Source organism: Pelodiscus sinensis, chromosome Z (genome assembly GCF_052426305.1).
Source record: "Pelodiscus sinensis isolate ZL-2025 chromosome Z, ASM5242630v1, whole genome shotgun sequence".
In the NCBI taxonomy this organism is placed as follows: Eukaryota; Metazoa; Chordata; order Testudines; family Trionychidae; genus Pelodiscus; species Pelodiscus sinensis.
Window position 1 is genome coordinate 5726437 of NC_143085.1, and position 60657 is coordinate 5787093.

The 60657-nt window shown below is 43.8% G+C and overlaps 2 protein-coding genes across 7 annotated transcripts; one reads left to right on the top strand and one right to left on the bottom strand.

The window, feature by feature from the left end:
- The first annotated feature begins 2927 nt into the window (after positions 1-2927).
- Positions 2928-34734, top strand: EIF4ENIF1 (eukaryotic translation initiation factor 4E nuclear import factor 1). 6 transcript variants are annotated; one of them, XM_075898034.2, is made up of 20 exons: positions 2928-3017; positions 3552-3611; positions 4065-4185; positions 5708-5781; positions 7261-7388; positions 8417-8709; positions 11203-11404; positions 14995-15170; positions 17880-18015; positions 18336-18515; positions 20786-21015; positions 23498-23569; positions 24063-24240; positions 24555-24634; positions 25281-25420; positions 26851-26935; positions 27747-27879; positions 30862-31221; positions 31741-31872; positions 32914-34734. In XM_075898034.2, the coding sequence occupies exons 3-20, from the start codon at positions 4093-4095 to the stop codon at positions 33153-33155; spliced, it is 2934 nt and encodes a 977-aa protein (XP_075754149.1). In that variant the 5' UTR covers positions 2928-3017; positions 3552-3611; positions 4065-4092; the 3' UTR covers positions 33156-34734. The 6 variants fall into 6 exon arrangements, with proteins under 6 accessions (XP_075754149.1, XP_075754151.1, XP_075754148.1 ...); XM_075898033.2 differs by lacking the exon at positions 2928-3017 and adding an exon at positions 3034-3218; XM_075898035.2 differs by lacking the exon at positions 2928-3017 and adding an exon at positions 3034-3218 and having other exon boundaries at positions 30922-31221.
- A 5372-nt stretch (positions 34735-40106) lies between these two features.
- DRG1 (developmentally regulated GTP binding protein 1) lies at positions 40107-49228 on the bottom strand. Its single transcript, XM_075898042.2, has 9 exons — positions 49070-49228; positions 48817-48940; positions 45252-45427; positions 43855-43924; positions 42287-42456; positions 41717-41847; positions 41348-41515; positions 40930-41052; positions 40107-40482 (listed from the first exon to the last, which is right to left on the bottom strand). Exons 1-9 carry the CDS (start codon positions 49109-49111, stop codon positions 40383-40385), a joined length of 1104 nt encoding a protein of 367 aa, XP_075754157.1. The 5' UTR covers positions 49112-49228; the 3' UTR covers positions 40107-40382.
- Positions 49229-60657: the final 11429 nt, after the last annotated feature.

The window sequence follows — 60657 nt, forward strand, 5'->3', positions numbered from 1 at the left end:
TTATTCAGTTCATATATTTATTATTTCTTACTGGTTTTGAGAAGACAGGTCATTCGGAATGACTCTCTGTGCTAATCATGTACTTAATCTGACAGGGTCTTTCTTTCTAAACCTAATAATGTTTCTCTCAGACCATTTGCTAATCTTCATACCCAAAATGTCACGTCCATTCATTAACCCAGAGAACTCCTATACTTCAGTACAGGCAAAATTTCCAAGAGTTTTTGCCAAGAGAGAAGCCATCTGCCAATATCCAAATAAAGAATTTTGGAGCCCTGTGCACTATGGCAATTGAGGAAATCCCACCTTCCCTGCCACTAGGTCCCAGAGAAGGTGTTGAAAAGCAAGTCTCCCCACATTCAACATGTAGTGACTATTCTATACTGCTGGCATAGCTCCCTACTCCGGTTTTTTGGGGAGGGGGGGGTTTTGGCTTTCTGCACATTATTTAAGTAGGGCCCTCCACCTCACCCCTTTTCTATACTACTGTGTGATTTGTTTTGGTTTTCCGACTGCACTCAGAAACCCTCCAGAGGGTACAAGTGCACTAAGTGCTTTTTAATTAATCTGGACCATCTTCTGTAAAAATCTTCATGACATTGCTTTGAAACTTGCTTTCTCAGTGCAAGATATATTAAAGAGTACAGTCCTGAAGCCTTTATGCACACAAAATTCCCATTGAAATAAATGTTATCTGCCTAAAAACTGTAAAATCAGTCCAAATTCAGCATAAAAGGGTGCAGTGTATCTTGATACAGTATTGCATTATGTTAATCATCTTTTTGCCATAGCTGTAGAAAGAGAAAAATGTAGTCTTTCATGTATATTGCTGCTTTCTAGAATGTGTGGCTACCTCCTGTTTTGTAATATGTTTTAAGAAATTATAAAATAGCAGTCTTGCTTAGGATGCAGAGATATTTACAAAAGCTACAGTTAAACTAGACGTCTACGTCTACACTGGTCCCTTTTCCGGAAGGGGCATGTTAATTTCAGCCATCGTAGTAAGGAAATGCGCGGGGGATTTAAATATCCCCCGCGGCATTTAAATAAAAATGTCCGCCGCTTTTTTCCGGCTTTTAGAAAAGCCTACTTTGAAGTAGGAATAAGACCCTCCGGAAAAGGGCGCTTTTTCCGGAGGATCGGGGCCAGTGTAGATGCTCTTTTCCGGCTTTTCTAAAAGCTGGAAAAAAGCGGCGGACATTTTTATTTAAATGCCGCGGGGGATATTTAAATCCCCCGCGCATTTCCCTACTACGATGGCTGAAATTAACATGCCCCTTCCGGAAAAGGGGCCAGTGTAGACGTAGCCCATAAGTTTGCAATCCATTTCAAAGGACATAAGAACACAAAGGTCCATCCAGTCCATCTCATCCAACAGTGGCCAATGCCAGATGCCCCAGAGGGGGTGAAAAGAACAGGAAATCATCAAATGAACCCTCTCACATCACCAATTTAAATTTTCAGACCCTGACAAACAGAGGCTAGGGACACCATTCCTACCCATTCTGGTTAATAAGTATTGATGGACCTAACCTCCATGAATGTATCTAAAGTATTTTACAAAATCAATTAAAAAAAAATCCATAGATAGGTTAGTAATCTACACTGTCTTTGTTTCAGTACTCCTTTCCCCCTCACATTACAAGTTTTTTTTCCTTATAGAAAGCTGATTTTCTATAAAGGTTCAGAAAAGGACAACGAAAATTATTTGGGGTTTGGAACGAGTCTCATATGAAGAGAGATTAAAAAAAGGAGATTACGGAGCGATATGATCAGGGCTGGACTAAGGGGTGGGCGAGCTGGGCAGCTGCCCGGGGCGCCAACTGATGGGGGGCGCCTGATGGCAGCTGTAAGGGGCATGCGGCGTCCCTTATAGCTGCCATCAGGCGCCGCGCACCCGGCTCCCGTAGCACCAGCCCCCCCATGCCCATGGCACTGGCCAGCAGCGCCCTTCCCGCCACAGCCGCAGGGCCCTTATTCCCACAATCTAAGAACTAGGGGTCACTAAATGAAATTAATAGGCAGCATATTTAAAACAAAGAAAAGGAAGTTTTTCTTCACTCAATGCACAGTCAACCTGTGGAAGCCCTTGCCAAAGGATGTTGTGAAGTCTAACAGGGTTCCAAAAAAGAGCTAGATATATTCATAGAGTTTTGGTCCATCATTGGTTATTAGCCAGGATGGGTAGGGATGGTGTCCCTAGCCTCTGTTTGTCTGGAAATGGATGACCGGAGAGGGATCAGATGATAGGGTTGTCAGGTGTCTGATTTTGAACTGGACAATCCATTATTTGAGCTTTCTGTCCAGGAAACAAATGGAGAAAATAGAAATGAGAAACTATAAATGTCCGGTATTTTGTAAATAAGATGTAATGTAGATTGTGATGTAATGTCGAGCGATCTGGTATTTTTGTTGAAACCATCTGGCAACCCTATCAGCTGATGATTATCTGTTGTGTTCCCTTTTCTCTGGGGCATTTGGAATTGGCCACTGGGCTAGATGGACCTTTGGTCTGACCCTCTATGACCTTATGACTTAAACAGAATTCGAGTGGGTAGGAAAGATGCCCCTAGGCTCTGTGCTGGGCCCGCCCCCCAAAAGCAGCCCACCTACAAACAAGGAAAACAAGACGCCTGTGCAGCAGCTCAGCACTCGCGCTGCTGCCTATCAAGTCCCTATCAGTGTGCACGTGGCCCTTAGCCACAGCCCCTCCCCCGCAGCATGGGCAGCATCGCAGGGCTGGCCGCTGGCAGTGCCTGAGCAGTCCTCGCCATCGGTCAAAACCGTCCGTTGCCTGTGGGGAGGGCTATAAACAAAAATCCGTGATTCTCTCTTGTTGCTCAATTGAAGGAGGCGAGACGTCGCCCTTCCGCGGAAAGCTGCGCTTTTCAGTCAGGCAACACAGCGGGCAGCCCCGCCGGGGCCGCCGGGCCGCGCCTGCGCGGTGACTATTAAAGGGGGGCGGTGAGCCGACTCCAGGTTACGGTGGCCGAGAGGAGACAGAGTGCGAGAGTCGGGTAAATCGGGAGAGGGCGCGCGAGTAAACTGGAGGAGGAAGAAGAGGGGGAGCGGCGGCGGCGCGAGCCTGGGGCCGGCGAGCGGCCGGGCGCGGAAGGCGGGAGCGAGCCCTGTGTGGCGGGCGGGGGGAGGGGCGGCGAGAAGCCGGTCCCCAGCAAGGCCTGGTGGTGAGGAGCGGAGGGGACCTCGCCTGCCGCGCGGTGAGTCCCCCTGGGCCCGCCCGGGCGTTACCTGCGCTCGGCGGGCTGCTTCCTGGGCCTCCGCGCAGACCTGTGGCCGGGCTGGGGGGATGCTCAGTCGGGTCCTCAGCCATGGGGGGGGGAGGGGCTGCCTTGGCGACCGTGCGTCAGGCGTCCCTCATCCCCATCCTCGTTCTTCACTTCCCCACGGCAAGCTTGGGAGCGGCCGAGAACACACAATACCCGGGGTGGATGAGCTGCTATTGGCCGTGATGATTATGGGGGGGGGGGAGATGCGTGGGGGGGGTTAAGAAAATTGTTGCTTATTATTATAATTATTATTTATTTTAACAGTGCTGGAAGCAGAGGGATCTGCTCTGCGACCCATGGTTTGGGGACCTGGACCGTTCCATGGTATGCATGTTTATCTGTGGTCCTGTACGGTGCAAAATGGGGTGCAAGTGACTCTCACAGACAGTTTGCGTAGGGGCCTAGGACTGCCCGGCCTGAGGGAAGGGGGCTTCCTATCCAGTCCTTCTCTTTCATGAGCTTTTCCTTCTGTACGCTAATTCTATCCCTATGATGATCTTTGTGGCTCTGAAGCAATTTAAGAGCTCTGTTTTGAACCACAGAGGAATTCAGGCACCTAAGCTAAATTGAAAGCACTTGTTCTAGGAACTAGACTCTCTTACTGCCAGTTATGGTTTAGATATACAGAACAACCAAAACATCAGTCAAAAGCTGTTATGGAATGTGATTGTTAGCTGTAAGTTGGTGACAGTGTTCCAAAACCTGTAAGGAAGGTGTACCGTAAAACCTTCAATTATACTGCCTATTTTATTAACATAATTCTGTATTTTTAATTAGGTCAATAATCAAAGGCTTTCAAATAGACATGGATAAGAGAGGGGCTATAGGAGAAGTTGAAAATGGAGACTCTTTTCTTGACTTGGACAGAATAACAGTAAAATCTCATCGTTACACAAAAGTAAGCTAACTTTTTTCTTTAAGTGTTTTTATTAAGCAGACTTAGAGATGGATTGAAACAATATCAAATTTTAGAAGAAAACGTATCCTACTTTCCTCATAAGGTCAGCCTAGAGTAGATTTGAAGGTGTGATTGATGGCATCTTTTTAAAGGTCTAGTATAGAAAGGGACTTCTGTGTTAAATGGACCCCCACCTCACTATATAGTATCAATGTGTTTCTATGATGTAGGTGACACCTATGTTTGGCTTCCACTAGACTTTTAAATGGGTCAGCAAACATGATAAGTAACACATGTACTAACATGTCTTAAATTCTAGTCTGGTCAAGTTCCAAAGTAGCCAAACATGAAAAGTTTAGGAGGAAGGATAGGATAGTCTTTTTGGAATGTTTAATTCTAATGTCTACAGCTGTATCCAACATGGCTTGTAAACTATGCTAATGTGCCTGTGCAGTTTCAGAACTTATGAACAAGTTCAACTGTGAAGCATGGGAAGGCTAGGTCCTACCAAAGATAATAACCAATTTAAAATTGGAAGAAACTTTCCAAGTATTGACAGTCAAACTTAAGCTTCAGAGACATACTCTTATTGGTTCATGCACTTACAAATTCATTTCTTCTGTATTAGAGAAGATGGTAGTCCACTTCTGTTAACATTAATATTCTGGATTTTCAGTGCTGCTTACACAAACAGTATCTACTAGTGTATAAACACCACCTCTCCAAACAACTGTCTGTCAGTTGACAGAGTGCTTCTGCCAGTTACCTTCATCCATGTTGATGGGCTTGCCAGCATAGCTGTGTAAATTAGGGTATAGATTCTCTCCTCCTCTCTTCTCTCCCCCCCCCCCCCCCCCCGCCACCCAGCAACTTGTATCAGCAAAGATAAGTCAGATAAGTGTAGACCTAGCCTCAGAACTAGAGAGAGAGAGGCCAGTCTTCTGCTATAAGTCCTTGACCAGTAGTCTGTTCAAATATATACAGTATTTGATTTTCTGTGGAGTACCAGAATCCTACTGCTAATAGTGAAATTCTATGACTATTCTGGCCATTCGGTAGACCTAGTATTCTTGTGCTAGCCCAAATATTGGGTTGAGCAAGACAATGGCAGTAGTGATCATCTACACTCATGAATGGGTTAGTAATCACTACCAAGCAAATTTTCTTCCACTTCAGTGACCTGTATGGCCAGTGCATATTACTCACTTTACTTTATCCACAAAATAAATTCAGATTTGTGCCCTCTTTCCCTCTGCTTATCTTTGATTATAAAATAGTTCAATTTCTGCTAAAGGGAATTTTTGGAAAATTAGTAAATAATAGACTTTTCCACTGTGGCTGAAATAAAAAAATACATGTTGATAGAATTCTTCAAAGTATAGTTCAGCTACAGCGACTTCAATACATGAACAAAAATCAGTTAACTTTATCCATGATACTTATATATGTTCTGGAACAAACTTTGCTTTGTTTATGTTCTATCCAGGTGAGTCAGAACTTACTTGCTACTTTTCCTTTCCAGGAAGAACTCTTGGATATTAAAGAGCGTCCCTACTCTAAACAGAGGCCTTCATGTCTTTCTGAAAAATATGACAGGTATTTCTTCGTCTTAAAACCAGCTCTACTGTCTTAACTGGCTAATAGATCTAAGTTCTACAAGCAAAATTATTAAAGCCCTTGAGGCTACATTCTCAGTTCCATTAAGTCCCTGACCAAAGCTTGTTTTAAGCTAATGCCTTCCAAAAAATAGGCATTGAATAGCATAGAGTAATCTAAACAAAATATCTTTAGCTTTATATCTGGTATCTCTACTACTCCTGTGTTTGGGCGGCATATGAATTGTAGAATGAGAGAAATGCCTCAGGATAACTATACATAGCACAGACGCAAGCTCCAAACTAGACTTTAAACAGGGAAACTGTTCTTAAATCCAACATTGATGTTCTCGCTGGTCCGTCGGTAATGGCAAAGATTACTTTAAGAATTAAACTGTCTAAAGGTACACATGCGAGGAAGAAACCCAAGTTTAATACAGGTGTCCTAATATACTTGGGTTGAGATTTGAAATAATGGTTTCTACTGCAACAAATAACACTTTCTGGTAAAATATAGCAATGCAATTGTTGTAGAAACTTTGATTTCTCATTTCATTCACTTGTGAGATGAAGGCACATACACTCCTGCTTTGTACCCATGAATAACTTGCTAAAGAGGGATTGGTATACTAGTAAGATTTAGGGATGTTTGATATTGTGTAAGTCGTCATGTAACTACATGAAATCTTAGCTACATGACTATTTGATCGTCCCCTGGGTCAGAGCTCACAGACAGTGTTCTCCTGGCCCCGCACCTAGGGAGCCCCCTGCTACCCTGTGCTGCTGACTCTGTCATGGCAGCAGTGTGGGGCAGCAGCCGCCTTGCTCTGTGGAGGGAGTCCAAGCTGCCCATGGACAGAGGCTGCTGCCATGGAGCAGCCTCACGCCCCCCCCCCCCCCTTCCCTGGCAGAAATATGGGAGGGAGCTGGTGCTGAGCCTCCTGCCTCCCCTTCTCCCCCCTCCCCCACTGCCTCTGTAAGAGGCAGCATGGATGGGGCAGGTGGGTCTACAGGAGCCTATCCATGCAGGGAGTTGGTTTGAAAACTGGCTCCCTGCATGTATTGGCTCCAGCCTATGCCTCTCTTCCTTCTGCACTGCTGCCTCTCTATCATCAGATGGATCTGTGCTTGTGGGGAGCTGGCTCTTTTAATGCTAATTGATGGAACTGTCGAGTATCAACTCAGTCTTTCATATTACTTTGCATATTGAGCAGATATCTATGCTATCTTCATACTGATTGACAGAATTGTTCCACAAATTCCTAACCTCCACAACTTCCTAACCTCAAAGATTTCTAACACCATGTAAATGGGCTGATTTCAAGTAGAAAAATGGATGCAGATTTAAATCAAACTCAGTAGCATAGATTACTAGTCAGAGTGCAATTATTCTAGCTTAAGTATTACAATGGATGGTGGCTAAAGTAGTTTTTTCTTGCATTGAAATCTTTTTAAAAATTTTGCAACTTTATTTGCATAGTGATGGCGTTTGGGATCCTGAGAAATGGCATGCATCTCTATATCCAAGTTCAGGGCGGACTTCACCAGTGGAAGGCTTCAAAAAAGAATTGGATTCAGAACGCACTTCTCTCATGCGCAGAGTAGTTGGTGAGTGCACCACTCTTGCATATGGAATGATCTGTAAGATGCTGCTAGGATAGTGGGGAAAAATTATTCCTTGAGCAAAATCGCGTTTGCTTTGGCAATAGTGGGGGGTGCTACTGTAGACTAGCCATTACTAGTCTTATTGGAGTTTAACCCCCTTCCAAAAAAGATTCAGATCTAGTTTTGAGCCCTTCCCCCAGAAAAGCCAGCTACGTAACTATCTTAGTACTATTGCTAGTGTAACTACACTGTTGGTTTCCCTTTATAAATGAAGTTAAGGCCCCAGTGAACCTGTCTTGTGGGAAGGGGGAAAATGATTGGTTAGGGCAATAAAGTCTAATTCCATGGGATACATCTACACAGCAACACTATTTCAGAATAACAGATTATTGCAAAATGCATGGCTTCACAGCAAGCCATTATTTCAAAATAAAGATGAGCTGGAGGACGACTTACTCTGATTCCTGTAACATTCATTTTACATTGAGTAAGGGAAGCCAGAGGAGGAATATTCTTCTTGCAACTTCCTGCTGTGTAGACCGTGCCAAAAGCTGAGTTAAGGCACTTCAGCTATGCAACTGACATAGTTGAAGTTCCATACCTTAATTTGACTTTTGCCCTAAAGTGTAGACATGCCCTTAGTGTCAAGTTTAATCCGCCATGTTCTAGTCTTGTATGGGTAATCTTTTGGTGTATATAGTTCCATAAAGATAGTAAATCCATAATGCTTCACTTCACACATCACACTTTGTGACAGTGCTTTGAGGTGAGAATTCAAGCAAGAAACTACTTGGAAAGGATTATGGCTTTATAGACATGTATCACTAGAGAAACTATTTACTTAAATACTTTGTATTTATGTAGATATGAGGAAACATCCATTTTCAAGGACTTGAAATTAAAATTTTAGCTACTTTCTAGTGTCCTACAAGTGGCCCCTATAATTCTAGTGGCTACTTGTCAAACTTTCATGTTAATCTGTTTATCAATAGGACAGATGTTCTAGAGAAGCTTACTCTTTCAATCTACAGATCCTAGGGAGCGGGTGAAAGAAGATGATTTGGATGTAGTCCTAAGTCCCCAGCGGCGGAGTTTTGGAGGAGGTTGCCACGTGACTGCTGCTGTTGGCTCACGTCGAGCAGGGAGCCCTTTGGAGAAGGAAAATGATGGTGTTCGTATTGGTGGACGGAGGATTGGCAGTGGAAGAATAATTTCTGCTCGCAACTTTGATAAAGACCATCGGGGTGGTGAAAAGGATATGCGTGATACTAGAGATGCAAGGGACAGAGATCGTGAGAGGGACTACAAAGACAAGCGTTTCAGGGTTGGTGTTCTCAACTGTTTTCATAGTGAATTGCATTATAGGTTGGTGAGGTCTCCATGCCTATTCAATCTCTGGTCTTTCAGATGAAATTGTCAGTTGTGATGGCTTCTGGTGTTGGACTATTGTCTAGATTGATTTTTAAACTTATTACAGCTGTCAGTCATCTTTTTCACTTACTAAGATTCCTTAGATTTTAACTTTATGGCAAACTTTGGTAGTTCTGGTACACCACAAGTTTGACAGTTCTATCAGACTAGAACACTGTATACTAGGCAGTATATTATGAAGCTGAGTTACATAGCTTAAGCAGCATGTCACCTTCAGTAGAAGACTAGAAGTTCTATCTCAACACAGGTCTCGTTAAGATATCCATTTCATAACTTCAGTGGAAGCTAGACTTTTCCCACTAAGTGGCTTAGATCCTGAATCTTTTTATTTATGTGGGTAAAAGTTTACCAGAACTGTTATATCCACAGTTTCTCCAAGAAATTAATAGCTGTCCAAGCATGTTAAGCTCTTTATTTCCATGTTAAGACCATGAATTCCCAGGCTAACTTCATTTTGTTTTAGCCGTTCACTGCTTTTCAACTTCACTAAAGGTCCTTGTGCATTTGAAAAAATGTATCTATTAAGTAGAACAGAACTATGGAATTTAGGGATGTGAACATGTATCTGTGAGGGTTACCTATCCATGGATACATGCACTTCCCCTATCCCACCCTCACTGCCTCTGAGAGGCATCTGGAACCAGTTGGTTCAAGTGCTAAACCAGTTTTTTTTTTTTTTTTACTTCAGGAGCTTTTGAAGATGCAGCGTACATTGCATTTATTCATGTAGATCAGTTAAATGACTGACTGTGTTACAAAGAATTGAAAAGCAGGAAAGCTTGTTTTTCCTTTTTCCTCTAAGAATACAGACTGGGACTCACTAGTTGGAAAAGGTTGAGGGAGATGGTGATCATAAATATCAGTTCAAAGTGTGCTAGCAATAGATACTTAAACATGCATTTCCATTGTTTTTAATAAACTTACATATCAGCATACTTCAGGGAGCTTTATCTAAAATTAAGCACAATCATCACTAAGGTGAGTTAAATACAGCTTTAGTTTACTAGTAAATTATCTAGAACACAAGTGATGTACCTTTTCTAACTAATTTAAATCTAAATAATTGTAAGTTATACAGTTGTTTAGGTGTGTGTGTATAAATACAAAGTTTAGCACAGGGCATACTAGAGCCACGTCTACACTAAATGGAGGATTGGTGCTCCAGAAATCGCACTTCCAACATTTGATATAGTGGGTCTGGTCAGAACTTGCAAAATATAACACGGAGGGTACCCTGTTAAGTCTAGAACTCCTTGCAACTGCAACGAGTTCTAGACTTAAGGGAAATTGACAGTCTTTCCCAGCAACCTTCTGCTGTGGGACTGCCCCAGAAAATTGACACTAGGTATGACTCCTCCAGCAAAGTAATTCATGTAGCTGGAGTTGTGTATCTTGCACTTTTTTTTCTCTGCCAGTATAGACCTGGCTTCAGTGGTGAATCAATGTTAATGGTTACCAACCAATGAAAGTAAACATTTAATTTCCTAAAACTGTTTTCCATTTGTACTCTCAGATTGGCTTTTTAAATCCAAGTTTCCTGATTGCTGACTTAAATCACCTTGCTGGCTTGAAAGCTGCACAACTTTGGGGAGTATAAATGAATTGCTTTGTGTATAGTCCCCATGGTGTAACTACAGCCTACCTGCTCATAAGTACCTCATTACAAGAAGTATATTGACAAAATATAGTTGAACAAATGATGTGGTGATGAAGAATAGCTAAATGTATAATTCATCAAAACTCACTAGGGGAACACTATATAAAATATGAGCATATGTAAATACCATAGGAGGGGGAACTATTTTGAACTCCAATATAAGCAGGAGGATGAGAAGTAAAAGTGGTGATGGGATCTGAACTGTGCAGTTGAACTGTTACAAACTAATAGATTTTACTCAGGACCACCAATAGGGGGCAGTAGGGTATGTGAAATTGCCACAGGGCCTGGTGATTCAAAAAGGCCCAGAGCTCCCAGCCACCCAGGTTAACTTTAAAATTGTCACTGGTGCACAGCCCACTCTGGGTGGGAGAGCTGACAGGCCAAGGGTAGGGACCTAGTGTGACATGCTTCTAGCCATGCAGAGGCCTTGTCCCAAGCTTGCCCAGGGGTCTGGCAAGTCTCTTGTTCTCTTTTCCTCCCCTCCCCCCCCCCCCCCCCCCACCAGTCTTGTTTTTGAGCTTCTGGTACTTAAAATTGAATAGAATGCTAAACAGCGTAATGAGCCCATTAGCAGGGAGATGAAGCTAGTAGGCTAAGGATATCTGCAATGTCTCTGGTTTTTAAATGTTTTCAACTGTTGCTAATGAACCAATAGGAAAAGTGAAACTCTTAAAGTATTAAAGCAACTCCTAACTTCCATCTCCATGCTGTAACTGCCAACTTCAGAGGGAATTTGGAGATAGCAAACGTGTCTTCGGGGAACGTAGAAGGAATGATTCCTATACTGAGGAAGAGCCAGAGTGGTTCTCTGCTGGACCCACAAGTCAGTCTGAAACTATTGAGCTTACTGGATTTGATGACAAAATACTAGAGGAAGATCATAAAGGACGAAAACGAACAAGAAGACGTACAACCTCTCTGAAGGAAGGTATGTAACAGCCAGACTAAAATGGCAGGAACTGTTCTCCTGAACTTAAAGTTGGGAGGCAGTGTTTGTCTTGTAGTTTTAATGGAAAATGCTATGATTTTCATTATGAATGTTTAGTGAAGAGTCAGACAGGTCACAGGCAATAAACAAATTTCTAATCTGTGACTTCTGACTCTTCTTAGTAAAAAAAAAAAAACTTTTCTCAAATTGGGAGAGAGTAGGGTCCAGGTAAGAGTTGCAGGGACCCCATTGCCCACTAGCTGGGGAAGGTCTTGAGAAATCTGATTACGTGACTTCAGTGATCATCATAGGGCATACAAGGGGGTATAATGGGAAGACCATGTCCAATTTAGCAGTCTTGGATTTTTTTACTTAGCTGCACTGAAGGCTGCAAATTTATTCATGGTTTTCCCAAAAACCTCAATCTTCCATTACATAATATGTTATACTGGGTTGGAAAAACTCATCCTAGGATGTGGCTTGTGCTTCAGAATAAATCAGAACTTGAAGCAAGTTTCAACAATTTTGTTGCTGTGAAAATATTTCCAGATTTTCCAGAGCACAATGTGGTGGTGGTCATGACATTAAATTATGCACAGCCTTCCCATATGGAGATAAAATTCTTGCAGTACTAACTTTTCCTTAGTGATGTTTGCAGCTGAGCAAAGGGTTAGCATGCTACCCATAACCTGACTTTTATTTGTTTTTGCTATCTAGTCATTAGATACTGCTTTAGTTGAAGCATCCAATGATGTTTCTTCACAATATGTAGAGCCCTACACTGATTTGTGCAGATATAAATCAGTAACCACAGGGTTTTCTTGGGAACTGCAGCTGCAAAAGGACCAAAACATGGAAATGCTGTTCCCCAGGGTTGAACTCCCTCCACTGGCAGCCCCTCCAATGTAGCTGTACCATCCCTAGCCTTGATCCCAGCCCTTCCATGCAGCAGTCCAGAAGTTATCTACTGGCTACCCCAGTGGCCCAGGCTGAGGGCAGTATGGCTATGCCAGAGGAGCTGCTTTCATGGGCTGCCGGCCTCTTTAAGTGACTGCTCCACATTCTGCTCCTCTTGCCCCCAGTTTGAGAACACTTCAGTTCCAGGTATAAACTTTCTATCTGTGCAGGGCTCCACAAATCTGAGAAGGCTGTTAGTGCTGTGAGGTTGGACCAGCAATATTCATGAACCTAGCAAGAGCACTTGGCATGCTGTTTTATTGAAGTGTACTTCATAGCAAAATGCCAGGCCTATAGAGTCCAGAGATTCAAAAACATGCCTGAATTGAATAAATTCTCAAGCAAACCACATGGCCACAGGAAGTATACTATAGACATGACTGAATAGTGGGGAAAAATTGAAATCTTCTCTCTTGATAGAGTAGGATTATTATAGCTCTAAGGGACACAGTCAACTTTAAGAATTCATAATTGCATACAAGACCACTTACAGTAAGTATTGATTAGCATTCCAGTCACTTTATTGGTGTTTCAGAGCACTCTAAGGCCTTGTCTACACCAGTGTTTCTCAACCAGTGGTATGAGTACCCTTAAGTGTACTCTAAGTCTAGGGAGTATGTCAACATAACCAAAATTTGGAGAACTGAATTTTAAGTTTTATAGTGCTTTATTTTTGTACCTTTTACACCCAAAAATTTCATCTCCCACCTAGCTACGATGAAGTTTAAACGTGTTGCAATGGTAGAAAAAACTGTGTGAAAACTGGAGGGTGGCTTTTTTTTGTTTTTTGTTTTTTTTGAAAAAGGGGTACTTTATAAAAGGTTGAGACACTAGTCTACACTACAAGGTAAGGTCAGATTTATTAAGGTAGCTTTTTAGCACAACGTTTTTGTGAAGTTAAAGGTGCACTCCCCATTGTGCACAAGAGTTTGACAGTGTGTCCTGTTTGCCAGGAGACTTCAACTTTCCCTTCCCACAGGAGTCTGGGGGCAGGAGAGTTTGGGCATGGCAGAAGAATAGGGGTTCAAACAATGCTCTTTGGGAATTGGCAAATGGAGGTGTACTGCTGTGGTAATAGTTACATATATAGCATCACTTCAGTGACTTCTCATGAGCGCTATTAGTCTTCTCCAAATCAGTGATAGGGAGGAGATGCTTAGTAAATGTGGCCAAAAACTAGAACTTGGTCTGACTTTGCATTGGCTTGGCGTGGAAAGGGATCGGCTGTGTCTAGACTGCATCCCTTTTACAGAAAAGGGATGCAAATTAGACACATTGCAATTACCTTATTTTAAGGAATTTGCATCTTTCAGAAAAGGCTTTATTTTCCAAAAGATCCACGTCTAGACTGGCACTTTTTTCCGGCAAAGCTCTGAGCTGGAAAAAAGCGGCAGCCATGTTTATGCAAATGAAGTGGGGGGGGGTAAATCCCCACTTCAGTTGCAATTGCGATGTCTAACTTGCATCCCTTTTACGGAAAAGGGATGCAGTCTAGACACAGCCATTTTGTTTGTGGTGCTGGCCCACACTGTCCATTTGTCTCCTTCGTTTTCTGGTATGCCTGCCTGAACCTTTATTTTCACAACACACTGCTGGGCATTCTAAGCATATCCTTCTCCACCATGCCCTGTCCAATCTTGCTCCTTTGGAGTTCTGCCTGACCTGATTCCTCTCCCCACAGCAATGAGGTCCAGGATCTCCTGCATGCCCAATGCTGGAGCATTCATAGTCAGGTGTGCTGTATGGCAAGCAGCTAGGAAACAAAATTCAAACTTTCCCAGGGCTTTTCCTGTGCACTGAAGAGCAGCAGAGTTGAAAGTCCTGGCCAGAGCAATCGCATCAGGGAACTGCAGGGCACCTCTAAAGTTGACCTTTCACAGTGCTGAATCTGCACTACCCTAAAGCTGCCCATGCAAGTACAAATTTTCATTGCACCTCTTGTAAAGTAGGAGTACCAAAATCACCTAAAACAGGCTTGGTGTGGTCTCATTGCTTAGAAAGTTGACCTAAACTCCTCATGTAGACCCAAACCAAAGGCAGATAAATCTCAGATATTAGATTATAAACAAGTAGTTATTGCCCTTCAGGAATGGTCCATGCATCCAGAGAAGAAAGCAGTAGGTGCCTAACTCTTGCACAAACACCTCAATTCAGACTAGAAGGAGCAGTAACTTTCAACATGGTGCAGTGGGCTGAAAAGGCCGGACTTACTCAGTGTCCACAAGCTAAAAAAATCTGGCTTTTTTTTTTGGTGGGGTGGGCAGGGTGAGGGAGCAGATAGGCTTGAGGACAGCAGAAAAGAGCTTGTGGAAATTCAGAAAAGCGGTTTAAAAATAGGGTTTGTAGATGAGATTTTACTATACATCAAAGATCTAGAAATTCTTGTGTCCAGTAAGCTCTGTACAAATACAAGTCTCAGTTCCTGTTTGTGCTCTTGGTGGCTGCTTTCAACATAAATTGTGTTAAATTCATGCAGTTAACCAGACTAATGTTTGGAACAAAAGCCACATCTGAACACCAATCCTGTGGCTTAACCAGCAAATGATACTCTGGAAATATCTTTGATCTTTCAATCAGGTGCAATGAACTATCTCATCTTCTTCCCCTTTCCCTTCTCTCCCTCCCCGCCAAAGGAATGGAGTGCAATGGTGGAGTGGCAGAGGTGGATGAAGTGCGGTCTGTCCCTGTCCATGAAACTTCAGCAGACCATGAAGTCCTTAGGGAAGCTGTTCTGCAAGAATCAGCACCAGGAGAGTTTGACTTCAATGAATTCTTTAACCTGGATAAAAGTGTTCCAGGGCTGGGTTCGGTGAGTGACATGCATGTGGCCAGAAGGACCATCTTTATCTACTGTCTTTTTCTGAACTCAGATTTATTTTTTTGTTGAAGTTTTTTTGGCTCTTTAATATTGACCTATTAAAATGTTAATGCTCAAGATCTGGAACACTTTCTCATCCTGATTGTCAAAGTACACATTACAGCCCATTTACTAAAATGTTAAGATGTTGCTTCTAAGGTCACTTTCTTGGATTACTACAACTTTTGGGGTTAAAAGAAGCATAACTTTAATTCCTAACTGTTTCTCTCTCTTTTTTTGGTAAGCTTTAGTATGGGTTACTTTTCTAGGATTTACAGTTTTACAGACCCAGTTCGCAGACCTATTTTTAAAATCAGGTTATAGTTGCAGAAATCTTGAAAAGGGATGGAGAGAGCAGAAACTTGTCCCCTTCAGAGTGGACACCTAGAAGCCTAGGATTCTAAAAGTGTGTGTGTGTGTGTGTGTGTGTGTACACGAAAGCACTGGGGTTTGAACATGTGAGTCTTGGCTTAATATTTAGTGTGATAGGAACCATCTTTATTGCTAAAATGCAAGACTCCTGCAGAAGTCTTTAAACTTCTACTTTATATTAGACTTATCTATGAATTCTACTATAAAGTATGGGAAGACCTTCAAATGTTCTCAAATGGTGCATCAATCTTAAATGAGGGTTGGCATTTTAAGCCCATAGATAGTGACACACCAGATAGGCATCATCCTAAAGTTCAGACCAGATTTTGTTTTCATTTAGAGGCAGAACCTTTATTGTCTGGTGGATATTCAGTAGAACTAGCATTCTAGTTCTGGGCAGCTGGAATAGTCTTGTGCCAGCAGTGTTGTACTGTAAAACCTATTCCTACTATCAACAGCGATCCTATTCCTACTATCAACAGTGATCCTATCTGTAGGCATATTTGGGAAAATTACTCTTCCTGTTCTACATAGCTGTGTGAAACACAGATTACATCTTTCTATAAAATAGATTGTTCAGGTTCTTCCAGCTTTTTTTTTCAACTTCACATGTATGATCAGATGACATCTTGAAACCATTTACTCATGGTTAGCTTCATGCTTGGCAAATTGGGTTTTTTTTCCTCATCTTGGACTCAATGAAACAAGCATTTTCTACAGTGAATGAAGTCCTAGGCTGGGGGACAGTAAAGCTTGCTTAGGATAAACTTTACTGTTTGGATGCTGGCAGATTTTTTGTGAACTAATTTTCCATCAGTCACAACATGCTTGAGTGAAAACTCATTTGCAAAATGGAAGTGCTTTAGCTTGCATTTAAAATGATTTCTTGGCACAGTTTGGTGCATCTGAACTACTTGTAACAGACACTGTAGAACTAACAGTGGCTCGTACTGACACTATTAGAATTCTTTGGTTGTTCAGCTTCTAGAAAGCTTCAGTTAAGCTGATGGTCACTAAATGCTAAGAATGAATGAACTCTGCTACTCTCCATTGGAGTAAAATAGCTCTTCCTTGTTTCTGCATATGCAAACAATATTTGACATTACTAAAGGTGATAGCATGGCACAGCACAGAGAGCAGTGTAAGTGTCCATACCAGACCTCGTCAATATGCTTTCTCTCTCCTGAAGAACCATTTTTAAGTGTTCCAATAAGCCCAAGTGAAAGATTCTATGTTCTACTGAAACAGAAGATGTATTTTGAGTCCTTCATTTCAATTGAACTTATTATGGAGCACTCAGGTTATAGGCCATTGAATCATGGACTCAAGTGTCAATTACTCACATGGGGTATTTTTTTGTACTTATGACTAATTCCTAAATGATTACCTTTTGCTCTTAACTTCTGGCAGTCAAATATTTGTCTGTTCTGATAGTGGAATTTGCAATAATGGCTTATTCTGAAACTGATTATCTAGTAATGTAGTCAAGTGAGTCTGTCCAAGAACTCCTTCTAAATGGTAAGCACTAGCATCTTTAAATTCAGTATATACAGCTTTCTCTTAACTTAAAGGAAGGTCAGGGTTTGGCTGTGCCTGGAATGGGATTGATTCTCATAAAAACCATAGAAAAAATCACTAGGCAGTGAAAGGGGCTGTGGGGGCCATCTGTGGGAGTGGAAGGGGCTGCTTGGGCCAGGCCACCAGTGAACCAGTAAGGTGAATGCTCACAGTAACCCTCTACATCCCTAACATGCACCCTTCTGCCTCCCCTTCCCCCCCCCCCCCCCCCGAGCTGTACCAGCTGGTGTGTCAGCAGCCATGGAGAGACACTTCTCATGTGGCCCCAAGCTGCTGGGGTAAGAACTGGGATAGTCCCTCCTCTCCTCCCATCCTCACTGCATACTGAATGCACTCCTCCCCAACCCTACCCCACAGCAAAAATTAAATGAAGCATCTATTTCTTTCTATCTTCTGAAACCCAAATTGAGTTAAGGACCCAAACAATACTGGGGTTTTTCTAGTAGAATATAAAAGACTTCATTTTGAACAGATAGAAATGCATAATTATACCAATAATGTTTCTCATAAATATGGTGCAATTTCCAGGCAAGAGAAGTAGCTTAAATCCTACCAAGTCCTACATTCTGGGAGTAACATCAGGTCAGCAGCAAGAATTTTACAAGCTATGCAAGAGATTTACTGTGTATAAACACTTCTATTTTTTATTCCTCCTGAGACTTCTTAAAACTTACTGTTTTTATTCTCTTTTCTCCCCTCCCCTGGATACAGATGATAGAGGATGTGCTGGAGGAAGGTTCAATGTCTGCTAGTAGGTTCAGTAGGTGGTTCTCTAATCCTAGTAATTCTGAAAGTCATTCTAGCAGCCTGAGATCCACACCACATGAAGAACTGGAGAATCTGGCAGGTAAAATTGTCTAATATTTACAGAGATTAAAGGGAAGTGCTTCATGTCTCCAAATGTTTGTCTATCCATTCTTTCAATGAGAACCTGTTAAAGATGTATAAATTAACTATTCTGCAGTTTAACTGTCAATCCTTTTGGAAGCAGCTGGTGTAGACATCTCTGTAGTTTCTTTTGCAAAAGGTATCATCGCTTCTCTTTCCATCTGATCTCAAAAGGGGCTTTAGTCATGGTTTTCATTGAAGCTTGTTATCCAGTGTGTATTCATTGAGACATTTAGTTGGTAAACTGATGTGGCAGTGCTCCTGGTTTTGCTGTTTCAGGTCTAGAGCAAGCCATTCTCTCCCCTGGCCAGAACTCTGGAAACTACTTTGCTCCTATTCCATTGGAAGACCACTCTGAAAACAAAGTGGACATCCTTGAGATGCTACAGAAAGCCAAAGTGGACTTAAAACCTCTCCTCTCAAGTCTTTCAGCCAACAAGGAAAAGCTTAGAGAGAGCAGTAAGTGCCTCTTCCGATATTGTGGAGTTCCTGTGATGCCAGATCAAGGCAAGAGATTTCTCAGAAGGCCAAGCCTTCATTACTGAGGTTCAGATGTAGGAAGTACTACAAGTTTACTTACACTTCAGAAAACCCACTGGCCCATGAATCTCAGTTATATTGCTATTGTCACTGACTTTTTCCATCATAATCATAGGATATCAGCTGAATCCTCATCTTGAATATGGTCTCCAGCATATGCTACTCTAATACATTAAGATTATGCAAATCTTGGTGTGCAAATGTGTCTCCAGCTTTATTGTTCCTAGCATCTAGACTGGTCTTCACATTAGACAGTGGTACAATGTCATCAATCCTAAATTTACTTGATATTTAATCTCAAATTATGCAGCTCTTCCCAAAACTTGTACCACAAGAATTATTTTTGCAAGTGCCTGTATGCTCAATCACAAAGTGATTGGAAGTCTCAGTATCTTTTTTTTTTTTTTTTTTCCAATTGGGCTAATGAAAGATTTGCATGCATTAAGTTGTACAAGGGCCCAAAGTAGCTTTTTCATCTGGTAATATTTCCCATAAACCAGTCAAACTGTCCTGGAAATATTGGGTACAATCTAAAATTTCACTTAAGTCTTCAAAGAACTATGGCTCATCAACATGCCAACATATGGCTCATCAACAAGCAGCTCTCCTTGTTAAAACTAACTCCAATAATGTAGAAATGCAACCCTGGATTAGAACGGACTCATTAAATACTGTTATCAGAATGTTAAACCATTCTGTAATGAAGAAGGGAACTGATTCTTTCCATAGTATTTCTGTTCTGCTGAAGCCAATGTAACCTTTTCAGTATTTATTCTAGTAAATAGATTCAGTGCATGCACACAGATGCCCAATGAGCATGCAAATTGACACTGTTGCATGTGCTTACACAAACTGAACATAAGGGCATATGCTGTTTGCCAAATCTTGCAATCTTATTGGAAAGCAGCGTGCATTGCCTTCTAAACTTTAAATTGCTGTGCTGAGCAAAACTTGAAATGCTGCTTGATTTGAGTGATGGAAATTGAGGAACAGGAATTCATCCAACCAAGTATTGCAAGCACTTCTGTCCAGCATCCAGTTTGTGATGGTGAACATTGGAGGAAAGCTGTCCTCTTTTTGGTTTCAGAAACATAAATTCTAATTCTACTCAGACTTCTCTCTTTCCCAAACAGCCTTTTAATGTTACATATTCTTCACAGAACAAAGATAAAGACTTCCAAATCACAAAGCAGACTTCTGTTCACTCTAATGTCAACAACACTTGACATGTTGGGTCCCCATCGATTAAAATGCTAATCAAGCACTTCAGACATTCTGGGATGTTATCTCTTTATTGGTTAGTCTCCCCTCCAGTGTTCAGCTTTTTTCTCATGCCCTGTAGTGCATGTCAGAATAGTGTCCCTCCCCTGCTTCATGGCCATATTTCCAGGAAGTCTAGCTTTCTGCAGACCACCCTCTTACAGAAACCCACTGGACATGGCTATCTTTTTTTCTCCCTTATTCTTCAAGATACTTGTATATTGTCAGTTTTTCATATCCATGCATAATCAAAGGATGTCAGGTACTGGTATATGGAGAAAATAATAAACAGTGCTTATTGGTGCATGTTCCTTATTTTGTTGGTGCTTCTACAAATCTTTTCATGATCCATAATGGCTTCAGTTTCCTTTGGGGAAACATAAGCCCAACTGGGAAAAACTATGCCAATCAAATTATAACTTTTTTTTCTGAAGTGTGACATCCAGGTATGTATGTTCTCTTCAAACAATAGCCATCACTTCTGTGGCTGTATAAGACTGGTTTCCTGAAGTATAAGCTAAATTATAATCTGTGCATACTTGTAACAGTATTAAATTACTTAGATTCCTGTAAACTTAATTCATTCTATTTCACTGTACTTCCTGCTAAGAATGTACTGTCAAAACTGCAGAAGGAAATGTCTTCCCTTTCTAAATTTCCAAGTCTCAAGGTAAAGGAGAGCTAAAAACTTAATCTAAAATTTGAATATGCTTGTAAAGACTTGTGCCTAAAACTGTTTATGGCTCAGGTTCATTAACTTGAATGAGAATATTGCAATGTAGCTCAAACAGTGATTTTAAAACAAAATTTACAGCCAGAACTAGCTTATTCATGATGCAAAATTAAATTTCCCCACCATTTCTAGGTACTTGTTCATATGCTTGTAAATAAGCACCTTGTTTAACTGTCTTCACCCCTCCCTTTCTCAGCACATTCAGGGGTTGTACTTTCAGTGGAAGAAGTAGAAGCAGGGCTAAAAGGCCTGAAAATGGACCAGGAGGGTAAAATTGCTGCTCCATTCATGGCAGAACAAATGGAGGCGGTATTGAATGTAGCTGGCTCCAGACCACTCCAGAGAGATGGAGATATGTCTGCATTTAATAAACTAGTCAGCAGTATGAAGGCAAGTGGAACGCTACCTTCACAACACAAGCTCAATGTAAGTAACACATTCTTGAGACTACTAAAATATAAATGGATCCATGACACACACTGGGAGTGAACTGGACATTCCCCAATATGACACTCCCAATTTCATTATCAGCTGTCCGTTGAATATGATGGGGTGATGGTAAATGTACTGACCATGAGAGTGATGTTGGTAATGCTACTTCCAGTAGGGGGCCACTGAGTAGAGGGGTGTATGTGTTTTCTTGTTTAGTAGTTGGTAGTTTCATCTGTAGCCTAACAGCTTCTGATGGTTACAATAGCATTTGTGAAATGTAGCACTTGTCTGCTTTAAATGGACCTCTAGTGAAGATTTAAGACAGTTGAGTCTGATCCATAAGGCCATGTCTACACTGAAATAGGAGATTATTTCAGATTTACTAAATTCAACTTCTGGGCACCCAGTCTTATAAATTTGAACTTCCATATCTTCTCTGAGGAAAAATCAAATGTAGTCCAAGGCTGACTTCATCAATGTGGCTACACTCCCTCAATTCAGCACCCCCAGGGAGCACTTAGGGAGCTGCAGGAGGCCTCCTAGAGGCCAATTAGTTCAAATTAGCAGCACTTGAGTATCCACAAACATGATTTTGAACTTACAAGTTCAGGAATATCTCTATTCCTCATGAAAAGCAAGACTACAGAGTTTGAATTCTGTGGCCCCTTATTCTGGAATAACAGGCTTGATAGTGTGGACACTGATTACAAAATCAACCTTGGGGGCTTATTTCAGACTAAGGTCCTAGTGTAGACCAGGTCTAAGTTAATAGAAAAAATTTTTGATCCTGCTGGATGAGATCACATCTCATGCTACACAAGAATTAGCCATTTTGGTGGGGGGGGGAGGCTTATCTCAGCACATCTTCTACAAAGAGCTATGTTGCCTTCACTTTGGTGTTAAAAAGATTAAGTGCAATGTGCAACAAATGTTAGTGATGTCACAACTCTAATACTACTTTGTTTCTTGTTTTGTATTAGTAGGAGTGCTGGGCCAATTACCCAGTAAGTGTTATACACACTTTTTTAACTTCAAGTAAAGTCAGTTTAACTTGCAAACCACCTGGAATCTGAAAGGTTGGAAGTCAATTTTTTTCTCTATTCCACAACTTCCCTAGACAATTTATTCCAGTATGTAACACCCCTGTTAGGAAGTTTTTCCTATTGTCCAACCTAAACCTCCCTTGCTGCATACTATATCTTGTCCAACCTCTAATTTTGAGTGCAGAGGCATATATGAAGGCAAAATTAAGTGGGATTTTAGTACAGCAGAATTACTGCTCTGAGTCTAGCTTGATTATAATGTCCAAACATGATAAACTCACATGTTAACCTTGAAGGCAGTGAGACATGCACAATTCACTAATACTGTTTTGATATACTTCTCACAACCATGCTACAGTGACTTAACAAAATTCAGCTGTTATCTAGTCTAGTGCACTTTCCTCTCACTGGCAAACACAAAGTAGTAGATCTGGAAGCTTTGGTGTTTGACTTGTGGATCGCTAAAGTTTTGGAACTATAAACAGTTTCTAAAAGTGCAAAAAACTTTCCTCTCATTAAGATATGAAAGTGCTCTTAATCAGTACTGGTCTCTCTCCTGGAACTGGAAGTTTCTCTGAGACAAAGGATTGCACAGAATGTGGACTATGTGAATGGTAAATGTAGAGAAAGGAGAGCTCTTCCACATACCAGTTCATTAAACTCTTTGATTATCCAATGCTGACAGTTAGCAAGGAATATAATCTTGTATAGTCTGTAACTAGACAAACTGTATCTAAACAATTTTTGTTTAACTTAACAATGTCAAAGGAACTGTCACTCCCACATATTTGGAAAGAGGGATGAGAGGATAAAACTATTTTTGCTGCTTCATAATTTGTTTTGTTGGGCTACTGATTGGACATGGCATTTGATCAGAAGCAAACTAGGTGAGAAGACTTTTATAGCAAGATATGGAGGGCATCTTAACTTAATTACTTGATTTTTTTTACATCCCCATGCACTACCATACAAGCATCAAGAGTCAATTTTGTGCATCAGAAATGATCTCAAATATTCTAGCTCAGATCTCTCCTTCTCTATGGCGGCTTGATTCCCCAGTTACTCACAATATCCTATCTTTATGGCAACTATAATTTATAAGTAGTTGACTATTTTAGTTGCCTTTGCTGTTTTAGGAGATCGCAAAGCCTATACGGAATACTCAGATGCAGATCAGAAAATCTAGTTGATTGTAGGTCTGGGGTCCTGTCTTAACTGGGGCCCTTCTGGGTTGGCTGGAAGGATCAGACACACTGAAATTGTAATGTAATGAAGTTATCAGAGGGATAAAGTACATACACTACAAGATGTCATGATGTTCGTATCTCCCCTAGGTTATGGGAATGGCCTGGGTTCTGAGCCTCTGTTGTAGTTTGTAAAGATTTGACTATTACATGCAGATGTAAGAAATAAACTGTTTTATTACTACTTAGCAAAGCCTTGAAAGCCACTTGATGTCTCCTCCTGAGATCCCAGGCCAGTGTCTCCCAAAGAACATTTTGCAGGTATTTTGTTTTTGAGACTTATCACCTTGTCATACAGAGAAGAGTAAAGCAACATTTCAATCATAATCTCCAAAATGAGATTTTTTTTTTTTTTACTCATGCATTGTGGATTTCAGTGGGGTTATTCAACAGTCATTTATTTCTACCAGATAAAAATTGAAAGTGTATAGGAGAAATGAAATAACTAAATCACTAACAAGATGGAGAACTAGCTGGTCAGAAATAGTGACAGACAACTGTCAGAGTATTGCAATAAAACTTCACCCTCCCTATACAATAGAACTCTCATATGAAGGGGAAAACAGTAAAAATAGTGATCCTTTCTCTTAAAGGGAAAGACTAGGTAGGACATCAAACTAAGTTTGTACACTAAGCCTCAGTCAAGCTGTGTAGTATGTGTAGTCACTTGCACATGTACTACTATCTGCTGATTGTATGAAAACTATGTAATATAGTTAATATTTGACAGCTATTTGTTACTCTTTCTTCCAAGGAGCTTCTTTGTTCATCCAGTGCCAGATCATCAACAAATATTCTTGGTGGCTTGATAGGTGGTTTGGAACCTGCATCACCTTTGAGCCAAAGAGCTCTTTCCCCTCCAGTGTCACAGGTGTTCCCAACTCGGGCTGCTTCTGCAGACTACCTCCATCATCGGATCCCCTCACCAATTGGTAAGCAATACTGTTTCTAGCATGCAGAACTACTTAAAGGGAAGAGGAGACAGATTTTTTTTTTTTTAACTTGATACTGTAGACCAGAGTGCTGTGAACAAGAAAATCTCTTCTCTGGCACTGGAAGGCACTTAGTATTGCAAAGCGATAGGATAGCTTGATTCCTTGCTTGCACAGATCTGTAAAAGCTAGGGTGGTATTGAAGCACTTCAAAAGGGTTGCCACCTTTTGAATCAAGGAAAGTAACTGGGAGGGACTGAAGTCAATGAAGGATAAATGCCTGTTCTAAACTTGTAGATGTTGTCATTTTGTAGGCTTTGAACGAAATGCTCAGCAACTGATCAATGATCCGTTTCAGGGGATGCTGAAGTCAATGAGCCCAGTTGCTGCACAGGTTAGATTCAGTGGTTTCTGAATATTAAACATTTAAGCCATTTTTTACCAATTTCTTTCATGACCAGGGAATGTAAGGGGCTGGACTGGTAGGATGCTAATCTTTCTCATTTGATACATGAAGATGCTACTTCAGTTGATTGAAATGAATAGCATTCTTCATCAAAACTAATTAACACATCAGTCTTACACTCTCCTGGGGGAGATGTGCTTCAGCCTTGCATCCTCAGGATACATGTTGCCATCACTTCCAGTCCTAGAACATGGTTGCTGTGCCAAGTGGGATCATTCTAAAATGGCTTTAGGACAGTGGTTTTCAAACTTTTTGGCTCACAGCCCACCCCTCTCAGCACAGACTTTTCCACAGACCACCTGCCAGCCCCCATGATGACAAAATGGGTGCAGGAGAGTGTATTAAGGGGAGGGCCTGCCTGGGAGGTAGGGTACAGGAGGGGGCTGAGGGTGGGCAAAAGGGAGGCTGGTGGGGGTGAAGGGTCTGAGCATGGGGAGGTGGGGCACTTACTGGCTGTGCCTCCTGTCACTCCCAGGCAAATCTCCCATGTATTTCCCTTCATGGAATAGTGCAAGATCTGGGATTTTTAAAAAAGGGTTTGTCAGATTCTAATGCTGTTTCCTTTTGACTTCAGATGCATCCCCTGGAGATGCAGCAAGCTGCCTTAGAGGAATTAGCTCTACCACATGACTTAGCCATCCAGGCTGCGAACTTCTACCAAACAGGTTTTGTCAGGTCACAAATGGACAAAAGCAGAGATGGCTTCAGGAACAGGTCAGGTTCTAGAAAGTTGCATGGACTATTAAGTGTTTTCCAGTCAAGCATTTCACCTCCTCATTGATAAGGAAGAGGACACAGGAGTCCATAGTTCATTAACATTTTCAAGAACTCAGGCATTTTGTGCTTGGGTTCCAAAGCACTTTTTCTTGCCTTATTGAAGATGAGGTACAGGATATTAATGTGTTCTTAGAAAATAGAGAACGGTCTTACTAAACATATGAGAAATCTGAGCTTATTCTATTTTTACATGTAGAATGCTTTTGTTCTTGTAGCTGTACCAAGTATAAGTATAGCCACAGGCCAAAATAAATAGTTGGTCTTAAAACTAGCTTCCTAACCAATAAAGTTCAGACAACAGCATGAAACCTCTATCAATGCAGATAACTGGCCATCCACTTCGGAGATGAGTTAAGAAGTTATATAGTAACGGTGTCACAGCAGTGTTAGCCTTAAAGGCTAGTTGTCTAGCATCTTGATTGGCTTTCATGGACCCAAGTGTATTGTTAAATACTCTTTGTTAAGCAAAAGTTCTCAAGATGAGAGCTTTCCTCTAATTAGCACTTGTAGAATAAAACCTAAAAATCCACCTGAAGATCCATGAAACTTTAGGTTATACTCTAGCTAATAACTGATTATCTTACATTAAACACCAAAACTACTTGATAGAAAATTGTGGTGGAAGGAGGAGTGTAGATTCAAAAGTAAAAATTGTGACCAGACAAATCAGCTCCACAGGTTTTTCTTTCTTGAACAGCACAATAACTAGTTAATTCACTGTGAAACCGGATACTATGATTGGTATTTAAATTGCAGTGTGGTCTCTAAAGGGTAAACTTTGGAAATACTGCATCAAAATAAAAGGAGTGATTGCCTAGGTATATCCTAAACCAAGGCTACTCAACATGTGGCCTACTGGCCACATGTGGCCTGCAGTGTGGTTTGGGTCCAAATGGGGCTCAACATGGGGCCTGTGGGTGGGATCTTTTGAACATGGCCTTCACTAGGAACATACTCACCATTGGAGCCAATATAACGGTCTTCTGTTGATATGCATTTTAGCAGTTAAATTCTTCTCATTCAGAGTGCTGTCATATGGGTGGAAACAGGGTAAATATTGCTTTTTTTAAAATTCATATCAGCAGAACTGACTTAAATGAAGTCTGTTGTATAGTCTTGCCTCAATCTTTGTATTCATGCCCGTAAGTGTCAAAGAAGCTATTTGCATATATATTTGCATGTGTATATACAACCACACTTAAGTTGTGGCCTTTGGCATGTGCTGTGAGTATCATTGTGGCTCCCAGCGCTTCCAAGGTTGAGTAGCCCTGTCCTAAACTGTACCTTTTTTCACTTCAAAAGTGAAATGCAGGATTACCAAGACACTAATGCTGCCTTAGTCTCTTAACATTCATGTCTGTGTATAGGCAGCGTCGAATGACTAGGTCTCCTGTACCAGGCCACAGAAGGAATGCATCTTCTCCAACACCTACTGTATCCATCACTAGCATGGTAAGTACTTACATCAATGCTAATGTACTGTTTCCTTAATACGAAGAGAGGGTTAACTTTAAAGCTGCATAGTAATTTCCATTCTTGAAGCCTGTAGTTGTAAACAATTTAAGGTAGTGGTTATTAATGCAGCTTGAATACTGTGGTTCTCATGTCAGAATAGCCATGTACAGAATGGTCACTTAGACATGAGGTTAAAGTGGAACTAATTTGGATTACGCCTTAAACTTCGAAAAATGTCCCCTGCCTCTTCCATTAACATGAAAACCTAATTAAGGATCAACAAATGTTGAGTAACTTTTGAAAGGGAAGTTTGTTTTTGAGAATCTAAGGGCCTGTCTACTTTGGTTGATTTGAAGTAAACCATCATAGGATCCTGCCACCAAATGGAGTTATTAGGAACAAATACTATGTTAAGTTGTTAATTTAATCTCAGTTGCCTTGCAAGTGCTGGCAAATCCTTAGGTGAGCATAGGTTCTAGTAATCTTTGGGCTCTTTTATGAAGTAAACTCATGCACTTCTGCAAACCCTAGGTAAAATGAGATTTGTAAGGAAGCAGGAAATAAGCCAGGAATAGTGGAGATGAACAAAAAATCTTGGTATTGAGTTTCCTTCATGTCTAATAGTTGAAACATGTATTTGAATGTAATATACTAATAATTACTAGAGATCACCTGCTTCTAAGATGCAGTATGATCTTGTGCAGGGTTGCAAAAATACCGATATAGTTGCAAACTTCATATAATGCTTAATACCTTATGCTAACTGTTCTTGGTATTCTTGACTCACTATCAGTTATTCTTTTCACAGCTCTCTCCTTCCTTCACACCTACCTCAGTGATTCGTAAGATGTATGAAAGCAAAGAAAAAAATAAAGAGGAGCCTGTGTCTGGGAAAACGAAAGGCAGTGATGGTAAAAATGAAGGTCGAGGGACAAATGAAGGTACTATAATGGCTTTGTTCGTGAAGAAAAAATCACCAACCCACAGCTTTGATTCTAGCTTTATGGATTCCTACTCCTTAGTACTACGTTAGAGGGACAGATTTGAATGTAAGACATTCCTAATCTCCATGACAGTCTTATTAAGATGTATTTCAAAAACTTCCTATAACACTTACTAGGAAGGTAGCTTCTTCCAGAGCAAAATTCTGCTGCTACTGTGAGCTTGGAATTCACTTTTCCTTTAGATCAGGTTGTCTTAGACACCATTGTGTAACTGTATCCAAAAGCAACAGAATAGCTACTCAAGATCACTTGAAAATCTAAATGTGGCAGGTGTCTTAGGCATGTAAACTGGGTTCTTTAGCCTCTACAACACTACAATTAGAGAAGGGTAGGTTGGTCCAATAGGAATGTCTATTTTACCATGTTAGATGTTAACAGCACTCCCTTTATTTGAGGAGAATTCTTGGTGTGAGTACAAACTCAAATTCTTGATTGCTCTTAAGTGGCTGCTTCCCCAGTTGAGACTTTCAGCAGATTATCACCTTTTCTTGGAAAGATGGCCAGAAGTTAAAATAGCAATTGGTTAGCTTAAAAAATAGCCTGACAGAGTAAACAAACTGAGAAACCTATTTTGTGAAGATTCTGCAACTATCTGACCAGTCACAAAAATAGTAGCTTTTCTCTACTGAGTCACTTCCAAACTAAATATAGCATGGCAAAAGATAGCACTCACTTCCACAGTGATATACAGTAGCAGATTGTTTTCAGACCCCTTGTAAGATGTGTATGGTTGTAGAACCAGCTTCAAATGCAGCAGAAGATTGAGGGGTGAAAATTAATGGCAGCAAGAGCCAAATAGAATTTCTAGTGAAACAGGGTCAGGCTGGAGAATTACATGGGAGAGGAGTCAAGTATCAGAGGGGTAGCCGTGTTAGTCTGAATCTGCAAAAGCGACGAGGAGTCCTGTGGCACCTTATAGACTAACTGAAGTGTAGGAGCATAAGCTTTCGTGGGCAAAGACCCACTTCCCACTTTGACATGCATCTGACGAAGTGGGTCTTTGCCCATGAAAGCTTATGCTCCTACACTTCAGTTAGTCTATAGGGGAGAGGAGGAAAGTGTTAGGCCTAAATTAAATATCCTTTTTCCCCAGAGTAAACTAAAGGCTAATTCAGATCCAGCAGGACTTGCCAGAATCCATTAGGGCAATCAAACCAACTAAAACACTTAGAACCAATTAGGCTTCCATAGTCAAATGAGTCTGTCTAATCAGAACACCTAGGGCTAATGAACTAGTTGAGATGCTTAAAGAGCTGAGGAGAGTGCTATGGGGAGTCTAGGAAGTGCAAGCAGATATAAGGAAGGTGCTGGGGAGGACTATGGTGAAGTAGCCCAGGGGATCATAGCTGCCACACAGCTGCTATTGGACATGTTAGTTGCCTTTAATTGTGGGGTCCTTGTACTGGAACTCAGTGTAGAGGGCAGACCTGTATTTCCTCCAATACCAACTCCCCAGTTCAGCACCAGAGAAGGACTAATCCTTGGTAGAAGGGTCTTTCTGCCCCATCACGTGGAGCCAGACTACATAGTTCAATCTCTCCTTCCTCCCTCCCAGTCCCTTCCCCATGCTGGACAGTAATAAGTGGCTCAACAAATGGCAAGCTGGTTCCCTAGAGTGTCTAAAGTAAGGGCAGTTGTGAACCTCTAAGGCAAGCAGTCTGCTTGAAAGCACAGTACTCGGGTTAAGGAGCTTTGTCACACTAGGTAAACATTTACACATCACACTTTAGAATGTGACTAGATGTAAATAGCCTTACCATACCTCTTTCTTAAATGGTTAGCCCATAGACTGATTAAATAACCTTACTACAGAATTATGATCAAGTCCAAAGTGATCCTTGAATCACTACCTTAAAACTGACATGAGAGGTTGCTGCATTGAAGGAGTAGACTGCTCTGTGGGAGGTCTGGAAAGCAAAATGTTCACTCCACCTTTGAACAAGTGAACATAGCATCTCAATTGACATGGCCTTTAGTTACCAGGATGTTCAGGACTAACCTATGTAACCACTTCTCTTTCCGCTGCTATATGGAATTTGGATTAGATAATAAGCTTGTCTTGCCTCTGCCTAATGTTTTTCCTCTTTGGGGTGGGGAGGGGACACTGATAATCCTGCGCATTCTTTTATCTCCCAAGTCCGGAAATGCACTTCAGACCTCCCTGATTTGGCACCCAGTGAGGGGATTTGCCAGACCGGGGACCTCCTTGGCCACTGGCTGCCGATCTGCTGCCATTCCTGCTGGGTTAATCACCCATGTGCTAGCCCTCCTAGGTGGGGAACATCCATGATCTGTTGGACCAGAGTCCAGAATTAGGGAAGTGCAACCTGTATTCAGTGTGGTTGTGGGTGCCTTCAGCCTCTAAAAGGCTAAGGATTTGGTGCTAGAAAGTAAGAAGTGCCTCTTAATTTGCACATGACTTTAATTCTAGTAGTTGTAAGACTAGATGTCTATCCTCAAGAATACAAATTTACAGACAAGCCAGCTGTCAGTCTATCAAATCTAACTATTTTTAAATTGTAACTAGTCAACTGGATTTCCAAGCATGCTCCTCTAGCAGTAAAGGAGCTAAAAGGTCACAGTTGTAGGTTCATAGCTCTGAAACCTGGGTTTGAGGAATATCACTGTACTAAGCTAGATTTTTTTTTTAGCCAAGATTCTGTTATACTTTATCAAAGTTTCAACTTTTTTTAATAACAGTGGATTCTTTAACTCACAAATACAGACTTTCCTTTCATTGCTCAAACAGTGGTGGAAAAATCTGAGGGAAGTGCTCAGACATCTGACTAATAAGAATTTTGTACATATTCCAGACTAAGTCCTGCAAGTACCATACCTAGCTTTAAAAGACACTTCTGCCTGTCATACATTGTACAACTAGAAATCAGGTTTAATGGTCATATTTCTATTTGACTACAGATAACTTACTATCAGCTAGCTTGGTGAAAAATGCAGATCAAGATACTTCTCCTACTATAGGTACCAGACGATCTGCATTGCAACGCTCTGCATGTTCTACACCGCTTTCTCAACCAAACCGTTGCACCAAAGAACAAGACTACAGGCCTAAATCGACTGGTAGAAAGACTCCAACTGGTAGAAAGACTCCTACAACAGCCTCCCCTGTACCAGGGGCTCCTTTCTTCCGTCCTGTTAACCAGGTACCCCTTGTTTCCCATGTACCAGTTGTACGACCTGGTCATGAACTGCATCCAGGACTGGTCCAGAGGATGCTGGCAAAGACAGTACACCCACAAAATCTTCCTCTGCTACAAGCAGGTAATCCTCTTATTTGTATCATAACTACTAGGTGATATTTCAAAACACTATATATAGCCTCATAAGAAGCACTAAGACATGTGATGGTTGCCACAACTAGGTTATTTTCCCTATTACAGATTCCTTTCAGAAGACTGACAATCTCTCAAATCAGCAGTTGCTAAACAAGTGTGCCTTACAAATAAAGATCCTTGTTTATATTTCTAACTCTTCAATACAGGGATGGGCAACTTTTGGGGTGGGGAGGGGTCCATTGACTCACCAAAAGTCATGGTGGCCTCACAAGTGACACAGCCCCCTCATTGGCATGTCCTCTGAGGAGAGATACTACCCCCCACACACACACAAGTCTGGTGGGGAGGCTAGTAGATTGTGCTTCAGTCAGTGTGGGCTCCCTAATGCTGGGGTAGAGCCCAACGCACCAGTCCAGGCAAGCTGGAGGCCACGTCTGGACTCTGGGCCTTAAGTTCTGTGCTCCTCCTTTAATGACTCTTCCCCCAACTTTGTCTAATCAAATAGGTATGATTCCTCCAGGGATGGACTTGTCTCATTTACAGGGAATACCTACTCCCATCTTTGGCCAGCCTTTTTATCCATTACCAGCAGCAACACCCCTGCAGCTGGCAATGATGCAACAATTACCACGATCAGGTAGGTTAAATAGAAGCCAGTATAATTATGGCCTTCAAGAACAGACTAACCTGTACCATGAGTACTCCTTTACTGGTCCCAGGCTTGCTGATGGGGAGGGCAGGGGGAGCAAAGGGGATAATTGCCCCAGGGACCAGCTGTGATTGTCAGAACCTTAGGCCCTTTAAATCACTGCCAGAGTGCTGGGCCACAGGCTCTAGGCAGCACCAAGGGGAAGGCAGTGATGATATTCCAAGCAAGGGCTGGCTGCCTTTGTGCTCCCAGAATGGGCAGGGCCAGTGGGGGGAGGGGAGGTGCATGAATGTGCACAGCACTTGGCCAGGGCCCACAGAGGCTGTTGGCTTCCCTGACTAGTCCCATTTTCAACTAATGAACATGGCAAGTGCCTTCATTTAGCTATGCTATAGTGACCACTTTCAAAACGAGGAAACTCCTCCATGAGACCTAGGCTTCAGGGGAGAATGTAGATAGCTTTGAATGAACCTTCCTTTCTGCTGAATTGAAGCATGATTATTCACCTTCTATCATGGGGTGACTTTTGCCTTTGCCGTCTGCTGATGGGAGTGGGTTTTATGCCTCCTGTGGCACAGTCCACGCTTCAGCCTCCTGATTGAGCGGTCTCATTACCTTTTTCCTTTATCGGGGAGGGGGCCCTCTGGTAACCCACAACTGTTAATCTTTCAATCATCATGATCAGGGCTCACCAAAACGTAGCAAGCCCCGCTCGCCAGCCACGCTGTCTAGGGATTGGCACATGTGCAGATCACTGGAACCTGGCTCTTCCAGGTTACAATCTACTCGCCACAGGCGAGCCATGATCATGAGTGGCTTAATCTTAGTCTTTTAGAAGAGGTGGATATGGTTCCCTGTAGTCAATGTACAACAGCATTTATTGACTCAGTGTGGTTAGTCTAGAAACACTGAACCCCATAGTAGTGCACATTTGCTTCATCCATTTTCCATATTGGTTATGCATTTAGAACTCCTCTTAGGACAAAAAAAGGGGTTTCCTGGCTTTAACACTCTTCCTGTCTCTAATAGTTCTCCACTCTCAGGCCTCTGGAGCACAAGGACCTGCTGTTGGTCTGCAAACCACCCCTCAGAACATGTCTTCTCTGACTGGACTGCCTCATGTACCCTCACAGCTTGACCATCGTGCCAGCCAGAGAAGTGGTTCGCCTATTGGCCTTGCAAAATGGTTTGGCTCAGATGTTTTGCAACAGCCCCTTCCTTCCATGCCATCCAAAGTCATCAGTGTAGATGAACTGGAGTATCGGCAGTGAGCAGTAACCTCTAGGAGGATGGGTAGCTGTTTCTTTAGACTGGAAAAAGAGTCCTGATAGTATACATTGTGCTTCACCTGTTTGTTTTGAGGCTTTTATTTTTAGCACTCTGTGTAGAACTTCTTCTTTTCAAGAGACTAAAGCACATTGCACCTGTCCTGTTCTCAATGTCTGGGTCAAGACTAAAGGATCCTTATGGCTTGAACCATGAAGCCTGAAGACATTTGGATGCAATACAAAACCAATTAAATCCTGGAAATGTCTATTTTTTGTTTTTTGTAAAATATGTGAATGAAGTGTTGATATCCTTTTGTGTAGAGGGAGTAGCTAAGGATTCCTCCTGCAGAAAACTAAATGTATAGATCCTTGTGTACAGACTTGTGTATAAACAATCTTTTGTATATATCTAGGATAGCTTTTTTGAACCTATACAGCTGTATATAAGATTAGCTGATAAGTTGAGCTTTTGTTGTGCCTATGAATCTTTCCATTGTACATGTGGGATTTTTTTGTTTGATTAAAGTTGCAATTACCAAGTGTGTGAGTGAACAAGATAAAGCTGATTTTTTTTCCTCTTGCTATTTCTTTCACCTTTGTCCCTCAGAGCATATTTCTCCTTGTTTTATGTAATGTGCAGATTCAGTGTAGCTAAAGTTTGAAGTCAAAGCCCACAACTTGCTCCTGGTACATCTGATTCCTTGTCTTTGATTGGGGGGGGTGGAGGAATGGAGGAGGAAGTCAGGAATAGTTTAATTTCTTGAAAATGCTTCAAAAGTGAGACTTGTAGCACTAATCAAATGTTGGCTTCAGCTGGCAGTCAGACTCTACATGTAACTCTATTTTCAGTCACGGTAGATGCATCCTGTGCAGGTTATCATAGTGCTCACAGAGTTAGCTCTGGTCTTTGTTTAGCTGCACTATTGTTTTAGTTTACACTTTTGAATCTTTCAGAGTCAGTCAATTGACCCTTTAAATTCTGACCCTTCCGAGAACCCTCAATTTTTATATTAACCATAGCCCCTAAAACCAGTTACTGACGTTATCTCCAGTTGCATTTTTGAAGGGGATTTTTCCCAATCTAGTATGCATTTGTTGACAGTTACTGTGAAATTTGGCTTTGGATTTTTCTTTAGTTCTGAGGGGTGAGGATGTTCTGTGAGCCTATTTATGTATTTAAGTCTTTTTTTTAAGACTGCTTTATTTTCCTAACAGCTAGTGTGTACTGTCATGCACTTTCTCACTTGAAGTCTAGTACCATAGATATACTTTTTAAAAAAGGTGAATTCCGTATTTGCACCAGGATTTGTTCTTCCCTAATCTCATTGAATGAAAGCTAGCAACAGAATCATTCACTGTACTATACACAATTACCAGCAAGCTATAGTATTTCAGATCAGACTTCTTGTGTAGAAATAGCAGCTGGGCACCTACTGTGGATCAATTGGGATCACCGGTATTTAATCTCACACTGGTTGTTAATGTTTTGACGTTTGTATATTATGTAACATCACAGTTCATCTTTGTAGAAATTTTCATAATTGACCCTTCCCATTTTGTAAATAAAGTCACTTCTATCAGCTGTCTGTCTCAACTGCTCTTAAAGATCTTTCCTTTGAATATGACAGTCGGTCTGATCTGTTGCTGTGACTTGCTGCAGCTTACCCTACTATTCCTTAGACACTTAAGCAAAAGTGGTTTTTAAAACAGTAATTCTGTAGGCATGAATGGTCATACTGGGTGTGACCAAAGGGCCATCTAAACAAGTATCCTGTCTTCCAATGGTATCCAATACCAGGGCCCCAGAGGAATGATGAACAGGCAATTAAGTAATCCAATCCATTGCCAGCTTCTGTCAGAGGTTGGGGAACACCATCCCCACCCATCCTGGCTAATAGCCACTTATCCATAACTTTAGCTTTTTTGTCTTGGACTTCACAACATCCTTGGACAAGGCATTTCACAGGTTGACTATGCACTATGTGAAGTATCTTTCCCATAAAGCTGATACTTCATTTTGTTCAGTGTGTAAATAGCATAAAACACTAAAACTGGAAGGGAGCTCAAGAGGTCATGGAGTCCTGCTCTCACAGCAGGACCCTAAACCATCTAGATCAGGGCTACTCAATACATAGGTTGCATGTGGCCCACAGTACATCTGTTTGCAGCCTGGGAGGCAATTTGGGTTTATGCAGGGCTCAACGAGCTGCCCATAGGTGGGAGCCAAAACAAAAGTAGTCAATATAATGGTCTTCTGTTGTTCATTTCTAGTAGTTAAAATTCCTGAACTGTCATTGCTCATTAAAGTGCTGTCTTATGGGTAGAAATAGGGTGAATATTGCCTTTTATTAATATCTGCAGAACTGACAGTTGTGTAGTCTTTCCTTTAATCTTTGTATTCATGCCTGTCTGTGAAAGAAGCTAGTTGCATGTGTATGCAACAACACTTAAGTTGCAGCCCTCAGCATGTGCTGTGATTATCATTGTGGCCCAAAAGTGTCTTAAGTTGAGTAGCCCTTGTCTAGACTATCACTGTCTGTCTAACCTGCTCTTAAATATCTCCAGAGATGGCGATTTCACAACATCTGTAGGCAACTTATTCCAGTGTTTAACATCCTTGACAGTGAAGAAGTTTTTTCCTAATGTCCAACCTAAACCTCTCTTGCTGCAGTTTAAGCCTATTTCTGCTTGTCCTAGCCTCAGAGGCCAAGGAGAACAATCTTTCTCCCTTCTCGTGACGCTTTTAGATACCTGAAAACCACTATCATGTCCCCTCTGTCTTCTCTTTTCTAAACTAAAGCCCAATTCTTTCAGTCTTCCCTCATAGGTCACATTCTCTAGATCTTTAATCATTCTCATTGCTCTCCTCAACCTTCTCCAATTTTTCCATATTTCTTGAAATGTGGGTACCCAGAAGTGGACACAATTGAGGCCTAATCAGCACAGAGTAGCATGAAAGAATGACTTGTGTCTTGCTTACAACACTCCTGTTATGATTCTGGGATGCATTGAGGGTTTTTTGGGTTTTTTTGCAGTGGCATCAGACTGACTCACATTTACCTTGTGGTCCACTATAACCCCTAGATTCCTTTCTTCAATACTTCCTAGACAGTCACTTCCCATTCTGTGTATGTGAAACCAATTGTTCCTAAGTGGAGCACTTTGCATTGGTCCTCAAACTTCATCCTGTTTACCTCAGACCATTCTCTAGTTTGTCCAGATCATTTTGAATTGACCCTCTCCTCCAAAGCACTTGCCACCCCTCCCAGCTTGGTATCATCTGCCAACATAAGCATACTCTCTATGCCAATATTTAAATTGTTGATGAAGATACTGAACAGAACTAGTTCCAAAACAGACCTCTGCTGAACCCTACCCCAGGGCTCTGAGAGACATCTCCAGGAGGTTGACAAACTGGAAACATTGACAGGCACAACACATACAACATACAATCAGTGGACCACTGGGGCTCCTCATAAATTTTTATGCATGTAAAGGGTTCGGGAGCCCAAAAAGTTTGAGAACTGCTGGCCTAGCTTATTGATAAGATCATGCAAGACCATATCCAATGCCTTACCTAAAGCTTAGGTATACCACGTTCTCAACTTCTCCCTTCTCCCCACAACTGGTTATCCGATCAAAGAAAGCTATCAGATTGGTTTGAAATAATTTGTTTACAAATCCATGCTGGATGTTACCTATCACCTTATCTTCCAGGTATTTGCAGAGGAATTTTTTAATTACTTGCTCCATTATGTTTCCTGGAACAGAAGTTAAACTGACTGGGGTCTCATTTCCTGGGTTATTTCCCTTTTATATCTGGGCACTATATTTGCCCTTTTCCAGTCTCTGGAATCTCTCATCTTCCATGATATTTCAAAGATGATAGAGGAGGTATCTGAGCCTTTAGTTATCAGCTTGAGTATTCTAGAATGCATTTCATCAGGCCCTGGCGACTTGCAGACATCTAACTTTTCTACGTCATTTTTAACTTTGTCTTCTAAAACTACCCTATTCTCACTAGCATTCACTGTTAGGCATTCCTACATCAGACTTCTTGGTGAAGACCAAAACAAAGAAGTCATTAAGCATCTCTACCATTTCCAAGTTTCCTGTTACTGTTTCTCACTCAGCAAGGGGCCTACCCTGTCCTTGGTCTTCCTCTGACTTCTAATATTTATAGAATGTCATCTTGTTTCCTTTTGTCTGTAGCTAGTTTGAGCTCATTTGTCTTTGCCTTTCTAATCTTGCCCCTGAAGACCAGTATTGTTTGCTTATATTCATCCTTTATAATTTATCCTACTTTCCACTTTTCATTACTTTTTTGGATTTTTAGATCACCTGGTTAAGCCACGGTGGTCTTTTGCCATACTTTCTATCCTACACAGTGGAATAGCTTGCTTTCAGGCCCTTAATATTCCTTTGGAAAACTGCCAACTCTCTTCAGTTGTTCTCCCCCCCCCCCCCATGGGAAGCAAGACTAGTTCTCTGAGCTTACCAAAATCTGCCTTTCTGAAAACCATTGTCTCTATTTTGCTGTTCTCCCTTCTACCATTCCTTAGAATCATGAACTCTATGATTTCATGATCACTTTTACCCAAGATGCTTTCTACTTTCAAATTCTCAATCAATTCCTATTTGTTAAAATCAAATCTAGAACAGCTTCCCCCACAGTAGCTTTTTCAACCTTCTTAAATAAAAAGTTGTCTTCAATGCAGTTCAAGAGCTTATTGGATAGTGTGTGCCGTGCTGTTAGTTTGGATAGTTGAAGTCCATCACCACCAAATCTTATGCTTTGGACGATTTTATTAGTTGTTTAAAAAAAGCCTCATCTACCTCTTTATTCACTTTCTCCACATCGGTTACTCTATAGACGTCTATCATTCTCTCCCCTTAGTTATCTCCTTTCTCAAGCTGAAAAGCCCGTCTTATTAATCTCTCATGGTAGCCATTCCATACCCTTAATTTGTTACCCTTTTTCTAAACTTCTTCCACTTCTAAGATCTTATTTTAGATGAAGTGACATCTGTGCACAGTATTCAGGATGTGGGTACACTATGGATTTATATAGCAGCAATAAGAGATTGTCTTACTACAGCACTAACTGTAAATCAGAACCCCAGCTTGTAAGATGTAATGCAGTAACTAACTTCTTCCTGTCATTTGACTGCCTGGTGGTCATCCTGTACATAAGAATAGCCATACTAAGTCAGACCAAAGGTCCAGCTAGCCCCATATCCTGCCTTCTGACAGTGGCCAATACCAGATGCCCCAGAGAGAATGAGCAGAAACAGATAATCAAGTGATACCTCTCCTATCATTCATTCCTAGCCCCTGATAAAAAGGCTAACTGGGGACGCCATTCCGACTAATAAGTACTGATGGACCTCACCTCCATGAATTTAACAGGGTTCCAAAAAAACCCACTAGATAAAGGCCTGGTCTTCACAACCTCCTCTGGCAAGCAGTTCCACAGGTTGGCTCACTGCTGTGTAAAGAAAAACTTCCTTTTGTTTTTAAGCCTATTAACTTAATTTGGTGAACTCTAGTTCTTATGGGAACAAGTAAATAACTTTTCCTTTCTCTATATCAGTCATGATTGTACAGTAATTCCTCATTTAACACTATCAATATGTTTTAGAAAATGATCATGTTAAGTTATACAGGATCAATTTCAAGCAGTGGTGTCTGTTGGACAGGGACACAAGGTTGGGGGTCCAAAGGGACTGGGTTACAGCAGGGAGGGGAGGTGTTTGGCTCTGGGGAAGGGAATGGGATGAGAGGGGAGGATTGGGTTGGGAGTATGCCCCTAACATGGGTCTGCAGGGACCCACACTGCATCTGGTGAGGGGGGAATCACCAGGGAATGGTGCGGCGAGGAGCAAACCCTCCACCGCTTTGCAGGGAGGTGGGGGAAGCCCCACACAGCTGCCAGCAATGGGCCAGCTGGGGAAATCGTGTTATTCTGGGGACAGTCATGTAATTCAAAAAATATTCCCTAAAAAAAAAATCATGCTATCAAAAAAGTGTTAAGCAGGCACATGTTAAATGAGGAATTACTGTGTAGATTTCTATTATGCTCCCTTAGTCTCCTACACTGAGGAGTCCCAGTCTTTTTATTCTCTCTTCATAGGGGACCTGTTCCAAACCCCCAATTATTTTTGTTGCTCTTTCATGAACCTTTTCCAATGCCAAGCTCTCAAATGGAGGCTTATTTAGCAAGAAAGCTTACTTAAAAATGGGAGTAGTTATGCTATAAAAGTTTTATTAAAAAATGCACTTAAATAGGTTTTTTTTTTAATTTTTTTTTTGTTGTTGTGGTAGATTTAATACAGTGCTTCAGTAAGGTATACAGAATTTTCCCTACCTATCTTCTGTCATTTAGTTACATTCAGGAGGACTACACATTGCTACTATCACTTCTGCACTATTCGTGCTTTAGATCTTAATGTTAAAATTGGTAATGGGTCAAATTGCAGAATTTAGTTGAAAGGAGAAACAAGAGAAGCCTTGTATCACATAATCCAAAGTTACCCATTTAACCCCATCCTCTCAAAAACTAAAGACAAAGCTCATCCTGTTAAATGCTGCTCAGGTAGCAAGTGATCACTGAAGAATACCTAGAAAAGTAAACTCAAACTGACAAAAGAAACTGAAGTGTAGGTTTGTCCCTGCCACATGGCATAATATTTAATGAGCGAGTATGAGGTAGCATCCCTCAATCTCCTGTTATCACTGAGCTGCAGCATTAAGCTCCAGGCAACACTAAGGAATTAGTTATTAACCAGAGCTGCACAGCCTCAAGCCTTAAATATTTAAACATTTGTTCTGAAAACTAGTAGAACCAGGTCTTCCTACTCTGAAAGGAGGGCTTATATTTAACTCAGCACTGCAATGAAAAAGAATTATTTTCTCTTATTTCCTTCTTCCTGCTGAAAAGCATACACACTGTAGTGAACCACTGCAAAACTTTATTTTTCATCTTTTACCCTTGTGAAACATGCAAGCACCCAATACTTTCACCTCATGTCCCCATAAAAGAGAAACTTTCCAGAGTTTTGTCAGGCTTATGATACTATCTTACAGTAATGAAACATGCCTCCATCATAAGAAAGCAAGCAACTATCAAAGTAATTTTCTCAATAAAGGACTCATCTTCAGCACTCACAGCTAAGGAAAGAAAATCACATTGACAAACATCAGCCATCAAGCAAGTCAGCAAGAACAATTTTATTTCTTCACAATCTGAATGACATCTTCATCCTCAAGCGTGTGATCTTTGCCAACTTTTTGCGGATTGTGTTTAACAGATGATCCCCAGACCAGCGCGCTAAAGGAAAAATTAATAAAAACAGCTTACAAGACATGCAAGTACAATATAGCACCCTGCTTACAGCAACAAGCAGATGGTATTCTGTATGTACAAAAGGTAGCTTTATAAACACATAGCTTTCTGTCCCCACCACACACAAGTACCTGCTCAAGCAATCTGTCTCAACTACAAAATAGAAGTACACAAGAAAAGCAGAAAGCAAATTAATTCACAGCTACTATTAAGTAATGAAAAATAGTCATTTGTACAGACAGAAGATTGGAACAGAACTGTTTTGTATCCAGGCTGGAACTTCAACTCCTACAATTCCTCCAAGTTAGAAATATACCGGGGAAAATAACAACTTGGGCCACAATATACACCATTGGAAAGAGGATGCAGGGGAATTTAAGGTGTTATTGAGTTTCTAGTATATAGTAATAACCTTCTGCAGAAAATACTTACTATTTAAATTCTTTAATGAGATTTTTGTGAATTTTCATACAAAAATCCTCCACTGTGGTCCTGGAGTCAGGAAGCACCACAGGAGAAGTGTAGTCTGGTAACTGTCCTTTAGGTTTGGTGTAGCTGCAATACAGAATGACCAATCAACCAACAACAAACCCCAGCACCTCCTTCTCCACCCCCAATATTCTTTTAACACAGCAGTATCTCCACAACAGAGTCTTGTTTCCACAACATCCTAAGTCACATCTTGAAAAATTGTGACTGGTGGGAGACCTCTGATATTAAGTTATTCTTTCACCCTCCTACCAGGCAGTAAGGCAACTCAACTCCCAGCTGGGGAAACAGCTTCCAAGAGGCTATTTAGGTATAAAACTTTACCTAACTACACAGAACATCATTAGTCACTAGGACTCACATTCGCACCAGCCTCAGGTAGTCCCAGATTCTTTCCAATAGGTCATCAAAATTCCACCGGTGGTGAGCAGAGATTGGTACACAGTGTGGCACCTTGTAAATGATATCCAGTTCTTCAATGGAAATCTGGTCAATTTTATTCAGCACATAGATACATGGAATATAAACTCTGCAAAGAGAAGGACACGAGATATGGGGATGTCAGCAACATCCAAAATTACTCCATTCTACTGTCCTTGTGAGGAAAAAACATCCAAGAGTGAGTAAGAAACAAGGAATGGGGAAAAACTGCAGCAGTAAGCTGGCTTGTATTGGAATCAGACTCTGTAGAATTGGGGTGGAAGGGAGTGTTTATAAATGAAGACAGTACCTGTTTCCTTCAACAACATCAATTAGGTCATCAGCAGTGGCATCGCTACGCAGTGTGACATCAGCATTGTGAATTTTATATTCTGCTAAGATACTCTTCACTGTTTCCGCATCTAGTTCACTCTGCGGACACTGTACACATAGATAACGTTAGAGATTGGAGGAGTTAGTATCACTGAACGTAATAACTGACTAAATATAATCACCTAACTGCACACAGTCAAGAAATAATTAATATACTGCAAATTGCTGGAACTGATATTTTTGGCATAGATGGCTTGGGGACAGTGGAGAGAAATCTCAATTCATAGTATTGCCTTACTGATCCCATTTGTCCCATTAAGGGCTCTAGTAAGATGTTTTCAGAGGCTGGACTTCACTTAGTTACTGCAAGTATTGCCTCCAGAAGGTCACTGCTGCAAGCATGAGTATCCCAGATGGAGAAGGAACTCTTTCCTAAGCACTGAACCAGTGTAACCAGTTTCTCCATTTATGGAGACAGCATCCTTCTAGAATTAAGCAGCCCTCTGAATCCCCCATCATAACAGCCTGTTGTAATTTTCATACTTACTGTGGCTGTGAGGTTGATGCCGCCTTTATCTTTCTTCTTATAACCAATATTTGGGGGCTTGCTATTCAGCCGTATTCCAAAGCCCTCCAGTTCATTCTCAATTATCTTTTTGTGTCCCAGTGGTTTTAGTACATCCAGAACAATCAGAATGAGGTTACAAGTTCGAGCAACTGAGGATCAGAAAACAAAGTTCCTCCAGTGGGTTAATTCCCAGACCTTTTTTAAAAAGTACAATACTTCTAGAAAAACAAAAATATCCATCAAAACTGGTGACAAGATGCGATACCATCAGTTGGTTGAATCCTATTTAAGTTGGTAGCAACTGCAATTTAGTTACCACTTAAAGTTCGTTCGGAGGCCTAAAAGAGCAAAATTTCTAGTCTTAGTCTATATCATGATGTTTTCATTATATAAAAGTTTCTGGAGGTAGGTGACAGGGGAGGGATCACATGAGGATTCCCTGTTGTGTTCCCTCCCTCTGGGGCATCTGGCATTGGCCACTGCGGGCAGACAGGACACTGGGCTGGATGGGCCTTTGGTCTGACCCAGTCTGGCCATTCTTATGTAAAAGCCATTAAAGGTAAAAAGGCCAGTTAGCTCATCTAGCTTGAACTTAAACCTTCCTACCTAATATCCTGGATAGCAAACAGAGGTCAATGACTGAATGGCTTCAGAACTAATCTTTTCACCTCAATACGGCAGTTGGAGAAGCAATGTGGGCGGCAGTTAATTCCAGTATCCCACTTTAACACAATGATTTTTTCTTCACTGCCATTAGCCTGGCATGTGGAGAGAGCAGTAAGTTACTGCATGGCTGAATTTAAGAGGCACGTGTCTTCTGATGAAGACAGTGAGACCCATGAGAACCAATGAGCAGAGCTCAACAAATAATGTAATCTCCTTGCCACGGGCGAGTAGATTGCAACCCGGAAGAGCCGGGTTCGGGCGATCTGCATATGCGCAGAACGATTTGCGCATGCACAGATCGCTGGACAGCACGGCTGGTGAGCGGGGCTCGCCACAGTTCAGCGAGCCCTGCCAATGAGGAGTAAGTCATGTCACGTTTTTTAAAACATCACTAGATTTTCTTGGTCAATAACCTATTGGGTTTTGTGCTGCCAGATTAAGTTTAGTAAAATAATATCACCTAATGCAGATGTTAGACTCTAACCTAAAGAATCAAATCGATGAAATAGTCCTGATGTCTACATTTCAACACCTCAAAAAAGGCATAGGAAATAAGTGAGAGAGAAATTTAAAGTTTTGTTTAATGTGAAATTGGGCCTGAATCTGAAACATAGTGCTTCAGGGCAGATACAAAACATCTCAGTATTAGGGTCTGCCCAATCTTCAGGCAATCTAGCCATTCAAGTGGAACACAACCACTTCCCCCCTTTGTCTATGGATTAAATAACTCACTTCACTATAAAAGAAACGAATACTTTCAAGGCATTAGAAATACAGGATTTCCCAAGCCCAGAAAGCAAACTCAAACTGGTGCTTCTCCAGCAGAAATGATAATGGCTATATTGGTGACAGACTGCTTCTTCCAGCCCTATGCCACTCACCTGCAATGACCTGCCGACCTCTGCCTTTCCCATCTTTAGCTCCCTCAATAATTCCCGGGAGATCAAGAAGCTGTGTGTTTAGAGAAGAAGGAAATCCATTATGTATGCCTCCCTTGCCACAAAGGAACAAGACCTCATCCCACTTCTAAAGTTAATTGAATCTATTGGGGATCTCAATAGAAGATGACAGAAAAAAATTGTCTCAGAATTTGTTCATGTAGGTACTAAATCATTGCAAAAAACAATGAGGAGTCCTGTGGCATCTTTAAGACTAAGGGATTTATTTGGGCATAACCTTTTGTGGGCAAATACATACTAACATGGCTATCCCTCTGATACTTACTCACTAATCATGTCACCCCATAGCCTTCTTTTGAGTTCTTTGAGTCTAACACTATTCAATGTTTTTTAATTCTTTATTCATTCTCATAGCTCTTCTCTAAACCCTCAATTAATCAACATCTTTGCTAAATTGTAGCCTAAGTATGTTAGATATTGTGCAAACAAATAGTTCTGTAACTGCATGAATTCTTAGCAGTTGCATGACTATTCAAGAGTCCCCAGGAGCAGGCCCAGCAGCAAAGCCAGTGCACTCCTGACCCCACTCCCAGGGAGCTCCCTGCCACAGAGGCAGCAGTACAGGGTAGAAGAGACAGCAATGCAGGATGGCAAGCAGAATCAGTACGCAAACAAAGACAGTTTCAAAACCAGCTCCCCTTGTGGATCAGCTGCCTGCTGCCCTACATTGCTGCCTCTGATACAGTAGAGAGCTGGCTTGAAAGCTGGTTCCTCACATGTATTGGCTCCAGTCTATCCCCATCCCCACACTCTGTATCAGAAGAAACAAGAAGGGGGGAATGCATGTAATCAACAAGATTAACCGATAAGCCTAGGCTTTCCAGTTAATTGTATAGCTGGCTACACATTCACATCCCTACTATGGGCAACAGAGCTGAATGCAAAATTACAGAAGCAGTTGCACCAGTGCCAATCACAGAGGTAAAAAAACCTCTCTATACCCCTACTTGACATTTCCCATTTATCCATCTGACAATCATATTAGCCCTTTTGGATACAGCATCCCAACTGAAGCTCCTATTCAGCTGATTATCCACAACATCCAAAATTTAATTCCAATTTTGTATTGATGAAATGAAGTATGGAGAGTTGTATTAAATGAATTGTGGAAAAACTCCCCAGCTGTAGAACTTTCCCACTGAAGCACCATGGGCAGTACTGACAAATGTTTAAAGTTAAAACTCAGTAAAAGATGTTTAGAAGTAGCTCCACAAAACATTCCCACATACTACTTTACCTCTAATTTAACAATAGTTTAGATAGTTCAGCTAGTGTCAAAGCCAACTTATACACACCTCGTTTTAGAAAAAGGGTCTCACCTGTATCTTTGCTCCTTTATATCGAATGACTCCTGGCACAGTAGTCAGTGTGGTGAACTCATATGCTGCAACTTCAGAATACACACCAGCAAGGTTACTCAGCAGAGTAGATTTTCCCACTGAGGGAAAACCCACAAACCCAATTCGAGCATCACCAGTCTTCGCAACATCAAAACCTACAACATAATAAAAATAAGTGTTAATAATAATAACTAGGGCACTGTGCCCCCTGCTCACTACATTCACCAACCCCCCATTTTCCACTGCAGCTGGATCATGACCTCTCCTCCTACTCATGCCGCAGCAGGAGGGAGGCTGCCACCAGTCCTTCCTGCAGCCAGATAGGGGCTGGACCGCGAGGCCTGTCCAAGGATCAGGCCCAGGAACATGGCCAGAGGGGGGTTGGGCCCCAAATGAGCAGGGTGCTGGCTGAGGGGGAAGGGTTAGGATCAGACTGGGTGCAGGGTGTCTGGCCAGAGGGGGGGGAGCAGGGGAGGATGCAGTAGCAGGCTGGGGGCAGGGTGTCTGGCCAGGTAGATGGGTCAGGAGCCAACACAAGGGCAGGAGAAAGCTGAGGGTAGGGTATCTAGTCAGGGAGGGGAAGGGACAGGAGCAGTCTGGGGCAGCAGTAGGGGGGAAGAGTGCATCAGGCACTGGGAATGCAGGGTCTGTGTACAAGGGGCTGTGGAGGCACTTGCTTCTTTTCATGCCACAGCCGCTCCCAGGCATTAGAGGCTTTCCCTGCTGCACAAATGGGGAAGTCACTGCCACTTCCCTCGGGCTGACACCCATCTGGTGCTCCAGCTTCATGGGCCCCCTCACAAGATTAGAGCACTAGTGCCTGCTTTCTGGGGAGGGAAGAACACCCCAAGGCTTAACCCCAACCTTCAGTGCATTCTCCTCCCCTTTCCTCCTGCAGGCAGCCAGCTGTGCTGAGGCTCTAATTTTGCACTGGAAGGGAAAGGGGGAGAATAACACTGGAGCACTAGGCAGATGAGGGAGGTGGCGGCTCAAGCTCCTGGCCCAAGGAAGATGGCAGCAGTGGTTTGCCTCGAGGCCCCGGACCCAAAAATATAAGTGGGGCCAGGGGTGGCTGCCACCTCTGCTGCTTCCTGACCCTCCTGCAGTGGAGCCAAGGGCCAGCAGGGAGCTCAAAGTGCACCCTAAGGAGCTGCCAGAGGGGGAACCGGGGCCGGGAGGAAGTAGGGGAGAGAGATGCAGAGTGACATGATGACAACCACTCTGTCATCCCCAGGAACATTTTTATACTTATTTCTGTCAATAGAGAAATTAACAAAAAGCAAATTCAAAGAATGTCTAGTTTTTGGAGAGGAGACCCATTCATATTATGGATGTAAGAGACTAGTCAATAATCAGATAAGCAGATATAGGATTATTAACCAGTGATGCAACTAGTTGCTTCCCTCACTCCCTTGATCTCTCTATCAGAGAGAGGCAGAAAGATGAGGGGGAAGGAACAGCAGCTGGTGGAAGCCAGCTTAAAAGCCAGTTCCCCTCAGCATGGTCTCTGCAGGAGGCAGGGGAGAGAGAGGCACAGCAGAAAACAGGACTGGCAGGCTATTCAGAAGAAGGTCAGAGTACTGATTCTGAGCAATGTATCTGAGGTGGGCTACACTTTCCCATTTAAAAATGAGGCAGTCCAGCAAGGTGCTTCATTAACTGCCACCACCCCAGTTTCTGCAAACGCAGCAATTTCCCTAACCCAGGGGTCACCAACCAGTAGATCAGGATCTATTGGTAGATCTTGGCGCGTATGGCGGTGATCTTACTGGTTTGGCCAAGAGACTACCAAGTGCAGCACTTCAGTTGCCCCTCTCCCCACTGCCATTCTGCTCCTGCCCTCCCCCTTAGAGCTGCCCCCAAGAGCCTCCTGCTGGCTGTGCAGGGAAGCAGAAGAGGGGAGAACTGATGCCAGGATGTCATCTTCCCTCCACATTTGTACCCAGTATCCACAGATGAGCAAGGCAGGGCCTTGAAGAAGGGGTGGGGTAGGAGGTAGGACAAATTTGGCTATTTCGAGTTTCCTTGTCCTCTAATCTGAACTCCAGTCATCTGAAGAAGTGGGCTGTGCCCATGAAAGCTCATGATTCCATCTACACATTTTGTTAGTCTATAAAGTGCTACCAGACCATTTGCTGACTTAGATACAAAAAGTGATCTTGTGCTTACAAAGGCTGCCACTGCCCTAACCCCTCCCTGAATAAAAGTGTCAGAGGAGTGCAGCTGAGTTAGTCTGTAACTGGACAAAAACTTACAAAACAAGGAACAGCCCCGCAGCACCTCAGAGACTCACGAAACAGCTGGTGTCAGGAGCTTTGGTGGGGCAGCCTCCTTCTCCTGCCGAAAGCACTCCACCCCGGCGCTTGGGGAGTCGCTGCGGTGCTGCAGGACTCCTCCCGTGTGTGTGAGCGTCTCCCTCCACGAAGGGCCACGGACAAGTGCTTCAGGGTGGGTTGCAGACCCGGACACACTCGCTCGTCGCCGCCAGTGTGAGGCCGCCCCCGGCCAGCGAGGCCACATGCCCCGCCCCTCCCCCCAGGGCCGTGCCACGGCAAGCGCGTGTAGTCACAACACGGCCCTCTGAAGCCAGCCCATGGCACGTGCCAGCTGGCAACGGAACAGCGAAGCCACCGGGACGCAGCGGGGAGGGGAAGGGGGGGCCAGTCGGAACCGGGCGCGGCGGGGGGGGGAGGGGGGAGCGATCCGGGACCGGGCGCGGCGGGGAGGGGAAGGGGGGCGATCCGGGACCGGGCGCGGCGGGGGGAGGGGAGGGGGGAGCGATCCGGGACCGGGCGCGGCGGGGAGGGGAAGGGGGGCGATCCGGGACCGGGCGCGGCGGGGGGAGGGGAGGGGGGAGCGATCCGGGACCGGGCGCGGCGGGGGGGGGAGGGGGGAGCGATCCGGGACCGGGCGCGGCGGGGGGGGGAGGGGGGAGCGATCCGGGACCGGGCGCGGCGGGGGGGGGAGCGATCCGGGACCGGGCGCGGCGGGGGGGGGAGGGGGGAGCGATCCGGGACCGGGCGCGGCGGGGGGGGGAGGGGGGAGCGATCCGGGACCGGGCGCGGCGGGGGGGGGGGAGGGGGGAGCGATCCGGGACCGGGCGCGGCGGGGGGGGGAGGGGGGAGCGATCCGGGACCGGGCGCGGCGGGGGGGGGAGGGGGGAGCGATCCGGGACCGGGCGCGGCGGGGGGGGGGGAGGGGGGAGCGATCCGGGACCGGGCGCGGCGGGGGGGGGGAGGGGGGAGCGATCCGGGACCGGGCGCGGCGGGGGGGGGAGGGGGGAGCGATCCGGGACCGGGCGCGGCGGGGGGGGAGGGGGGAGCGATCCGGGACCGGGCGCGGCGGGGGGGGGAGGGGGGAGCGATCCGGGACCGGGCGCGGCGGGGGGGGGAGGGGGGAGCGATCCGGGACCGGGCGCGGCGGGGGGGGGAGGGGGGAGCGATCCGGGACCGGGCGCGGCGGGGGGGGGGGGAGCGATCCGGGACCGGGCGCGGCGGGGGGGGGGGGAGCGATCCGGGACCGGGCGCGGCGGGGGGGGACCCACCTTCTCCGGGGCCGCCGCCGCCGCCGCCTTTGGGGGTGATGAGCTCCCGCCGCAGCTTGGCCAGCCGCGCCTTCAGCAGCCCCAGGTGGTGCGCCGTGGCCTTGTTCTTCTGCGTGCGGGCCATCTGCGGAGCAGCACAGCGCAGCGCTCGCTACTGCCCGCCGCGGAGGCGGCCCCTGCTGCCCCCGCGCCCCCGCCCGCAGGACCCCGCGCGGCCTCGCCCAGCCCGTCGGGGGGGGGGGGAGCGGGTTACCTCAGCCTCGATCTCCGCGATCTTGGCCAACGTCCCGCTCATGTTGGCGATGCTCCCTCGCACGCGCGACCAGGCCGCAGCGACCCCGGCGTTCCTCCGCGGGCCCCGCACTGCGCAGGCGCCCGGCGAAACCGCGCGAGAGGAGGCAAGCCTCGCGGGGCTTTCCCCGCGGCACAGAAGGCGGCTACGTCAGTGCCCAAGCCACGCCCCCCCTGCGAGCCCCGCCCGCGCAGGAAACTGCGCCCTCAGCCCGCCCCCTCCCGCCCGAGGAGGACGCGTCCCAATGTCACGGGGCTAGCCGGCACCCTAGCGCCCCCTAGGACTCAGCGCCGCCTGGCGGGGCAGCCGGGCCCGCAGCGCTGCCTGCACCGTGGGGGCCACGCCCCATCGCAGCCCTGCAGGGAGCTGCCCCGCGGCTGCTGTGCTTGGCCCGGCCGCAGCCTCCGCCTTGGTGCCTTGGCTCGGCAGCCCGCTGGTTGCAGCAATTCAAATCCGTCCCGGGGTTTCCTCTCCACTGCCCCATAGGGGGGCTGCGGGGCGCCCCAAAGCATGAAGTGTGGTTCAGACTACGGGCTGCACCGCCCTGCTCCGGCACTGGGCCACGGACAGTGCTGGGCCACAGAGCCCAGGGATAGGGGAGGGTGGCCATTTTGGCAGGAGCCCCTTGGCACGAGGGGGGAGTGGGCAGCGCAGCTCTGGCCCCAGGAGAGGGATGTTAAACATCGATTAATAGCGGCGAGGAGTCCTGTGGCACCTTATAGACTAACTGAAGTGTTGGAGCATGAGCTTTCGTGGGCAAAGACCCACTTCGTCAGATGCACATAGTGGAAATTTCCAGAGGCAGGTATAAATATGCAGGCCAGGATCAGGCTGGAGATGAGAGGTGGATCCAATCAAGGAGGATGAGGCCCACTTCTAGTAGCTGATCTAGAATCAGCTACTAGAAGTGGCTAAACAATCAACTCTGGATTAAACAAAGACTGGGAATGGCTTGCTAACTACAAAAGCAGCTTCTGCTCTCTTGGAATTCGCACCTCCAGATCAGCTACTAGAAGTGGGCCTCGTCCTCCTGATTGGATCCACCTCATCATCTCCAGTCTGATCCTGGCCTGCATATTTATAGCTGCCTCTGGAAATTTCCACTACATGCATCTCACGAAGTGGGTCTTTGCCCATGAATGCTTATGCTCTAACACTTTGGTTAGTCTATAAGGTGCCACAGGACTCCTCGCCGCTTTTGCAGATTCAGACTAACACAGCTACCCCTCTGATAATTGATTAATAGAAGGGTCTATTATCCTCGTGAATTTTTATCGGTTAGTTGATTATTCCATAGTCCACAGGTAGCCCCTGTTGGGGGAAGGGGGAGGTGTGAGCTCCCCAACCCAACATGAGCTGGGCTGCCTGCCTGCCTGGCTCCTAATACACTTTAGATGCAGAGCCATATCAGGGGTAGGTCCAGTGCCCAGTGCATAGACTCATAGACTTTAAGGTCAGAAGGGACCATTATGATCATCTAGTCTGACCCCCTGCACAGTGCAGGCCACAGAATCTCACCCACCCCTCTTAGAATAATCCTCTCACCTATATCAAAGATATTGAAGCATTCAAATACTTTGAAGGACCCAACATGCAGAGAGTCCTTCAGCTGTGATCTGTGCCCAATGCTACAGAGGAAGGCGAAAAACCTCCAGGGCCTCTGCCAATCTACCCTGGAGGAAAATTCCTTCCCGACCCCAAAAATGGCAATCAGCTAAACCCTGAGCATGTGGGCAAGACTCACCAGCCAGACACTCAGAAAGTTCCCTATAGCAACTCCTATCATCCCTCCATTGACCTATTTCAAACTGATAATGAATGGTCAATTAGTTACCAAGATCCCGTTATTTCATCCAACCATCCCCTTATCATAGAATCATAGAACCAAGTCCAGCCCCCCGCTCTAGGCAGGACCAATCCCATCTAAATCAACCCGGCCAGGGCTTTGTCAAGCAGAGACTTAAATACCTCTAGGGATGGAGACTCCACTACTTCCCTAGGTAACCCATTCCAATGCTTCACTACCCTTCTAGTAAAATAGTTTTTCCTAATATCCAATCTGGACCTCTCCCACCACAACTTGAGACCATTGCTCCTTGTTCTGCCATCTGTCACTACTGAGAACAGCCTCTCTCCATCCTCTTTGGAACCTCCCTTCAGGAAGTTGAAGGCTGCTATCAAATCCCCCCTCACTCTTTGCTTCTGCAGACTAAACAGACCCAAGTCCCTCAGCCTCTCCTCGTAGGTCATATGCTCCAGCCCCCTAATCATTTTGGTTGCCCTCCGCTGGACCCTCTCCAATGCTTCTGCATCCTTTTTGTAGTGGGGGGCCCAGAACTGGACACAATACTCCAGATGTGGCCTCACCAAAGCCGAATAAAGGGGAATAATGACATCTCTGGATCTGCTGGCAATGCTCCTCTTAATGCATCCTAATATGCCATTAGCCTTCTTGGCTACAAGGGCACACTGTTGACTCATATCTAGCTTCTCATCCACTGTAACCCCCAGGTCCTTTTCTGCAGAACTACTACTTAACTGGTTGGTCCCCAGCCTGTAACTATGCTTGGGATTCTTCCGTCCCAAGTGCAGGACTCTACACTTGTCTTTGTTGAATCTCATAAGATTTCTAGTGGCCCAATCCTCCAATTTGTCTAAGTCATTCTGTACCCTATCTCTGCCCTCCAGCGTATCTACCTCTCCCCCTAGCTTAGTGTCATCTGCAAACTTGCTGAGGGTGCAATCTATCCTCTCATCCAGGTCATTAATAAAGATATTGAACAAAACCGGTCCTAGAACCGAACCTTGGGGCACTCCGCTAGAAACCGACCGCCATCCTGACATCGAACCGTTGATCACTACCCGCTGGGCCCGGCCTTCTAGCCATCTTTCTATCCATCTTACCGTCCATTTATCCAATCCACATTCCCTTAACTTGCTGGCAAGAATATTGTGGGAGACCATATCAAAAGCCTTGCTAAAGTCAAGGTATACAACATCCACTGACTTTCCCATGTCCACCGAGCCAGTTACCTCATCATAGAAGCTAATCAGATTGGTCAGGCACGACTTGCCCTTTGTGAATCCATGCTGACTATTCCTGATCACTTTCCTCTCATCCAAGTGTCTCAAAATGGATTCCTTTAGGATCCCTTCCATGATTTTTCCGGGAACTGAGGTAAGACTGACCGGCCTATAGTTCCCTGGATCGTCCTTCTTCCCTTTTTTGAAGATGGGCACTACATTTGCCTTTTTCCAATCATCCGGGATTTCTCCCGATCTCCACAACTTTTCAAAGATAATGGCCAAAGGCTCCTCAATGACATTTGCCAACTCCCTCAGTACCCTCGGGTTCATTAAGTCCGGACCCATGGATTTGTGTACGTTTAGCTTTTCTAAATAGTTCCTAACCTGTTCTTTACCCACCAAGGGCTGTCCATCTTCTTCCCATCTTGCGTCACTTAGCACAGAAGTCCAGGAGCCGACCTTGTCCGTGAATACAGAGGCAAAGAAAGCATTGAGTACTTCAGATTTCCCCACATCATCTGTCACTAGGTTACCTCCTTCATCCATTAGGGACTGCACACCCTCTCTGATCACCTTCTTCTTGTTGACATGCCTGTAGAAACCTTTCTTGTTATCCTTCACATCCTTAGCCAGTCGCAACTCCATTTGCGCTTTCGCCTTCCTGATAACCCCCCAGCATTCTCGAACTATTCATTTAAACTCCTTCCTAGTCATTTTTCCAAGTTTCCATTTTCTGTAAGCTTCCTTTTTGTGCTTAAGTTCACCAAGGATTTCCCCTGTAAGCCAATCCGGTCTCCTACCAGGTTTGCCTCTCTTGCTATGCGTCGGGATGGTTTCTTTCTGTGCCTTCAATAAGGCTTCTTTAAAAAACTGCCAGCTGTCCTGGACTCCTTTCCCCTTCATGTTAACATCCCAGGGGATTCTTTCCATCAGATCTCTGAGGGAGTCAAAATCTGCTTTTTTGAAGTCCAAGGTGTGTATTTTACTACTCTCTTTCCTTCCTTTGGTCAGGATCCTGAAATCTACCATCTCATGATCACTGCTTCCCAGGTTGTCACCCACCTCTACGTCCCCTATTAGTTCCTCCCTGTTTGTGAGGAGAAGGTCAAGCTGTGCACAGCCCCTGGTTGGATCCTTCAGCACTTGTACCAAGAAGTCGGGACTAAGCCAGGGTCCTGGGCAGCCCTGCTAAAAAATGTACTGGCAACGTGTGGGGGGAGAGAAATGCATGTAGTCTATAGCATTAACCAATTAACTTTTGCTTATCTATTAATCGACTTTTATACTATAACATCCCTACCCCAAGGAGGCCTGGACAACCAGCATAAGGGCAGCTGGTGCTAACGCCCATTGGCAGCAAGGCCAGAGCTGGAGCCTACACCTGAGCTGATGGCAGCAGGTCTAGGAGCAGACCAGAAGCAGCCGGCAATGGGGAGGGGCTGCGAAGCCAATGGCAGGGGTCTCCCCTGATGCAGCAAATCCCCTTGGTCAGGTCCAACCTGTAGCTGAGGAGACTGTAACTAACATCCTCAGCAGATTACAGGCCCAGGTGGATCTCACAGCATTCAACCAGGAATCAAATGCCAGAAAATTATGACTCTAGGGAAAACGTATTTCTATTTCTGTTGTTGTATTACCCTAGCACCTAGGTACCCTAGTCATAGACTGGAACCCCTCTCTTAGTTATTTCTCTTGCTGCACTTCAAGGCAGTAAAACTATGACAAGTTGTACGAGGAAGATTTCAAGGCTCGATGAGTGAGATTTTAAATGCACACTGTAAAATTTTTTCCATAAAATTGTAATGGTTTTAAAACTACAAAAGGAAGACATTTCCCTCCATCTGAGTGTCAATGTTGGGTTTGTAAATCTTACCAGTAAACAAAAAGATGGACTGTAATGAGCAGTGCGGGCTCTCTGGGCCCCAATGAGGGCCCCTCTTGGCAGAATAACTCTCCCCAGTTTACCAAATAAAGCAGTGGTTCCCAAACACTGGCCACGGCACATCGCCAGGCCACACCCATGGGAGCAGGGCCAAGACAGGGCAGGCAGTGGCCTTACCGGCAGTGGGGCATGGAGGAGGCAGAGCGGAGCCCATGTGGACCGGTATCCCCCAAGGTGGTGGCATAGGTGGAGGCTATAGCTACGGGCTGGGTGCTAGATTTCACCAGCACTTCTTGGAGGGATGTAGACAGGGTGGAGACAAGACCCAGCACTCAATGAGAAGGGCAGGGATATGGGCAGTAGGTTGTGGCTGCCCAACTATTGCCCGCCCTGTACCGTGTCTGGCCCAGCCATGGACTTGGGCACGCAGGTGGCAGCACATGTTGCCATGAGGAACTTCCCCACCACACATGCTCCCAGGCTGGGTGCATGCACGAGCCTGGCCACACAGAGTCCACCGCGCCAAGGAAGCTGCAACCCCCTCCCTGTTATGGTCCTGGCCCCATAGGAGTCCACCATATGGTTGCCACTAATGGTCCTGCTCATGAGATACTCGGCTGGAGGGGTGATAATAACATAAATTTCTTACACTAAGAAATGTAAGTGTTGAGGGGGCTCAAGGCAGGGAATATGGGGGAGTGCAGGAGTTATTGCTGGAGAGTATGAGGGACCTGGGCAAAGGGCTGGGGACAGGAAGTAGGACAGACTGGTAACATTTTATTTGCATTTTAATTATTTGCATAACGAACATGCAATTATTCAAATAAAATGTTACTGATACACCAGAAGTTTGTGAATGGATTTTCTGGTCCATGGTATAAAAAAGATTGGGAACCACTGAAATAAAGTAAGGAAAACTCCACATGGAGAAATGGAGCTTGGACCCTGAGGAATCCCCTTCATAGCTCTCAGTGAGAGCAGGACAGCTTCAGCTAATATGCTATTAAAACAGATCAGGCTGAGTAAATAATAGCTGCTTGGTGGAAGGAAAAGTTACTGCCCCTTTAAGGGAAAGCTCTGAACTATAGATACTTGTTTGGTTTATTGTTTATTGAAAATGTAGTTTTCTAAACAATTCAAGGAACTGAGAACTTTACAAAGAAGGATAGTGTGCTCGCTCTTAAAAGAAAGCTAAAGTGCTACCTAAAAGAGGATTCCTACCCACCTGTTGCCTAATAAATATGTTCTGTGGCTTCTGTAGAGAGGCCTGTGGATCTCTGATACACCACAAGGATTTCATGTTACACAAAAATAGTCGAAAGCATCTCAGGGTGTGTCTCCACAATTCTGATCACATGATACTTCCTGTTCTATTTGAAAAACAAACAAAAAAATAACTCTCCTGAAAACAGAATTTACTGAGACTAACATAACAACCAGCCCTCAGGATCAAAGAATTCCTAGTTCCTTCACTGGGGTAAAACATACAGTTTTCCACTTGGTTCTAAAAATACATTTATTGTATCTAGCTTACTCCTTCCTAGATTTTGATTTAATTAACAAAGTTACTAACACTAGCAAAAGCTCTGTTTAAACTTGTTCCTCGGAGGTAGTTCCTCAAAAATGCTTAGCCCAGACCCTAGACCCCCTATTCTGTGAAAGTCACTAAGCTCTCTTATCTCCAGGGGGAAAAGGCGTTTCCTGACCCTGAGCTGGAACCTTCCTAAATCCTTTCCCAATATGATCGTCTCCTAACAGTAACAGAGGGCGATATTTCAAGCAAGCACCACAAAAATACAGCCTATCCTTTTACAGACTGATAATGGGTTACACAGGGAGTAATACTTTTCTCTTTAATATAATGCCCCCAATAGGAAATATATTTGAATAATGAAATCCAAAGATGATCCTGGAAGACTGACACACACTTTGGGGAAATGGACAATTGTAAGAATGGAAGTTAGATAATGGGACAATTTGGAAAGTGACTGAGACGTAAACAATTGGGGATTGGATAGTTGGCAATGGACAATTGGAGCATAGTTGGCCTTAAGCCCAGCTTTAAATGTATTTACTAAAACTGGCCAACTGAACCAAAGCAGCCAAACATTCAGAGGATTGCTCTTGGGAAATTCTATGTCACTGTGTGCGTATAGAATTCACAGCCCCTGCAGATTTCTTTGCTTCCCCACAGAAGAGGCAAAGGGAAACTATAAGGGTACACATGATCAATGCCATAACTAGCTAATTTTGCATCTGAGGAAAGAATATAAAATTGCACCTCCTCAGGAAACGGCACCCCTAAGGAGTGGTTGACATTGACAGGAGCGCTGACATTGCGCAAGGCACGAGCGACGATACCTTAGTAGCTCCTGTCTTAAAATAATTAATTTTCTATATTATTTTTCTGCACCCCCCTCAGCTATACGGCTGAGGTAAGTGCGTCACCCACCTCGCCCTTGTTACAGCCCTGCACATGATGCCCCAGGCAAGCAGATTCAAACCTTGACCTCTAGAGCTTAGTGTAGGAGCCTCTACACTACAGGTTGAGCTATAAAGCTAGCTAGCACTCAGCTTAGGCTGTAGTGCTCACTCATATCAGAGACAGCGACAGCGAGAGAGAGAGAATTGTTCCCAGTTTTCTTAGTGAATTCACCAGGAGTATAAAACAGGTATACATTTTTAAGGAGCTTTATTGTCAAGGACAGTATGGCCTTGTAAATGCTTGTGGTGCCTCAGGATGAGGACTGATCTACATGTTTGGACTGATAAAAATTCTTATCAAAATACACTGTATGAACTGTTTGCTACTGACGGTTCTAGAGATGGTCAGTAGCCAATATAAATTGTGAGTCTGAGTCCCCAGAACTCAACTGCCATTCAGCTGAGATGGGAGGGGTTGAGGGATTTCCCCCTGTGCTCCCTACTCCCGTTCTTCATCCATTGTACTGTAAATTAAATAAATTACCAAAATAAGAGAAACCTACATGATTATATTGTTACCTTCATATATAAAATATGCACAATTTTGCAGAATTGTAAAATATTGTGCACAAAATGTTTAATGTTTGGTGCAGAATTTTTAATTTTTTGATGCAGAATTCCCCCGGGCTTAGAGAATACTATTAGATTACAGAGACAATGTAATGGGGCCATTGAAAAGGTGGGAGACTGGGAACAGGCAGGGCTGAATGTTAACAAAAACTAGATAGTATCAGGAGCACAATATTACAGATGTGAAGAAAGAAAAGCGGAGCAAAGAAAGCAATAGAATCTGGGAGAAAATGAGAGAAAGTCAGAAAGACACTGAGAAATCCACCTGAAAGTCTGACTGAGACTCATTTATCACCTTGCGCTGATGAGTGGTGGAGGATGACAGCTGCGGTATTATCTGCCTTTTTATTTTTTGTAATAGAAAAACTACTTTTTTTGTTTGTGCTGAAAAAATTCTGTTCCCTAAGGCCGTGAGTGTTAATGAATGTAAATAGGTTTAGGGTGATATTCCAACCACTGAGGTAATTACGTAACATGATCAACCTCTTAAATTGACCCAATGCCCAAACGTGTGACACAATTAGGGATTAAAACCCAAAACAGGAGACAAAAAATAAATATCTTTAAGATAGTAGAAAGCAGAGTGTATAAATCAATTACCCAAAACTGTTTGTGGTGTTGTTGCAGCTCTGTTGGTCCCATGACTCAGGATATGAGCGACTCAAGACAAGATGAGGGATAATTTTTACTGGACCAGCTTCAGTTGGTGGAAGGGAAAGCTCTCAAACTCCTGAAAGTTTTTTTTTTTTCAGATCTAAAGAAAGTAACCAGAGTGCACAACGAATACAAGGTTCTCTCATCAAACTTATCAATAATATAAGATAATGAACACAAAATACCACAAGGTGGCGTAGGAGGGGACCAAATTTGTATCTGAAATAACAAATGTCCTCCTCAAACAGTTGAGAGGTATTACCTGGTGTGGTTTCAGTCTTCACTGCAAGACGTCTAATCATAGGATCAGGTACACAACCACAGACACTCTTTTCATCCCATTAGGGTCATAAAAGATTAGAGGATGTTGTGGAAAAAAAGTCAGAGCTGGGAGTGAGGATCTGTTTTCTGTTCTCAGCTCTACTATTCACTCATTCTGCCATGAACACACTGTGTGATTTTTGGGCAAGTCACTTCCCTCTGTGCTTCAGTTTCACTAGCTGTACTCATAGACTCATAGACTCATAGACTTTAAGGTCAGAAGGGACCATTATGATCATCTAGTCTGACCCCCTGCACAGTGCAGGCCACAGAATCTCGCCCACCCCTCTTAGAATAATCCTCTCACCTATGTCTCAGATATTGAAGCCTTCAAATACTTTGAAGGCCCCAACATGCAGAGAGTCCTTCAGCTGTGATCTGTGCCCAATGCTACAGAGGAAGGCGAAAAACCTCCAGGGCCTCTGCCAATCTACCCTGGAGGAAAATTCCTTCCTGACCCCAAATATGGCGATCAGCTAAACCCTGAGCATGTGGGCAAGACTCACCAGCCAGACACCCAGAAAGTTCCCTATAGCAACTCCTATCATCCCTCCATTGACCTATTTCCAACTGGTAATGAATGGTCAATTAGTTACCAAGATCATGTTATTTCATCCAACCATCCCCTTATCATAGAATCAGAACTGGAAGAGACCTCAGAAGGTCGTCAAGTCCAGCCCTCCGCTCTAGGCAGGACCAATCCCATCTAAATCAACCCGGCCAGGGCTTTGTCAAGCCGAGACTTAAACACCTCTAGGGATGGAGACTCCACTACTTCCCTAGGTAACCCATTCCAATGCTTCACTACCCTCCTAGTAAAATAGTTTTTCCTAATATCCAATCTGGACCTCTCCCACCACAACTTGAGACCATTGCTCCTTGTTCTGCCATCTGTCACTACTGAGAACAGCCTCTCTCCATCCTCTTTGGAACCTCCCTTCAGGAAGTTGAAGGCTGCTATCAAGTCCCCCCTCACTCTTCGCTTCTGCAGACTAAACAGACCCAAGTCCCTCAGCCTCTCCTCGTAGGTCATATGCTCCAGCCCCCTAATCATTTTGGTTGCCCTCCGCTGGACCCTCTCCAATGCGTCCGCATCCTTTTTGTAGTGGGGGGCCCAGAACTGGACACAGTACTCCAGATGTGGCCTCACCAAAGCCGAATAAAAGGGAATAATGACATCTCTGGATCTGCTGGCAATGCTCCTCTTAATGCAGCCTAATATGCCATTAGCCTTCTTGGCTACAAGGGCACACTGTTGACTCATATCGAGCTTCTCATCCACTGTAACCCCCAGGTCCTTTTCTGCAGAACTACTACTTAACAGGTTGGTCCCCAGCCTGTAACTATGCTTGGGATTCTTCCGTCCCAAGTGCAGGACTCTACACTTGTCTTTGTTGAATCTCATGAGATTTCTAGTGGCCCAATCCTCCAATTTGTCTAAGTCACTCTGGACCCTATCTCTGCCCTTAAGCGTATCTACCTCTCCCCCTAGCTTAGTGTCATCTGCAAACTTGCTGAGGGTGCAATCTATCCCCTCATCCAGGTCATTAATAAAGATATTGAACAAAACCGGTCCTAGAACTGAACCTTGGGGCACTCCACTAGAAACCGACCGCCATCCTGACATCGAACCGTTGATCACTACCCGCTGGGCCCGGCCTTCTAGCCATCTTTCTATCCATCTTACCGTCCATTTATCCAATCCGCATTCCCTTAACTTGCTGGCAAGAATATTGTGGGAGACCGTATCAAAAGCCTTGCTAAAGTCAAGGTATATAACATCCACTGACTTTCCCATGTCCACTGAGGATACAGGAAGGATAACACAAACTTGCCTCACAGCAGGATTAAGACTTAATTCATTAATGCCTTATGACACTCTAGATCAGGGGTCTCCAAACTTTTCAGCCCGAGGGCCGCATTAACTATCAAACAGCAGTTCGGGGGCCGACTACACACTTGAGGTCCAAATAAAAAACAATCAAAACATGGATGTTGTTTTTAATTATTTATTTAATATTATTTTATTCAGTTATTATTTAATAACACATTGATACACTACACATGAACACCTGTATTAGTGTGAATCGTGAAATTGTTTCCTAGATGCCAAAATAGCAGACATTTCTGGCTTTAGATTTGTTGTCCCTAACATCAACAGTGACCTGAGATTATCATCGGACAAGTTTGTTCTCAAATTGTTCTTCACGTATTTCATTCTTGAAAATGTTTGTTCACACAGGTATGTTGTTCCAAAGGTTGAAAGGTACCTTGATGCAAAAGTTTTGACATTAGGAAAGTCTTCCTTGGGCAAAAACTGGTAAAAACCCACCAGTCCTCTTTTAATTCGGTAAAAACATAACGTCCACGTAAGCGGCGGCTGATCTTGGCAGGATACACGTAAATTTCCGTAATTTTTTTTCCGTAGACAAAAAGGTCTCCACGGGCCGGATGAGAGGGCCTCGCGGGCCGCATCCGGCCCGCGGGCCGTAGTTTGGAGACCCCTGCTCTAGATCATCAGATGCCTCAGCAACAGTCGGACAACACAGCAGGTGATATGTATTACATGCACAAAAATTTTACCAAATCTTCTTTTCTAAACAATCTTATT

Excerpts from the sequence above, each read along its gene's own strand:
- EIF4ENIF1 (XM_075898034.2), top strand. The coding sequence starts at position 4,093 with ATGGATAAGAGAGGGGCTATAGGAGAAGTTGAAAATGGAGACTCTTTT. Across the intron at positions 25,421-26,850 it reads AGAGATGGCTTCAGGAACAG|GCAGCGTCGAATGACTAGGT; the intron begins GTCAGGTTCTAG and ends GTCTGTGTATAG. Across the intron at positions 31,222-31,740 it reads TCTTCCTCTGCTACAAGCAG|GTATGATTCCTCCAGGGATG; the intron begins GTAATCCTCTTA and ends CTAATCAAATAG.
- DRG1 (XM_075898042.2), bottom strand. The coding sequence starts at position 49,111 with ATGAGCGGGACGTTGGCCAAGATCGCGGAGATCGAGGCTGAG. Across the intron at positions 45,428-48,816 it reads CGGCGGCGGCCCCGGAGAAG|GTTTTGATGTTGCGAAGACT; the intron begins GTGGGTCCCCCC and ends ATTATGTTGTAG. Across the intron at positions 41,053-41,347 it reads TACCTGAGGCTGGTGCGAAT|CTACACCAAACCTAAAGGAC; the intron begins GTGAGTCCTAGT and ends TCTGTATTGCAG.